Source organism: Populus nigra, chromosome 19 (genome assembly GCF_951802175.1).
Source record: "Populus nigra chromosome 19, ddPopNigr1.1, whole genome shotgun sequence".
Taxonomy (NCBI): Eukaryota; Viridiplantae; Streptophyta; class Magnoliopsida; order Malpighiales; family Salicaceae; genus Populus; species Populus nigra.
In genome coordinates, this window is record NC_084870.1 from 3503179 (window position 1) to 3575267 (window position 72089).

The window sequence follows — 72089 nt, forward strand, 5'->3', positions numbered from 1 at the left end:
ATAAAAGTCTAACTTACTATATTGAGTATTTAGAATTTTATTCTCTTGTTTTTTATTTCTTAGTTGATTATAACTTAGTATAAGTAGATTGATGAAACTAATCAATTAGTCATTATGGATTTGAAACTATATATTTAATTAGGGTAAATTTTAATTTTTGATGTTATCTCAGTTTCATAAAAAAGTTTTGGTTTATTTCAATCACCATTCAAACCTTCTGTCATGGTTTTAATTTTCTTCAATTTTCTATTAATATTAATCATCATCATCATCTTATTAATTATTTTAGTAAATTAGTTTTTAATAAATTAAATTGTCTTTAGTTTTCCTAATTTGGGTTGATAAATAAAACTTTCATGCATGACAATACAATTGATGGGCTTTGACCACATGGTCCACGTTCTAGTGCTTGAAAAAAACTTGCATGATACACAAGCTTAAAATTCATGATGTATCATGAAACTCATCCAAGCACTCAAGCCTTGGATAGAGCTCATAGTCATTCAGATTTCATATAGTCTAATGCTTTCCTAGAATAGGGGTCATCAATTTAGGTTTTTAGGATCATTAATTGCTTAAAAAATCGAACATCAACCATCAAATTAGACTTGAGGAGTCCATGTGGCTCAACATGATGACACCCCTATATAAGAGGAATATTAAGATCCCATGCAGATCGAATCCTAGATATAGCTGATACACCTTAACAAAATTATTACACCATAATACAATATTCATTAGTTAAACATGGTCTCCTCATAATCAACCACAATGACAACCTATACATGTATAGGTAGTGTTAGGCTACTGTCTCAAGACATAAGATATGGAGACAATAGAGATAAACGAGACGTGTCTTTTTATATTTCATATTTTGAAAGTAAAAAAAAAAATTATTCTAAAATTGTGTCAAAGATAAATTTATTTTATATCTTTGTCTTTGTCTTTTCAATCAAACACATTTTTATCTCTTTTGTATGTGTCTTTTATGTCCTGAAACACTCGCCAAACTCGACCTAAATGGCGATACACCTCTTGATCACGTGTCCTTCATAAATTAATCTTGTTACAATATATAACTTATAAATCAAAAAATGAGATAAACCTTTGTAATTGCTTATTATCATGCTTGATCTTTGTCTTAAAATAACCTAAAACTATAGGTGAAAAATATATTGACCATCATATCCTTGCATGGACACACCTATATAACACACCTTCCTAAAGCTCTCACCCTTCACCATCAGTGCTAACTTAAACATATGATGATCTCCTAAAAACATTTTATTATGTAGATTATTCAATTTTCTAAACTTGACCCCTACACCTTCCAATACATCACAACGGGGGGGGGGGGGGGGGCGTAATCTTAGAAAGATTTAAGTAACCTCATCAATGATGAAATGAACAAGAGAGGAAGATCCAACAAAAAAGTTTATTAAAAAAAGAAATATATCATATGATTATAGCTTCAACTAGATAATTGGCCTATGCTTTGTTGTGGATCAAGTAAAAAAAAGTTTTAAACATAAAAAAAAAATGTGTAGGTGTTGGTAACATGTTTTTTAGTTGCAAGACAAAACTTGATCATGAACTAAAAATATGATGCATATGTTTAATAAAATAGATGAAGAATTAAATGCATAACATTTTACGCAATGTCATTTATTTATTAAAAATCAAAATCAATCACAACACATGCCTAAATAAATTTGGATGACTTAAAATATTATAAAAAATATCATCAATGATGAAATGAACAAGAGAGGAAGATCCAACAAAAAAGTTTATTAAAAAAAGAAATATATCATATGATTATAGCTTCAACTAGATAATTGGCCTATGCTTTGTTATGGATGCAGTAAAAAAAAGTTTTAAACACAAAAAAAAATATGTAGGTGTTGGTAACATGTTTTTTAGTTGCAAGACATAACTTGATCATGAACTAAAAATATAATGCATATGTTTAATAAAATAGATGAAGAATTAAATGCATAACATTTTACGCAATGTCATTTATTTATTAAAAATCAAAATCAATCACAACACATGCCTAAATAAATTTGGATGACTTAAAATATTATAAAAAATGTCTCTCTAATTAGAACCTCTTTGTCTAATTAATGAGCTCAATTGTTTTTCAATTTTCTTTACTAGAATATAATTTTTTAGACATCATCTAATCATTATCCTAAAAGCATGTCTGAATTATATAAAAAAACATTTTTATAATTTAAATGTGAGTGTACTAAAAAACATAAAAATAAAACAATGCTCGCAGCCACATGAAACTCTTTGGCAGTGTCAACCTTAACAAAAAGGTCAATATGGAAATCCTTTGACTGAGCTACTTGTATGGCCTAGGTTTCAAATTAGATCATGTAAGGATTGACCCGATACAACTTAGTTAACTTAATGGGTCTAAAGACGAGCCGGACGACCAAGCAAAACTAAATTTGAAAAAAAAAAAATTCAATACACCATTTTTTTTCTTAAATATTAAGACACAACATCTCAATTCAGCACAAGTCAACCCAAGCTGGTTAACCTATTAAACCCACAACCTAGATTAGGGACTTAACTGAATTTATTTATTGATGGTAAATGGTTTCTAAAACCCAAAACAATGATTTGAGATTTAGGCTTAGAAATAGATTTATTCCTCACTTTTTAGGATATGGGCATGAGATTTAAAATAATAATAATCAATGATAAATTAGGCTTTAATCCATTTCTTTTGATTACACAAATTGTGTTTTATCTTCAAAAAAGAAGGTGATGTCCTAACTTTACTAGCACAAAATCCTTCTGGGGATTTTACCATCTCCAGGTAAATTCTTTGATAAAATCTCATATATTTTTCTTTTTAAAAAACAATAAAGTTTCAATTTAATGTGATCCAAGCAACACCAAGAGATTTGTTAAAGGTTCCAATTGCTTTAATGACAAGACTTAAGGCTAAGAGGTTTAAAGAGACATGCAATGAACTTCTTCAAAACACATGGGTTAAGATGGACTTTAAGAAGATACTAAATAATAAACAACAAACCTTGATTAATTTAATTCATGTTCAAGAAGAGTTTTTTAATGGGCATTCAAACATTACAAAAAGAATGTAATAAAAATATTCAAATTTATCAATTTTGACATTTTGTTAATATTTTGGTCATAATTGGAGTTACAGAACAAATTTTAATGCGATTCAAGTTGAATTGGAAAGAAGACATCCATATCTTTCCATTTACATATGAAACGCTTTCTAATTAATTAAAATGAGAGAGAGAAAAAATGCATTAGAGCCTTCATTTAAATTTTTTAAAAAAACATCTATATCTTTTCATTTTAATGTGATTCAAGTTGAATTGGAAAGATTTTGCCAACAGATTAAGAAAACAACTTTAGTCTTATTTAAATTAGTTGGGTTATTGTTATATTTATCTTTTAGTTATTATTAGGTTTTTTAGACATATTAGGACTTTTATTTAAATTTGGGTTCATTGTATTATTGTTGTTGTTGTTGTTGTTTACTAGGTTTATCCATATCCATTAGAGATATCCTATTAGACTTGAAATTCTTTATAGTATAAATACTCTTTTGTAAAAACTTTTGAAGTTAGACTATTTTTAACCAAAAAAAGGCATTCTTGCTATCTTTAGTGTGGTTAAGTGATTTTCATACTAAGTTCTTAATTGAATTTGTAAACTCTTCAAATGATTGATCAACTTTGTTGTGTCTTTATACTACTCGTTTACGTCTTTTTATAGGAATGAGGTTGAGGTGATCATGACGTATAACTTTGGTTCTTCAAGGCATGTTCTTGTTGGTTAAGTTGCAAACCATTCAAATCTGACTTTTAACGAATCTTCAAAGGTGTTCGCATCACAACTGCTTGTGAACAAAATCCTTTTAAAGATCATACCACTCACATGTTGACTTTTTGGCGAAATAAAAAAATTTTTGCATATTTTTTTGGAGAAAATAAGATTATGTTTTTTAGACGACAAATCTAAATTTCTAATGGAAAAAACCCTTTTAAGAATTATACCACCCACAAGTTGATTCTTTAATAAGAAAAAATTTTATTGACACATCTTTTAGCAAAAACAAAATCACAATCGTCAAAATTCAATTATCAAGGACAAAACTCATTTAAGGATTATATCATCCTCAAGTTCATAAAGATCGATAGACATCATATAAAGAAAACTTATTAAAATGTAAAGTCTCATAAAAATCCCATGAACATCCATATGTAAAAGAAAAATGGAATGCACATTACAAATAATTCAATGCAACCTAATTAATTCAAACAAGCATAACCTCCTGCAAACATCATACATCCCATTTGATGTTATGGGTGTGTTTGTATGAACATCCATACAAACAATTTTTGTGAATCAAAAATTAATATATATGTTACAAATTATTCTCATGAGTAGTAAATCACATATTGAGGTTTAAAATTGACCTTTATAAATTGTTGGAGTTGGATGAAACTGGATCGGAGTTGCTAAAATAAAGTGAAATAATGGCGACACATAGGCTACATGCTTGAACAAACAAGCTGGACTATGAAGCGTTGTTGCACACTTAGACGAGTCGAGGAGGCGCGTGGACGTGCGGGTTAGTTGCTTCACTTTTTCTCCTTCCACACTACACAGGTGATGTAGCCCACCTCCTTCGACAAAGAAAGATTGATTACAAAGAAGTTTTTATTATTGTTTTCTTCTCTTTCAACACTATGTTGCAGAATTTTATAGATGAAGAGGTTGTCAATTCAATCTATTTCAGTGAGTTTTGGCACTGATTTAGTGAGGATCTAACTAGAGATGGTATGTGATGTTATGGGTGTGTTTGATGTTTGAGCAAAGGTGGAGATCAACAACTTGAAAAAACTAGGGTTTTGTCTCCTTCTTGATTTTTCCTTTGTTTTCTTTATCTATTAGGTTTTTGTTTTTTTGCTTGGATAAATTTCCTCTATGCAAGAGTTTCCTTTTCCAATTCCGTATGTCCTTTTTTTTTATATATTGTCCAAGATCCTCTACAAAATATGAAAAATTAAATTGAAAAAAAGTAATGTTAGAAATATTTTGTTACTCCCTAATTAATTAAATTTTATTTTTTTAATGTGTAAGATCTCCTCCCTATGCACTTTCAATTTTGTTTGGTTCTCCTATTTATTTTTATTTTTCTCTTTTGCACAATCTTTTTATTATATTTTTTAGTCCCTTTTAGTTCGTTTTTCTTCCTTGCTTCTTATTTTATTCCCTAAATTCTTTATATTTTTCTTGTTTATTATTTATATTTTTATTTACTTATCTTATCACATAAAACAAAACAAATGAAAAATAAAAAAAATTGATTGAGCTTTATTAAAAAAAATTATTTTAAAGAAAATTATTTTTGAAAACACATGAAAAAAATTGATAATAAAAAATAAATTATGACGGATGAAAAAATTCAATTAGAAATCAAGGCATATTTAGAATAATAATAGAAAACTAAAGTGAAGATCCAAAATACTGTTTTAAAAATTATTTAAATTTTGTTAAGAGGATGTTTTGAAATGGAGTAAATATTGCTTTTCAAATTGTTATAATTTTTTAATTTGTTGTTTAATATTTGTATATTAAAATAATTTAAAAATATTAATATAAAGAAAAAAAAAATTTAACGGAAAAAGTTGAAAAACAGTTCAAATGCCCATGAGACTACAGAGATTAATTAATTAGCTTTATAAAACAGGATTAAGTTATAATTAAATCACAGGGGAAGATTCCATTCTGTCATTGACGAGGAGCACGTGCAAAAAGTGAAAGCCCAAAGCGAGCAAAATCAGATGACAGCCATGGGACTTAAACATTCTTTCTTTCTAACAGTTTGATTCATGCAAAAATCTTTGTCTTCTCTCTCACTCTCCTCTTCTTTGCGTTATATTCCTTTCTTTACCTTTTGCAGGCAGCATTGCTCACCATCACCGTTGTTAACGTTTTGATGCTCTAGTAGATAATAATAATACCCATGGGAGCTCAAAAGAGCATCCATGCTGGCAAAGGTCAGTATTGAAAGTCGGTTCTTGATTTTTTTTTCTTTTTCTGGGAATTTTATTTTGTTGTTGTTGATTGTGGATTTTGATATGTTACAGCCAAGATTGATGTGAATGTTGATTTTACTCACAAGCTATGTGCTTCTTTGATGCTTCCTTCTCTAAGGTTCTTTTCTTTGTATTATCCATTTCTTTGGTTATTAATTACGAGTAACTGCCACATCTCTCTCTCACTCATTCACTGACTCTCTTTCATGTAAAACTGCAGGAACACTGGAAGTCCTCTTTCTCTGATAATTGGGAGGTGGGTCTTTTCCTTTATAACCTTTGCCATTTCGTTTATTGGTTACCAAGTTTTTTTCTATGGGTTTTTTTTTGCTTCTAGTATGAATTTTCTTTGTTTGGTTACTGAGAAAATGGTGGGAAAGAAAAGGAAATATTGTTAAGTTTTTGAATCCTTCTATGTAATTGAATTCAAGAAAAAGCTGGGTTTTGTTCTTTAACTATGTTTTGTAGACCAGAGAAATGCAAAACAAAATTTACATTCTTTCCTGCTTGCAAAAAATAGTGTCGGTAGTTGTTTGGCAATTAATTCAATTAGCGTTTTGCAGTCTTTGCATCAAACACCCGAATTTATTTGGTGGAAGTGAGAAGCTTGATGTATCATGGGATAAGGGGCTCTCTGATTCAAATGTCTCAATAACTTATAGAAGGCCAAGACCTGAGTGGCTTTGTCAAAAATGTTTTGTTATTCAGGTCAGTTGCTATAAGCTATGACTACTCTTTGGTGCTATTATTGTGTTTTGCAGACGGAAAATTAAGGAACTGGGTTTTAATGAAGAAACTGTTTAATTCGATTTATTTTGTTTTTGGTATGGAAAATCTCAAAATTTAGGATTTTTAAAGAAAACAGCCAATTGGGATTTTAAGGGAAAAGGTTTGTTTGTTTTTTCTCCCCACTAATTCACAACATTATTTTAACTCTTGATCCACGAATTATTTGTCCCAGCATTCCTTTTCACCTGAAATTGGGGTCCATGGTACACCAATCGACAATTTCTCTCGTTCGGGGAGTGGAGATGTAAATTTGTCTCGTTTATCAGTTGGTTTGGATCGAAATGAGCCTGCAAGCTCTGACTGGAGCAGCAGCACCAGTATCAAATTTGAGGTTCTGGCCATGCTTAATAAGCAGTTATTGCTTATGTTGTTGTTTTCAGCGGAGTATTTTTTTTCTTGTCATATATGGTTGATTTATTAAGAAATTAATTGTTTTGGGCCTTGCAGCATGTCCAACTAGTGAATGATGATGGACGCTCTATAACCAGGGACATTGATGGGTTCCCAGTGACATGCAGGTAGTCTACACTTTTATTATTTCAGTTTCAAGTGAATTATATTATGTTGTTTCCTAATGAATCAGTAAAATGCTTGTAATACAGTGGCAGTCCCCATGACAGTATGCTAGTTTTGAAGCAAGAGTCTCAGTGCGCAAAGGCAAATGATCACAGTTTTTCTCGGGTAAACCTTCTTGCTAATATATAAATTGTGCATTCATATTCGTTCAGGCTGAGTTGTAGTTCTATCCATTCTAATCTCTGTCTTGACACATACACCTTTAGTGCCAGCCATGTTGCTTTTCACTAACTACTAGTTTTCTTGTATCCAGTTTAGTATGCAAATTGAACAAGGGATTCCTATTCTATCAAAGTGGCTAATCTTCAACAAGTTCAAATTTACTGCTACAAAAGGAGTCAAACTTGGACCAGCATTTTTATTGGCAAGGTGAGCAAGTTTTCTATGCTGTTTTTAGCAGGTGCTGCATAGTTGTGAGTGCAAGTAGTGATTTAGTGGTCCGAAAAAGAGGGAAGACCCTGAACACAATTGGTAGCTGGAAGCAGGATGTAAAGGACAAGAGTCTTTTCAAGGGCGTCAGTAGCATACACAGCATGTGCTAGGAAGCAGGAGAGGTGTTCTTAGAAGCATAAATAAATTCAAAAACTGTAGTATGTTGGTACTGGGAACTAGTAATTTGCTGAAGAGAACAAAAGGGAATTATATCTTGGCTAATAGAATGTAAAGAGAGTCTTAATCTGAAATTTAGTAAAATAATGCTTGAAATGATATGGAGTACCTGGCTACTCAAGTTACTCAGCAGTCTGTACTGGAAGCATGCTGCAATTTTTGCTACCCCTTCGAGCATCTTAGCAGTAGGAAGAAATTATATACTCATGCTTCTTATTCTCTCTCCCTGTGCATGACTCTTACCCTTTCATTCTGACAGCCTGACAGGTGGTTCCATTGTAGGAGACATGGCTCCTTACCAAGCATTTGCAATTGGAGGGCTTGGTAGTGTGCGAGGATATGGTGAGGGTGCTGTTGGATCCGGAAGATCATGTCTGGTTGGAAATAGTGAATTGACATTTCCTCTGGTATGTAAAGCTTCATGGTATCTTTAAGGATGGCAAATTATTATAAGATGCAAAAAGTTCTAGTTCATACTGCCATTTAAAGTTTCTTAACTTTTCACTGAAATCTTAAGGAAGAGACTCATTTGGCCCTAAACACTTATGTTGCAGCAGCACCTTGACTGATCAGAACACTTTAAAAAATTTAATAATAGCAATTATATTGTTTTATATTCGGGTTTCAAGCCTATGCATGGATATATTGTTTCTTTACAAGACATCTGGTTTGCTACTATGTTGTCTGTTTCATTGTGTTGGGTGTTGAAAGTAGAAGAGGGGATGGAATCAAGTGAATTACTCTATCTGATTCCCTTAATCTCTTTTCATAATTCATAAATACAGCAGTTTGTCTTGCCATGTGATTGTAGTTTGTTTAGGAAAACAAGCAAACATTGACAATTTAGGAGAAATAGGCCACCTAATACCATCTGTTTTGGGGTAGCTAAGACACAAAAAACTAGCTGAGACTGAAGTAAGGAATAGTAGGAAATGGCCATTTCCCATGGCTGCATCACCTGTGCAATTGGTTCTGTTTCTAAAATCCTCTCTTTCAAGGTTTGTTCTTAAATGCATAATAAATAAAAAAATTGTGCTGGTGGCATGTCGGTGAGGGTAAAATTAATCCGTACTTTTCCGGGCAAGGTCATATTTATTAGATTGGACTGTGTAGGCCACAATGTCTTAGTTTTGAATCCTTGGCTACTTAATAAGTAGGTTGATTGTTTCATGCAAGAGACAAGAAATATTCTTTGCTGGTGGAGAAGAAACAAGATTCTAGAGTGTGTGATCTTTTCTCCTCTTCATCTTGAGGAGGATTGCATTGCCAGCATATGCACAATTGAAAATTTGTTAACCCTCAGAAAAACGAGAAATCTGTGTTGTGAATCTTGGAACTTAGTCTTGCGGTCATCTTCAATTGAGTCATTGCTAAAGTCACCTCCAGATAAATTAGATTCTCGCTATTTGGTATAGAAGCATTCTAAATGCTGTTGTACTCACTGCTATTTATAACACTATGAAGTACAGCTTCTTTACCATGGTCATTAAGTCTGTTATATGAAAGCTTATAGTATGGACAACTGGGTTTTCTGAAATTCGTATGTAAAATCAAGGCAATCGGAGCCGTGCTAAAGTGAGTAGGTAAGATAGAACAAGTCATTTAGGTTTGTATCTTTGTCAAAGATATAGTTAATCGTTGGTTCTGGGACATTGAAGGGACCAATATTATTATTATTATTATTTTGGTGAGGGACCAATTATATGACCACTCAACTTGCACATTACTTGTTGGTGCTATGACAATATGCATATTCTTTTAAGGGTTCCTCTTGCCTCTAGGTGATGCAACCCTAAAACTCCTCAAGACTTAAAATAATCAACCAACTTTTATTTTTTCTTCTACAATGAGATTGGTGGCATTTCCATATTGTTTCTTCATGTCCTCTCATGATTTATTAGATATTCCGAGTCTAGCAACTCTAGCCATTATATTGGGGGAACTTGGACATATGGTAAGAAGGTATGGGTCAACTACATCACACTAGTTATTCTTAAAATTTATAGCAAAGTTTTCTGTTGTAGCTGCCTTCCGTCATGCACTATCACATTCTGTATATTTTTTCTCTCGTGACTGAATTTGATGAAGTGATACATGTCAACTTACTTTCTTACTGTATCCAGAGTAAGATGTTGGAAGGTGCTTTTTTCTTGGACTGTGGAACTGATCTGGGATCTGGTCGTCTTGTACCTGGTAAATTAGCTTATCTCACTTGCTTAGAAATTGTTTCCCACTCACAATTTTTCTTTTTATTTTCAGTTTAATTTTTCATTCCAATGTCCAATAGTATTTATGTTGCTGAGTAAATAGTGACATTCAGTTTCTCTGTTTTAGAGATACAAACGAATCTGCATTTTAGTTCTTAGTTGCACAATGGACTTAAACAACTTCTTATAAAGTTTTCAAGACTTAAAACACATCTAATTGCAGCAAAAAAATGTAGGAATTTAGATGAATAGGAATCTGCATTGTAATTGGATGGATATGGGCCATGGAGTGTAATTATAGTAGGAAGTGAAGGACTCAGTCTTTTCTTTCTCTAGGAAGTATGAAGCCTTGGTGTTTAATAATTATTAGTCGTATACTGCTTCCCCATTCTTTTGCTAACCTGATTAAGTTAACTTGTCTATGTTGGTCTTACTTCAATAGATCTGTTTGAGCCCTCCTCATTCAACCATGTCTGCAATTTCTCAGTGTTTTTACTCAGCATGTTCCACAACCCTGTGTGTGACGACTACCACTGCTCATCTGTTATTTTCTTTGCCATTGTGAATTTTGTTGTTTTCGCCTTTGTAACTTTGAAGTCTTTTCGTTTTCCCTCCTATTTCTTCTTCCCCACCACCCCATCTTTTTTGTTGTTGTTGACAGGCTCATTACACCGTTTGCTTTTTGAGTTTCAGGAAATCCAGCAATGAGGCAGGGCAAACCAGGATCCGGAGTTGGGCTTGGATATGGCCTTCGGTTCAAGTCTCCAGCTGGTCATTTTCAGGTTGACTACGCCATCAATTCCTTTCAACAAAAAACTGTCTACTTTGGCATCAGCAACCTCATCTGATGAATTCTGTAAGCCCAGTGGTCGCTTTCTTTTCTGGCTTTCCAATGGTTTAGATGATGATTATTGAGAAAAGTTAGCTGTGGAATATGGAATTAGTAGAAGCATTGACATTTTCCTGCCGCTAGAAGGAAGTTGTTTCTGTTCTCCATCAATGATAAAGTTGCCCTTATCTGTAAGTTTTGTCGACTTACATTTCCAAGCAGTCTAGTCACCTTGCAAGTTACAAAACCAAAGAGTACATTGCAGGAAATATCTATTTTCTTTTCCTGCTGAAATTAAATTTTAGTGGAGAACAGTTCAATAGAAACAATGTAGAGTAGAAATTAAAGTATATCCCTATAGGTTCCTAGTAATTTTTTTTTTGTTTTTAACCACAGAACTGATTTCCTTCTCACGTACAAAAATAAATAGAATAGAATATGAGACTGCAAATTCATGCGTGTAAATGGAAGTGATTCTTCAGCATTGTTTCTGGTATGGTATGAAATAAGTCTGTAGAAAAGGTCAGATTAATTGTCTTATTGCCTCGTTTATTTGTTAGCAAGTATGTCTTTGGCATTGTGGTGGCTTTAACGGTTGCAGTTTGAAAATGTAGATTTAAAAAAAGCTTTAAATTTGAAACTTTTCTATAATTTCAAGAAAGTGTTTTCAGTGGGAATTTATGCATAACTATGTTAATTAATCAAATACTCAGTTTCAGTCAAACCTAGGTGCTTACCAGTAACAAAACACAGCCTGCGTATATAAATAATCCAACAGAATCCATTCCCTTCTTTCTAAACTTACCTAAATGTAGCATTCTTGCCCACTTTGTGAAGAAGCCTTCGACAGCAGTAGAAGTTTCCACAGAAGAAAGGACAGGCAATTTTCATTCTGGGCACCATACCATTGAATTTTCCAAGTTTGTTTCATGAACATGATCTACAGGTTGGTGACCCACCATTTTCATTTTTGTGTGCTAGGAAAGTGAGCCACAAGTTCTAACATTTATAGCTGGTTGGCCCATGAGATGCTTAGGAGAGGGAAAAAGGGTACATTTTTGTGAATAATGATGAAGGTGCATTATTGCATACAAGGTGTCATGATTTGGATTCCAGTGACAAGTTGGAAGTCGATACTGTTTCTTACATGTTAAGATCCAAGCAATGTCCTCGTTTTCGTCAAACTAGGAACATGGAAAGGTGGTAATGCATTAAAGACCATAGCCGATATTTTATGACGGGGATTGCAACTCTAGAAAAAGACTTTAATACTCAATTGGGTAGCTTTAGAGTATGAGAGTGTACTTAAGAGTTTGAATGGTAGTGTGATAGTTATTATAGTTGTAATTTGAAAAAAAATTATTTTATAAAAAATATTTTTAGTTGAGGTTGATTTGGAAAAATATATATTTGGTTAAAACTGTGGTTGAAATTGAGGTTGAATAAAAAGTAGTTTAGAGTGTGTTTGATATTGCAGTAGTTGTGGTTGTGGTTTGAAAAAAGTTGTTTTATAAAAAGTACTTTTAGTTGAGATTGGTTTGAAAAAATAGATGTTTGGTTAAAATTATGGTTGAAATTAAGATTGAACAAAAAGTAGTTTAACGTGTTTGGTTAAGGGTCCATTTGTTTACGCGGCTGTGGCTGCGTTTTAATTAAAACGCAGCTTGCAGCCGTTTGGTAATGAAAAAAATTGATTTACTGTGCATGGGTCCCACGTGATTTTTGCGGCTAAAATGTTGAAAATGAAAAGCAGGAAAATCCTACTTTTCATTCACTGTGCATGCTAATTGCACTGTTCACTGAACAGTGCAATTAGCATGAACAGTATACACGGTACACTGTTTAAGTGAACAGTGCAGGAGAATTGCACTGTTCACGTGAACAGTGCACTTCTCCTGCACTGTTAAAACTTTTTTTTTCTTTAATGTGTGTTAATTTTATTAATATTTTAAAAAAAACTAATTTAGAGTAAATTAAATTTATTTGCTCTTTGATATAAACAATATTTTTTTACCGAAAAACTAGTATAGAGTGAATTAAATTCACTTACATTGTAATATCAATTTTATACCTGATAATATTTTATTTAATTGTATTATTAAATAGTTTAATGGAATAATAAAAAATATTTTATATAAAGTATTATTTATTTCATAATGTAATATGAGTAATTAATTCTACAATATTTAAATTTAAAACCATCAATATTAATATATATTTTTTAAAATTATTTTATAACCTCAATTATTTAATTTAAATATTGTAGATTTAAATAATGCTATTACATCATGGAATAAATAATATTTTTTATAAAATATTTTTTATTGTTCCATTAAATTATCTATAATTTCTTTACGTATGAAATACATTCGATTCGACAAGTACTACAATCATTAACTAATGTTAAACACTAATTTTTTAAATAAAACACAATTAAAAAAAATATATTTTATTTTATTTTACTGGGTCAGATAGGTTGGTAGTTATGTTTTAAAATATATTAAAATAATATATTTTTATTTTATAAAATTTATTTTTGATATTAATATATAACAATTTAATTTAATTTTTATTTTTTAAAATAGCGAAATAATTATAATTTAATCATAATCCAAACATGGCCATAATCATCATTTATAAAAAGAAAGCTAGTGATGGCTTGACATTGGCATAAATTATTTTATCCGGTCCGGCACAGAGAATGGAAACTTAATTATTTATGGAAACAAGCGGGATGCATATGAAAGCAGTTTTTGGCTGCTTTTTTCAATCATGCGTTGCAAATACAGAAAATAATAGGGTTCATGAACAGTAATTAGTGGTTTTTTCTTTACCAAACGTTTGGCTCCTTCATTTTGCTTTACCAAACAGTTTTTTAATATATTTGGTTAAAAATATGCTGCTTTTCAAAATTGAGGTTATATATATATATATATATATATATATATATATATATATATTAATGGTTTTTAATTTAAATATTATAAATTTAACTATTGCTATCACATCATGAAATAAATAATATTGATATCAAATATTTTTTATTATTCCATTAAACTATGTGCAATTTCATCACGTACGAAATCTATCCAATAAGAACTATATTTTCATGGTTTCTTAAGCGCGCAACAACATCAAGTAAAAATATCATCAAGAATAAAATTAGGATTGCAATCAAATTCTGCAAATACTACATCATCAAAGGATCTCTTTCCAAATTTTTGAATAAAATACAATTAAAAATAAAAATAAAAAATGAATTTTTTTTAACTGGGTCGGACCCGACAAGAACAAAATTGGGATTGCAATTAAATTCTAAAAATCCTACGTCATCAAGCGATCTCCTTCTAATTTGTCGAATAAAACACAATTAAAAATAAAAATAAAAACTAAATTTTTTATTAACTAGGTCAAACCCGACAAGAGCAAAATTAGGATTGCGATTAAATTTTGCAAATGCTACGTCATCAAGCGATCTCCTTCTAATTTTTTGAATAAAACACAATTAAAAAAAATAAAAATTATTTTTTTTTAAACCAAGTTGGACCCGGTTCAATGCATTTAGCTTTGGACTGGACCCGGTCCGACAGAAACAATAGCCAGAACAGTGGAGTTGTTCACTTAAGTCAACAGTGGAGAGTGAAAACTCTCCACTGTGCCCGCAGGTTTGCAGAAAGCAGCAGAGAGCTGTTTTCCACAAACCTGCGGTTTTAACTAATTTTTAGTAGGCCCCGCATGAATAGTATATTGTGGTTCTTTGTTAATGAACATTTAAAAGCTACGATTTGCTTTAAAAGCAATCGCAGCCGCGTAAACAATAACCACTAAATGCTTTTCATTCAGAAATATATTAAAATAATATTTTTTTATTTTTTAAAAATTATTTTTGATATCAGTATATCAAAATGATCTGAAAATATTAAAAAAATATTAATTTGAAGAAAAAACTAAATAAAATTTAAATTTTTTTAAAAAAATTTTTAAAATGCAAAAACATAGCTAAAATTAAAGGCTATTTCTGTTTATATATTGTGGTTTTGAAAAATATTTGGTTTACATTACATTGATTTTATTAAAAATTCTCTTAAATTCGGTAAAAAGGTTGTAAAATGAATTTTTTTAAAAAAAGAAAGGCGGCGGCGGCAGCAGCAGCATGTTATGCTTTTCTCATTTCCTCGGTTTCGAAGGTGTCATTTAAGAAATAATCAAAGCAGCTTTTATTATGCCTAGAGGAGGGAGGACAGTGAATCCAAAGGTAAACAATTTCGAAAAATCTTGTGCTCTGGCAATCACAGGTTTTGGTAGTTAGCCAGCACCCCATCTATATATATGAAACAATGAATCATCAAATTGTCGGCAACAGCTCATAAAAAAAGCTCAGTATTATTTTCGTTTTTTTTTTTTTTTAATAATACTAAGGCAACGAATAATAAAAAGTTGAGAACATTACATGACAACCCTGCCAAAACAATACCATTGCAATCAGATCCCATGCGAGGTTCCAAGAAACAAGTGAAAGGGAGAAAAAAGTATTGATAGTAGGAGATTGATCCGCAATTTATTAAATAAACTGAGATTTTGCCCAAAAATAAAAATAAAATAAGACATCAAAATTTGAATAAAAGAGAAGGGGTGGGCGGATGGGGGAGGAGGGGGGTTGATTTTGGCTCAGGTTCTTTAATCAGAGCACATCACCGTTCCCTACAATGCTTTTCCTTGCTGAATTGCTGCATTTTCTTCCCTCCCTCTTTCTGTCCTAAAAGTACATAAACATTCACATATGTACAGAACACACACAAAAAGAAGACAAAAACTCCTACAATTTTCGACTTTGTAGATATCTTCATCAAAAAGTAGTTTCTTTTGCTCTCCACCCCCGAGTTGAAGTACCTATTTTTCATCCCTTTCTATGCTTCTAATGGCCCTCTCCGGGCTGCAACTTTTGGGGTTAATTTTTTCAGGTTGTGGGCACTTGACGCCTCTTCAAAACCATTCTCCCCAACGCAAGTTACTCCAACAATACCTTACACTGCTTCATATATCTTCAACTCTTTTATTCATCTGTAAAAAAATGTCATTTGGCACGAATGAATCAGCTTGATCGGCAACTTGGGAATATATATGGAAACAAATCAGAAACCAAATAATAACAGACAAAGCATAACAAATTCGGCAAGCTTAAAAGGATAAGATGTAACAAAATAAAGCAAGTAAACTTTTGGCTAAGCTGCCATATATGATAATGTAGTGTATTATTGGTTTCCTAATTGGGTCATAAGCACTACAAGCAAAAGTTCCGGGCACGGTCAAATACAATTTGGTTGATATGGTTGAGTTCTAGCAGTTCAAGAATCTCCAATATTAGGGTGTGTCTGGTCGCCAAAAAACATTAGTTAATAACATGGCTTGTATAATTTGGCTAAAATGTTCAATATTTGCCACAACTAAAATAACTTCCAAGACAACGCAACCAAAGTCTAGCTCAAGAAAAAAGATCATTCCCTGGATATGCTAATCTGTCACAAATCACACATGACTTGCTGCTTATTTCATCACCAAAGAATATCCCTCTTAACTTTCTCTCAATTACATCAGCAAAGATCAACAAAATATGGAAATCAATGGTCAAGAATCCAAGGCCCATTCAAGTCACATTAAGACAAAAAGTTTACATCTTGAGCAAATTCTATCCCAAGATCATACAAAATATGCAATTCCGAGAACTTGCTAGGGAAGAAATTTGGTAAATGTGGATTGAATTGACATGATAATGACAGCATGACCAGGTTCAGGGCTAATCTTCATTCAAGTGAAAACTCCATCCCTCCAATAATTCTAAACCAACATTTGTAAAAGTATTAAAGAAAAAGTAACATCTTGACTCCGACTCAAGCCAAATACCAACTTCTAATAACAAACCAACTTTTCTAGGTTTGATCAAAGCCAAACCATCCGACCGTCAAACCCAAACTCACCGCGTCAACTCACTAACTCAAACTCAACAAATAACAAAATTACGCAGAATAATAGACACTTACCACAACATTAGTCCTGGAAAATGACTTCATCAGCAATTTTCATCAAAGGTTTCAAACAATTCGGTTCGAATTTCCGAGCAAACAAATACGAACTCGAATAATTCGATTCTTTCAGCGCCTGAATCAAAACCGGAGAAATCTCACCAGCCTTATAAGTATAAGGATGCCCGTTACGGGTTCCTGTCCAATTAACCCTTGTTAATGTATACTTAGTACACCCCTTCGGATCCTGCATTGACAATAACGTAGAAAAATAATGTTCTTCAGGGTAACATTCATGTTCTCGATAACACGGCTGCTTGAACTTGTTCCACAGCCTACGATCCTCAATCACCATGAGCGCGTGTCGGCGCGTGATGACAAAAAACTGAGACCCACCGCGGAATTTCTCAAAGGGCACCTCTGGCATCATTGCATACCTCCCTCTAGCGACATATCTTTTCCATAACCGCCGCTCCTTCGATATAATCTCGACGAAACTCTTGTACTCGATTTTCACATTATACTGAGTCGACTCAGGTCCCGACTCGGAGGAAGAAAAATCGAAAGATTTAGAAGAAATTAAGGAATCGTAGACGTATTTGAAGGAATGGAGAGGGATGCAGTACTGGGAGAGGACGGCGAAGAATGTGTTGGTTGGGTCGTCGAGGATGGCAGTGGCGAGGAGGCGGCGACTGGCAGAGATCAAGGTTGGGGAGGCGCGATAAGTCCGTTTCGCGTTCCGAATGAACTGGGAACTAAAAACCCCTTTGGGTTTTGTAACATTGGAATAAGGATCGGCGTGAACGTAAATGTTGAAGAGGTTTTTGTCGGCGGATTTGAAGAATTGTTCCCATAAAGGAGCGAAAAAGAGATCTGTATTGGTCAAGAAAAGGAAAGCGATTTTAAGTTTTTTTGATTTGGAGGTGAAATGGGTATGGGCGGAAGGGTAGTGGGTGACGAAGGAGGAGGAGGCGGAGACGGCGGCGGCTTTGCGGAAGAGGTAGAGGTCGTCTTGTTCATCGGAAGGGGAGATGGGGATGGAAGGGTTATGAGGAGGAAAGATTCTTGGGGCTAAGAGGAAAAGGATAGGAAGTGATAAAAGAAGAGAAAAAACTAGGAGAAATTGTGTTGTGAACATTATAGGTCCAATTTTGATGGAATTTGGACAATTTGTTGATGATGTTTCTGGCATGTCTAAGATTTATTTGTTTGGTATGGAAATGGGGGTCGCGGAGTTGATTCGCTGGTGATCTATATGCATGGAAAGCACCAAATGCCCTCCATTTATTGTATATGTTTCAATTTGGTCCCTCTCATCTTTTGTTTTTAATTTTTACCAGCAGTGGGATGGAGGTGTGCGTGGTCTACCAATCCTTTGACTGACAAGGGTCTATCTTATTTCTTTAGAGAGAACAAAGGGCCCTGATGATATTATATCTTTACCAATAATAGACTAATTCACCCATATGATATCCAAGCCGAGTTGAATAAGTCTGCCATTTATCTGTATAATATTTTATTGTATATTTATTAACAACATTAATTTTGTGCTCAGTTGCTGGTGAAATTAATAAAATTGTTTAATAGTACTTGTAATTATTCAATTACAATATAGAGTAATGGGCTGGTTTAAGGAGTTCTAGGTTGAGATGAGGTAAACTCTTTAGGATGTGATTTTGATTTTATTTTACTAACCATATCTTCATATTTGATAATAATAACAACTGAGATCTTTCCATAAATCTTGATTATTGGCTTATTATCACGCAAGGATACTTTGGCCATGATTGCTACCCTAGATATCAATCCACCAAAAAATAAACTCATTTTCTTCTCAGTTATAGCTTTTTATATGACATTAATAAAATAAATGGTTAGGTTGATAGGAATATCAATAGCAATAACATACATGAATTGAGCTTTCTCAATTGTCAACTTAATATGCTTCCAGCAAACTAGAGGCCTGTTAGCATATTTTTTGCTAACACTCGATAAGAAGATAACATAGTGTTTATAGGCAATCTTATATGCTTTAGCAAACCATTTTGGTCTTTTAGAGCCAACAAACAAATCACTCGTATGAGTCTTTAATGGAGCTTATATTTCTTTATAGGGTGAGCTAGGATTTATGATTTCAAGTAGCTTATTTAACTTTTTAATAACATCAGAAGAAAACTCAAAGATCTAACTTTTAATAGTGAAAGTAATACAGCTAGAGGGGGTAGCCGTAGGTATAGAGGAAGGCATTGATATGGTTATTCGGGTGGATGGTGTGAAAATAGAAAATGAAGCCATAAGGGTCCAAATGAGCTGAAGAGGCTATTAGCTGGAGAGAGGGAAAACAATGGCTCAGCTGCTGCAATTACAGTGGTCCGTCATAGACGTTTATGATGGTTATTACTGCTCCTTTGTTGGCGTTGTGGGGAAGGAAAGATAAGGCTCACGAATTGAAGTTGTTGTTATATGGGTGTTGGTCGTGATTTGTTGAAGAATGAAGGCTAAGATGGGTGTTTGTTTGTAGGCAAAAAAATTAAGAGAGGGTTTAAGGATAAAGAAGCTATGAACTTGGTGTGTGAGGGAACTACTAGGGTTGAAAATGGTGGCTTTGGGTGCACTAGAATGGTGGCGGTTAGGTTAAGATGTAAGTGTGCGTCAATGTCTTCTTTTGTATGAGTGATGGCTGGTGTTGTAAAACAAAAGAGATAAGGTTATCATGGTTTTTTGTGAGAGAAAAGGTGTGGGGATGTTTTTTTATTTCATTATTTTTTCAGCCTCCCCCTTCCTTATGTGAGATAACCACCTATTTATATGTGAAAAATGATTTGTATTTTTCCTCCTCATTGCTTGGTTCCAAAAACACTTTGGTCTCTCATTTTCTTCCTTTGCATACTAGTCCTTTTATCCAAATACTTTTTTTTTTTTGTATTTTTGATGTTTTGAAAAAGGCAATGTTAATGTCAACTCAATGGGAAAAATCAACGATTTTAAAAATAACGTTTTAAAAGCTGAACGCATTGAAAATAAATTTGAATTTTAAATTCTTTTGAGAAGATGTAAAAAATATTGAAAATGACGCAAATACATTAATAACATATTTTTTTTATATTTTAAAAATATTTAGAAAAAATGGGGGTTAAAATTTAGGTTATGACACTAGATGTTAAGTCATTCTTCTTACACAAAACTCATGTAATTAAGAAGCCTTAAAATATGTCAATTCTTGTTTATAAAAAAAAAAGATGATGTATAATGGTGAACAAATTTCTTACTTGATTCTTACCTGCAAAACATATACATTCACTGGTGAATAAATATAGGTTTTTTGGTTCATATTCTACCCCAAGTTTGCAGTTTAAAAAAAAATCAGAAAAAAGAAAGAAGAGATCAAGATTAAGAGTTCTTTTTTTCTTAATTTGTATTCTACTGCTTGTATATTGCTATTTATTTTAAAAATAAAATTCTATTTTTTCTAATATATTGATTTATTATTCAATAAGGGTACCTTTTTATGCTATATTTCAATTTACCGCTAACATTTTTGGGTTTGATTATGCTACCTATACTAGATTGTATATAGTTGCTCTCATTGTTTCTATTTTATTTGGTTAATAAAGCTCCATGATTAGATTAGGTTCTTAGAAAATTCATCTTGGATTTTGTTGTATCTTAATGTTTTTATTTATTTCATTGGTACATAAGCTTTTATTGCTTATCTTCTAAATAATGGAATTTATTTTTCTAAATATATAGAAAAATAAAATATTACTAATAAATAAAATCATCTAGTTTGCAACATGAGTTCTTAATGCGTATTTGTTGGTTTTAAATTTTTAGTTAGGCTGCTATATATGAGAGCTGTTGCTTTTTTTTTAAAAAAAAAAGGATATAGTGATAATGTTGTTATTATTTTTTTTTATCAAATTTATTTAGATGACGAATAGAAGTTTAGTAAAGACAAATATGAACAGGATCACTGCTAATTTTTCTGATAGCACTTTTGATGACGATGAGCCGCTAGGTGCCGATCATGACGAGGCACCTCAGGCACCCTCTCTCGACATAGGCTTGTCAAGCGCGAAGGTGGCTCACAAAGAGGGTGTCCCTTATGAGCAGGATGTATTCCCTGAGAAGTATATTGTTCAGTGGAAGCCAGATCAATAAGTTTGGTTTGTTTTCCTGCATGATAAAAAAAAAAATAAACAACAATTGATAAAGTTTGAATAGTTAATTTTAATGAACAAATAGAAATTCAAGTTTACAAATGTTGAGGCTGCTTCCACGATAATATCAGTGATGAAATAGTTGATGGAAGTGCCTTTATTTTAATAGAGTCAGGTTTTCAAAAAATCTAAATGGAAGCCTATGATTGATATTTGGTTCAGAAAGTTCAAGGTTTGTATATACATAAGCAATTATCTTTTTAATATTTAATTATGTTAGTTTTTTAATTTTAATAAACTAATTATTTTATGAAATTAACATGTAAGAAAAAATTTTATTGGGAGGAGAGTGAGAGAACCACAATGCCAGTAGGTAATATTGAATTCAAATTATGATATATATTTTTAAAATATTAAGACTTTATTTTTTGTAATCTTATTCAATTTTTTTTTCTATGAACCAAATTGCATGATTTCTGGTTTGATACCAAAAAAAAAGTAAATGAATATGCAAAAGATAAAGGTCTTCTAGGCTCGGAAGATATAGTCATGTCGAGGGATCTCAAACCTCCGCATGTCTAGGAGACTATTTGGGACGCTTATCTCCAACACATAATGTTGGAGCGTTTCTTGAGGCATGCACAATCTAGTTAGGAGAATTGAACCAAAGAGATTCATGGTTCTATGTCCATGCACACCTGCGAATTCATTCCATTCATTTTACATGCAAAGCATATGGTAAGATTTTGTTTTATATGATAATTGTTTCTTTAAATTGCTGTATTATATAAAAATATTTAACTAATTGTAACTTCTTTTTGCAGGTTATGGTACTTGAATGTGATCAAAGATCGATGAAGCTTTTTGTTGAAACTCACATATAGAAGGAGGACATACATAAATGGGTGCAACAACTAGTGGATAGGCAAGTTCAAAAGTACATGATAAGTTGGATTTGAATATTTTTTTAAGTTATTAATTTTTTATATTTGTTGACTTTTTTTTCTCAAGAAACATATAACATCCGATTGTATGAGAGATACAAAAATGACCCTTCGATCAATCTGAAACTTGATCTGGATTTATGGTTGGAGGCTGGATCTACTGATGGACCTGATAAAAATCAAGTTTACGGTCGAGTCAACAAGTTCAAGCGAAGACGACCTAACTTAGGGTTGAGACAACTGAACTAAAGGATAAAGTGAATGTCCTCAAGCAACTAGTGGCAACTCTCACTAGTATCTATGCTCCACCTCGCCGCCCTTCTAATTTCGATGAAAACCCACCTTCATCTCTTCCTCCAACTTCTATCCACTAGATAGATAAATTGTGTTTAATAATATATTTAAATTAATAATACAAATTTGAGTTTTTATTTTATTTTAGTTTAATTCTATTTAAATTTGCCTTTTATTTTTTTAATTGTATTGTTTTTTATTTCTTTAAAAATAATTACATATAATACCAATAAAATATGAAATACCAATGGAATTTCCAAGGAATTAGAGTCCCTCGAAGAGTTCCAGAGAGTTGAAAAAACCTATAAGACTTACCACTATTATATGTAATTCTTCGATGGATTAATTCCGTTGATAATATGTATATAATCACTAATGGATTTAGCATTAGTTTATCCCATCAGTAATATGTCATAATCATCAATAGATTTATTGACGGAATTATTGTCAATAAATATTTTTGTTTGATGTGATAATTCCATTGATGATTATATTCTTGATAAGATGACTAACATAATAGAAATCATCAATGATATGTTTTCTGACAATATTTTTCCCTTCGTTATTCTGTTGATAATTGTAATTCTGACGAAATCAGGTGTTAAACAAGAACAGAATATTCCATCAGTGTTTTACTATTTTCTAGTAATGTTTCAAGAAATACCAAGTTAAAGTAGCATTCCACTATTTACCCGATGTTGTTTTGATCTTGATCCATACATTATACATATACTAAAAGGAAATGGTTTCTTAATATAGAAATGACACAATTGAAATTTTGTACATTTTTTTTACCATAAGAGGTATTGTAGCGATGATAAATCTGTAATTTTCGGTGGTTTTGTTTTTAGAAAACAAAATTTTCTTTTATATATATATCACCATTTTTTTCTTATCTTTATTTTTTTTGTAATATTTTTTGTTAGTTTTTTCTTCTTTTTTTTGAAAAAAATAATATTTTTTATTATTTACACTTGAAATATTTATCATTCTACACTTGACCTATTTATACCATTCTTTTATTCTTTTCTTTTGTAATTTTTTTAAATTTTTTCTTGACAATTTTTTTTTTGAAAAATTATTATACAAAAACTAAGAAAATAGTGTTTCAATGTAGTAATTGCAATATTATCCTATTTGTTTACAACGTTAAAAATGAGCTTAAAATCATATATGTCTTTAATAACACTTATGATTTTCATTATATTTTATTATATGTAAACATTTACTTTTTGATTTGCAATTATATTTTTTACTCACTGTCAAAAAACACATTAATAACATCTACACATTAATTTATTTGTGTTAGAAAAAAAAATATTCAACCTGCAATTAGATGAGTAAAATAAATGTGTTAGCACTTCTTTTTTTTTTTTGCATTTATTGACACAAATAAATCTTAATTTATTTAATTGAATGCATGCATATTTATTTATTTATTGCCAAAAGAATTATCTGACCTGCAGCGAAGCGTGAGTCAAATAATATATATATATATATATATATATATATATATATATATATATATATATATATATATATAAACCTTATTAAGAAACTGTAGAGACAAAAATTCTCACTTCCAATAATAATAATAAAAAAATTTGTGGTAACCTATGGAATATTTTGCATGAGTGGGCATACATTAATTTTCAAATACAGATGAAAAAAAGTGGTATTTTCTATATTGATTTAATGACTCTACGTCTCAATGAATTGTAGCTCGACTAACATTAATATTTCCTTTTCTATTAAGAGATTTTGAGTTTGAAAATTTTCATAAAAATAAAAAATGAATAAAGAAACCGAGAAAAAGAAAAGAAAGTTTCTCTGAGGACAAATATTTCCACCATTTGGCGCAAGAATGAAAAATCACATGCACATCCACAATTAAAGCAATATTTAAATTTACAAATATAGATTGGTATACCCAAATAACCCATTTTGCATATCCATGAAATCTTGATTTCCATCTACCTATGCCCCGAAGTATGAGTATATAATATACAATCATTAACCTTAATCATGGCCTCAACCCTCCCTAATAATTACCTATTCATAAGAACACTTGGCTAGTTGTTCTCTGTAACTAAAACCAAGCGATACTGAGTTTTCTTCTTGGTTTACAGCAACCAATCATGCTTAGCTTTTTTCAGCCTCGATCTCTTTCTATTGGCCAGGGTACATTAGAAAGGAGAGAGCTATTATTTGCTCATGTTACCTGAGATGTTCTTGAGAAGCACAACTATGAATTCTGAAGTTAAGTACAATATAGTAAGTAGTAAATTGATCATCAGGCCACAAAATCTGGCAATAATTGTGCAGGAAACCTCTTTCTGTTTTGGATTTCAATGCTCTCAAAACCAGTGCTGGAGTGAGAATTTTGTGAGGTGTTAATCCCAGAAAAGTCAGGTTCAGTACCGCTTCCAATTTCTAGTCTTCTTCCACCGAGCTGATTAATGTTCTGGTTCGAGAGGTAGTTTTGTTGAGTTCCTGAGAGAGAAAGGTTCTCACAATGTGGTAGACCAAGACTAAGGGAAACACTGTTTCCACTAAATCTTGGTGTCATCTGCTCAAGGTTAAACCTCCCAAGATCTCCCATTGGATATGCTCCAAATCCACCACTGCTAGTTATTAAAGGATAGCCATCCTTGATTAACCTTTCACCACCAAAATTCGCACTGATTTCCCTACTTGTCTCACCTTGTTTCACGTCCATGTCCATGGAGAGGATACTGCTTGGAGAATTCTGCATGTCACTACTCGGTTTCTTTGAGCTTCTATGAGAAATGCCTTCCATTTCAGCTGGTCCAATAAGGGTAAAACCAGCTTGCTGTTGAAGGGGTGCTCCCATGGGAGACATTGAGATTGCGGGGTATGAAAATCTTGGAGGAGAAGCATTCTGGTTCCTGAGTTTTTCGGGTTGTTTCGAGTGAAGTACTCCCTTACGTTGATCCATATGAAGTGTACTGCTCTCTCCTGGTGCGCTAGAATGAGACCTCGACTCCTTGTTCTCATTTTTATTTGCATTCTCCTCAGAACCAGTTTTCTCTTGCTCCTTGATTTCCTCGGCGTACATTTCCTCAACCATTGGCTTCCACAGCCGAACCCGAGCATTTATAAACCAATTAGACACCTACATATGATCAAATCATAAATGCGATGGAGATAATTCATAGCAGAAAAGGAAATTACATTCTCTATAATTTGTTAATTCTGATTACAAAGGAGAAGTTCGAATCTAAAACCTCCGAGAAAGAGAAAGAATGAGTATCAGTACTTGGGCTACAAGCTGATTGGCTACTCTATAATTTATTTTCCAGAGACACATATATATTGGGAATGAAGAGGATTAGGGTTCATACCTGGCTCCTAGTAAGCCCTGTTTGTTTTGCAAGCATGTGCTTATCAGAATCTTTGGGATATCTGCGTTCAACCAGAAGCAAAAAATTTGTCACAAAATTAATCAAACTCAAAAGTAGCCAATGCATGCATATGCACGTACGATACCATATACTTGTAAGATCATATACCGAAAACTATTATTGAAACCTCGTCTTAAAGGTAGGTGAAGTTTCAAAAATGGTTTTTATTATGTTCATGTTTTAGACTACTGAGACTTCCAGAAACTTACGGGTGAAGGAAGTGCTCAAAGAGCCAGGCGCGAAGAACGGAAACAGCACGTTCCGGCAATCCTCTCTGGGGTCTCCAAGCATTATGTTGGACCATTCCCAATTGTTGTAGTGCTCGCTGTTGTCGAAGCTGATGATCCACGTACCTTAGTCTTGAACCTTCAACCTTTGCTCCTATGCAATCCTCTTCACCCAAACTCTTGCTTGCGGCTCTGATTTGCGAAGAAATTGTGTCTTTAAGACTCCTGAATTGCTTTGAGATAGTCTGTAATGCCAGGGCAGTGTATGATTTCGCTGCACCAAATCCTGATGCTTGCTCGAACGAGGAAACTACTACTTGCATTTGGTGGTAGTATTGCCTGTATCTTTGTTCCACCTTGAAAGTTTCCAAAGCAAGAAAACAGATTTTAAGTACTATACATAGGACCACATTAGACTTGAGCACTTAGTCTAGGGATAGAAAAGAAAAGAAAGTAGGACTATGACTTTATAGTATGTTTCAAGTAACTAATTGCATTTCGTTAGTTCATCACAACCACACAAAAAAGAAGAAAAAGAAAAAGAAAAAGGAAGAAACAAGAAAAACAGCTGGGGTAATTGATATAACCAGAGATACCATAGTTTGTCTGAAATGAAATCGACTTTGTTAATGGACCCTCTTTACTGGGACCTAACTTAACAGCCATAAAAGACGAACATATATAATTTGTATATCAATGAAAATAATCTCATGCTCTACAAATTTCCATCATGTTCTAAGCTATAAGTCATCTCTTCTTCTTCTTCTTCTTCTTCTTCTTCAAGATTTAATTGTTAATGTCCATGAAACCACCAAGATGAACCCAAATGCAACCCGTTGATTGCCAGATAAATTCATCACTACAAGTTGAAGAACATGGAGCCATAACAGGAATAAGCATCCAATTTCAAATTTCACAAGAAAAGAAACTACAGATATATAGTAATAGCAAGGCCTAATTTGGATTGTATACAGATTTAGTGGCAACAAGATTTTTTAGTGATGAATTCATCTTTAGAAGGTACAAAAATCAATTGACAAAGACCTTACTCTAGTTCTAACCGAACTTTCAATTTCCACTATTGAAATGGCACACGTGAAATTACATGGAGCATATGAAAGGTAAGTTTTTAGTAATTTACATCTTCAAAGATGAAAAATCTAAAGCAGCCATCAAAGAAAAGCAGTCAGAGATATCCATGTGCAACTTGTTTTATAAACACAGATATATGTACGTACCTCGTCGAGCATGTTTACAAGCTTTCCCTTCTTCATTTGCAGCTCCTGCCTATGGGCTGTCGTCAGCTCAGCTCCACGATTAGCAGCATAAGCTTCACCACCACTAGATCCATCTCCAGTTATAGATTCTTTAGTCATCTTCATCTTCTCTTTCGAACTAATTCCTTCTATCAAGCCACTCTTTATTAGGTCTTTCCCAACATTAACAGCTTCATCAAGCAACTCCTGTGTAGCTCTCAGGTACCTGGATCCCAAAACCATGTTTTGCAAACCGGAAACCCCATTCGACACTGCCGAAACAGACGACGGAGAGTTCCCAGAAACTCTGATTTCATCACCTGAAGACACAACCGAAACATGAGGATGCATTGCTTGAATCTCATGATGTTTATTGCTTATAGCCCTATTATACAGTGTCGGTGGTGTCGGTGCTTGCTGAGACGAAAGGCTTAGAGATAACCCTTGCCTTCCAGGAGACACCGCCACCGGCCTCCGAAAACCCACCTGCGGCGACACGACATCATTGGCCGCACTAGACTCACAGGCTGTTGCGACCGAATTCTGATCTATTGAACCCCAAATGTTATAGTGAACATGACTAGGGACAACCCCATGTAGGGACGGACGGCTGTGACTGTCTGGAGTAAGAGAAGTGATATTGGAGGAGGGTGCAGCAAGTGGGATGCCGACAAAGTGGTGGTTCTGCGGGGGGCCATGAGGAAGGTTTCCGGTGTGAAGGCCATTATTGGAAGCGGCAGTACTACTACTGGGGTTAAAGAAGATCATGTTAGGGGGCTGTTGTTGGTGCTGCTGTTGAGTCGAATCAGAGTAAGAAGAGAGGTAGTTAGGGTTCATAAGATAAAGTGTCTGGATCCCATCAGATGGTGCAGCTGCTGCTTGGATTTCTGAGCTTCCATGAAAGTACGTTGCCATTTAATATGATTCACAAAAGGCAAAATCAATAACCCTTTGAGCCTCACTCCTATATATGCAAAAAACTTTTATGTATCCAAGCTTGAAGCACTGAACAAATTAAGGATCAGCCCATTTTGATGATCGATTCAGAGGAATTGGATCCTGACTTGAGTCTGGCGAAAATCTGGACAAAGAAACAAGAGCAAAAGAGACTGATTAATTATGAATCTATCTGTGTGTGTCTATATATATATATATATATATATATATATATAAACATGATAAAACAAAAAATCCAAAACAAGTATGTATATATATATGTAGTCTACAACACAAATCACCTACTAGGTAGCTAGAAACTTAAAAATCTGATCCGAAGAAGAAAAGGGAAGAAGGTGTAGAATATGAGCTGAAGATGTTTATATATAGCTCGCTAGAAAGGGAGTGGACACGAGAGAAAGAAAAGGAGAGAGAGAAATTAGTTAAGAACAGGACACAAACCCCATCAAAGATCTTCATCCAGAGACAGCAGATTAATGTATAAATAAAGAGAACAAGAAATTGTGAAAAATGGAAAGGAACCCATCAAAGAAGTTGCAGAGACAGGTTCAGCAATCAGTACCATTCAATATGATTAAAGCGAGCAATTGCACACGAAGGAAGGAAGGAAGCAGTAATTGTGCTTTTCATCAAAAAAAAAAAAAAAAAAACAGAAAAAGCAGTAGTAGAGCTACCTATTTCTATCTATCTATACAAGGACATGAGTTAAATATTTATGTATCCAACAACAACTGTTTACCAAGACAGCAAGAAAGCTCTTTAGACTACTTGGGTGGGGGTCTGATGATCTTGTCAGAGAGAGACCCCTTTTTTTTTTTCCTGCCGTTCTCCAAGTAAAAATGATAATGATAAATACAGAAGAAAGATAGAGGCTTTAAAAAGTCTCACAAGAAAGATACCCTACTTTAATTTTTCACTCAACTGTACTTACATTTATGGTCTTTCTTTTACATTCTCTCAATTATTTTGTGACATTAACAATACTAAATTTCGAGCTCAGAAAAGAGGCTGAGATCGAAAGGGAAATTTACGAATTAAGGGATTAAAATGCAGGTATAGCTACGAAATAATTATTTTATTTTGTAATAGTAATGTTTTTCAATGCAACTGAGTGTATACTATATTCAATGTTAAACAAGATCATCACTCTAAATCATAACGAAGGGCCGGTGTTTATATATATATTGGTCTTAATTAGTGAACGTATTATCACCATACCTCTTCGGTATTTTGAGATAGGCAACTTGGGTGGATGAAAAAAAAGGAGAAAAATTCCAGTGACTTGGCCCTGCTTTTCAAATCATTTGATGCAGGCACGTTTGACAGGGAACTATAAAATAAATACGACAGATCTATCTAGGCAGAGAGAAAGAGAGAGAGATAGGGTTTGATCTGTAAGGAAAGTGGGTCAGCAGAACATAAGATACAAGCAGCTGAAAAACGAGGAAATGTCTTCTTCCACAAAGGGCTTTGGATTGATTACAGTTAGCTAGAGAGGAGAAAGGTCAAGGAAGTCCTCTTATTGGCCTTTCGTTAGACCTTTGAAAAATATCTCCTTGTCCTCCATTATTTGTACACCTTTCTCTGTGTGTTTGTGTGATTATAATTTGCTTGCCTTTTTTTTTCTCTCTTCTTTTTTTGGATGCAAGGGAGGATAAAGTGTTTGTGAGACACCTAGTAATAATCCCCACTCTTTTGAAAGCAACTTCCATTATCAAACAAAGTTATTCAAGTGGCCCTCGAATATTTAATGTGTGTTTGTTTCGATCGGCTGCTCGCACAAACAAACCCTAATCTAGCTTGTGAAGGCATATATATTGCTAGTTCCAACTATTATACTAAGCATCTCAAATTAATCTGAGCATGCTTGCAAGTCGCACAATTAAACGTACCTTTAATCTAGCTAGTGGAGGCATATATGTCACTACTCCCACCTTTTATTAAGCATCCTGAAATTAATTTGATTTCAAAGCACAACTTTTAGTTTTTTTTTTTGGGTGAAAAAAGATGTATATAGATAGGTTGAGTAGATATAAATTAGATGACACAAACATTATGATTTTTACTCTCAAACTCATATAAAAATTATAATGTTTCCCCTTGATTTTAGTTTAACGAAATACCTATATTTTTTATTAAAAAAAAATTAAAAAGCGACATATACAACTTTTGTACAAAGAGACATTAATGGGAGGAATTTTATTTTTATTTTAGCAAAAAAATGGGATTCTAAATAAAATGAGAGTGGTGTTATCCCCACTACACTTTTTATTATTCTCACTTTATTATTTATTGAAAAGACTAAACTAGTCATGTTAATGTTTTTTCTTCTATTTTATTAAAACCTTATAAGCAATTAACTTTAGAATGAATTTTCTTTACACTACCAGAAAATTAATAAATGTAAATAAAAATACCAACGAAAAGAATGATGTCGGTAAATTACAGTGAAATTTACTAACATAATAATTCCTTACCATGTCACTCGATATATGCAATTAAAAATATTCCGTTGATATATATCAATAAAATTATAATAAAAAAAATAAAAGAAAATATTATATTCTTCTTCTATAAATGTTTTTTTATCATATTAATAAACTAAACTAAACTAAGAATTGCGTCTCAGTTGGCATCCAAAGGCAACGCAGAAATTAATAACCAGTATCGGTAAAAATGTACATTTTATATCCTTTTGCAAGGTGTGTGTGTGTGTCTATATATATATATATATATATATATATATTATTGTAGGACAGCTAAAAGTGCTTGTAAACTGTCCTGGCAATTATTAGGGGTTTCCTGTTTCAACCAATATAAGCATGCCAGTGCCAGCAGCAATGGAATCTTATGTTTGTGTGCTTGACCTGGTTATCATTGCAAGCCTTTTTCTCCATTCTTGTTGCTTCAACTTCAAGGTGATCGTATCGCTGTGCTTCTACTCTCTCATCTCCATCTTGTCACTCTCATTCATTTTGAACATGCCTAGCTTTACTAGGGTTTGCAGCACCTTTTCGCTCTAAAGAAAAGACTACTGCCAAATCAACTGTGAAAAAAAAACCTTTGGCTATTATAAAATCTTGTGATTACATCACCAACATGTCAGATGGCTAGCTCACTCAAAACCCTTCTCGGATCACCAAAACCTTTAGTTTTTTTACTTAATTATTCAATGCATCGTGGATAAATTCTCTAATATTTAATTTATAGATTAAAAATGTTTTTGAGACCATAAATCCTTGTCAACTTATGCTTAAAAACCAAGCCATGGAGAAAAGTAAGACAAGGTGGCGTGCTTTTCCTGAACTGCTTATATTGTTTTTTTGGCTTTCCCTTTTTGTTATATCACTAGATCATTGCCTGCGGTACACTATAATTGCTTAGATCAAATTTTTGTTAAATTTTTTAAAAAAATATATCTAGATATTATTAACATGTTTTCTATCATAAAAAAAATTAAATTATATGGAGTTGATTCGATGTGATTTAATAAAATAAACTTTGTAAGTCTAAAAACAACTTGAATAACTGGTAAAAATCTAGTTTAATTAAAAAATCAAGACAATATTTTTTTAAATATCGAGACAACAATATATTGAATGAACTTGGATTTACTCAGATTAACTTATGTTAACTAGTTAAATCCTCGACCTAGGTTATGAGACCCTGATAACCTTGTAGAAAGTAAATAAAAAATTTATTTAGCCAAACTTTCAATCAACCCAATGTTGAAGGTCAAAACTAAAAACAAGATTCAATTAAAGAAATGGGATGAGTCAACCTATGTTAATATGTCAAACCTGATACATGAGAATAGAATAACTCAATAGAAAGAAAATTAAAATAATTATGAAACTCAATTCTCAGTCAATCTAATGTTGTAAGATGAAATTGAAAATAAAATGAATTAAAAAAAGAACATAAAAAAATCACCCTAGTTAACTTATTAAACTTGTGACTCAAGTTATAAGGCCAAAATAACCTTATAGAAAGTAAACCAAAATAAATTATAAAGCTTAATTCTCAATTAACTCAATATTGAAGGATGAAATTGAAAAAAAAAACATTAAATAAAAAAAAAAAAACAAATCAAGGCAACCAAGCTAACCCACAACCTGAGTCATAAGATCATGATAACCTTATATAAAGCAAATAAAAAAAATTATGAGTTACAATTCTCAATCAATCAAATATTGAAGGATTAAATTAAAAAAATCAATTAAAAAAAAAACCTCAAGTCAACCCAAGTTAACCTACGAACTTAATATTAGAGGATGGAATTAAAATAAAAAACTTGTGGACTAAATTGAAAAAGACTTTGTCATTTCACTGTTCTACTATAGTGAAATACCAAGGCTTTTTAGTAATACCTACTATATTTAATGTTAAAAAATCAAATTAAAAATTAAATTAAAAAAAAAACCATTATTGTTGTAGTGCCAAGGAATTTCAGTATATCTTAGTATTGTTGTAAATCTTTATACGTAACCTCAGAGCTGTTCAATCAAGCCTCATGTGGACAATGATGGATTTTGAAGGGTTCAGCAAGGGCCATGGTCCCCAAAGTTTCAAAAGTTTACAAAATCAACCTGAAGTTTGATCATTTTTCATAAAAGTGGTATGAATCAGCCCTTCTAGAAGTAAAAATATACATTTTACCCCCTCACTTTATAAAATCAGGATCCCTCATTGATATGGGGTTAACGCACTGATGCATATCCAAGTTGAACTTTGCAGGTGTATTGCCCAAAAGGTTTGAGGCTTTAACCTTTTTTCACTATCAACTCAAAATTTTATAGGAAATAGGGAATATATCACAAAATATTTTTCATGCGCAAGTTTTTGCGTTAATCCAAAGATAATTTAAATGTGTGTGTTTAAATAATATCTTCTTTATATTTTAAATTTAAAAATTATGTATATTTTAATTAAAAAAACAAATTCATTTCACCTCTAACACTACACCATTAAACAGTTTTACCGACGGAATAATTTCGTTGGTCTAAGGCATGCAATCTGACGGTGAAATTATTACTGACAGCCTGTGTCTGTTGGTATACTAATCATCAGTAATTTCCCTTTTCATTGCTAATTTTATCGAAATAAAAAGAACCACCCACCGACGAAACACCGACAGTCTTACAGACGGATACACATGGCAAAAAAAATATTTCCCGCGAGAACATTACCGATGGACTAAACCCCTCTGAATTTGCAACGGTAATTACCAACGGATATTTCATCGGTAATAGTTATGGTAAACATCGACGGAAATATTATGTCGGTAATTATGGTATGGGTGGTAATTGTTTTACAACTCTCGGTGAAATACCGACGGAATGTATCCGTCGGTACAGCCGTCGGTAGTTATTTAAAATATATTAAAGTAATAATTTATTAATAGTAAAAAAGCTTAATAAACAAATAAAATTGGAAGATAAACAAACAAATAATATATCTCTTTGGAGATAATTTTCTCTATTGATTTGTGGTATGATTTTTAATTTGTCTCATGTATTAATTTATAGATAAAACTAGAAATCATAGAATTCAAAAAAATAAATTCAAATGTATTATATTGATATTATTTTAAATAATAGAGAATGATCACAAAAACCGAAAGAAAATTAAATAAAGCTTGATCAACATATATTTAAGCCAATGTTAAAAATTTCCACTTTCTATGTCATTAATTATATGTACTTTTGACTTGAAAATGCTAATCCATGAATAAATATATATAAGAACATACTTCCAGTAACCATCCCCAAAAAAAAAAAATTAAAAAAAAACAAAAGTAAGTACAAAAGAACACTCTAACTGTTATTTTCCAAATTATTATACAAAGTATGATAATATAGAATACCTGATAGTACTTGATAATGATTGTCGAGAATAACTTGATGTTGATAATCTCTTTAGCTTGATAAATATGACTTTATTTATTTATTTTTAATTCAACCTGTGTTGAGCATAAAATATTATAAATTGATAAATATTTTTATATATGAAATGAAAAATGATGTGAATTTAGGATATGTTTAACAGTGTGATATAATATTGTTGAAATGTATTTTATTTTAATAATAATTATAAAAATATTTGACTAATTAAAATATATTATAATTTTGTATATGTTCCACTAAAACTTTCTAATCTTGATTATAATAAAATTATAATTTATAAATTTTATTTTTAATATTTTTAAATAGTAACCACAAAAATTATCACAATATAAAACAAATATTTAGTAACTACTTTTAAAATATAGATTAAGACGTAAAGTTATGTCATTTTAAAAACAATCATGGATTTTGTTTTTATTTTTTTATTTTTAACTTAATTTTCTTTTCTTTTCAATTGCGTAGTCATACTCATAAACATACACACACAACAATTTTGTTTTTATTTTTATACTTTTTTGTGTTTAACTTAATTTTTTTTTCTTTTCAATTACGTGGTCATGTTCACACACACACAAATATATATATATATATATATATATATATAGAATTCAAGACATTATAATTATAATATATTTAAATTTATAAAATAATTATATTCTCATGCTGTAGATTTGAAATAATTTTGATCGGTCAATTAATTTTTTATAATTAATTTTTTGATGATTTAACTATGTTGTTGTAATCTTGTTTGTGTGTTGCCGTAGCTATTATAATTATATATGCCTGTTTTTATTGTTTTTATTGGATTTAAATAGAATTAGCAATATATCTCATTCCCAAAAAAAAAAAACTTAACCCAAATCATTTATAACTATTATAACATTTTTGCAACTTGATATGGATGTTTAATTTTTCTTATTGATTGAAATTGAAATTAGAAAATTTCTACCCTGAAACTCTTTTACTATTATATATTGATGATTGATATTGATTAATTGATAAGATGATATTTATGACATTACTAGAAAATCATCAAATATAAACAGAAACTTCGATGAAATTTTTCCATAGGTATATTGTAATGTCCTTTACTAACAGAATTTTTTTATCCATCTATCCATTGGTAAACATCAATAGAAAAATCCTTTTAGTATATACCGAGAAAATTGCAATGGAAAAATAAAAAATGAAAAAAAAATCATATAGTACGATGACATGTAATTTTTACAGACGACATTACCGATGAAATTAAACTGATGGTAAAGTATGTCCGTAAATATGCTAACGAAAAGATTTTCTCGGTATATACCGAGGAAATTATGGAGGGTATTGTAGTGGGATTAAAAAAAGACAAATCATATGGTGACTTGATTTTTTTACCGACAGAGTTACTAATGGAATAATTTTGTAGGTACTATTTAATTTATGACTTGGTGATCGAACCTCCTCTCCCCCTCCCTCACTTCTTCTTTTTCCTTATGTCTTTTTTTCTACAACAAACGACCACCCTCTCCCTCCCAATTTTAACACAATTCAACCTCCCACAACAAATCCGGTCACCACAACACTCAGTTTGTTAGCATCCATGTTTTGATTCAAATTTTATTGAGGATTCTCCACTTTATCTACCCTTTTTTTATTTCAACTCAATTTAATTTAAAATGTTAATTGTTTTTGCATATTTTTGTAGTATATGTATTTTGTTTGGGTGCATACTTGATTTATAGTTTTTTCTCATACAAATCTATTGTATGAATTTATAATTTATATATATTAGGGTTTGTTTTAGATTTTGTTAACTTGTATTTGTTTGTAAATTAATGAAACTTATATCAAATTTTTAACTTTGATGTTTTGTGATGAAATAAATAATGGCTTCTTTAACGGGTCTGTTTTATATTTTGTCAAATTTATTGTCGAGTTGAAATTTTCAGTAAATATGTATGAACTTGAATTTATATAAATAATTGGTAATGAATTAAGAGTATGAAAATAGATTGAATAAGTTTGAGCTAAATTAATATTTTTGCAAATTATTTAGTTAACATATTTAATTAATACATGTTATCATCATTATTTTATATAGATTTGATATATGTAATTGATGATCGTTCATGGATGCATAGAGATTCACCCAAAGGGTTGTAGAGGATGAATTATTCTAATGGGATTCAGGGTTTTATTAATTATGCACCATCTAATCTGAGAAATATTAGTGAAGGGGGTATTAGATGTCCATGAAAAGGTGTAAAAATAAAAAAAATTTCGATCCAGAGTTCATTGAGAAATACTTGTGTTGGTATGCATATGGAGAAGAACCATATGTTCCTCACGATACAATAGTAGAAAGGATGATTGGATCAACTTCTAGATCTAACAACGTGCATGGAGTTATAGATGACAATAGTAATTCTTATATAAATACGGTTATAGATGCGATGAGAATGAATCAAGGTCATGTTGATCAATGTTCAATCGTAGATGAAGAACCTATTGCAGACACGACCAAGTTTTTTGATTTTATGAAAGATTCTAACGAATCATTATAGGATGGTTGTATAAATCACTGTAAATTATCAGTTGTTACACAAGTGTTCATTATCAAATTAGATCATGAGTTAAATGAGGCCGATTATGATAAAATTGTTGATTGGGCGAGAAGCATTTTACCTGAAGAAAAGATACTAAAAGAGAACTTTTATGCTGCTAAGTTCATAATGAAACCACTTGGTCTAGGATACTATCAAATTGACATGTGTCTAAACTTTCGCATGTTATACTACCTTGAAAATGCATAATTGACCAAATAAAGAACTTGTGAGCATTCTCGTTATAAACTCATGACTAACAGGGCAAGGAATCTTATCGCACACATAAAACTTTAATACTTTCCAATCACACCTAGGTTGTAAAGGTAATTCATGTCATCAAGTTTATTCCACATATACTCATTCCTTTAGAAAGGATCGTTCAATAGTGATTAATTATCAATAGTGAAAACCAAAACCAGGGGTCATGTCGAGGTTGTTCAGGATGGCAATGATGAATTAATTGTGGGAGATGATGTCTTTCAACTTGGTGAGTTAGTTGATCCATATCGAGTTGCTCTGTCTAATGACTTAGAAGAAAATTCAAATTTTCGCATCGTAGAGAATATTGGTGTTGGTGTTGGTGTTGATGCTGAGGAGTTGAATGATATTTTGATCTCCAGCAGACATACAAAAATCAATGAAGATGATAGCGATGAAATCAACATAGAAGATTGCGATGAAGATGAGGACGAGTCAATCGATGAAGAAGAATACAATTCTGATTAATTTGCACAACACGGATATGTAATGTCATAAACTATAATGTAATATTTATGGATGAAATTCACTTTAATGTAATGACAATGATGTTAATTTATTATTGAATGATAAGGAAATATTTATTTATCATTGTGATATGAATTGGTGTTATTGTGTTGTGTGTGCAGTTATGATTTTAAGTATTTGCAGAAGGATAGATAGTGAATACAAATATAATTTTGCATTAGACATTGTTTTGCACCAATAGAAATACTAACATACTGTACATTATATATGGGTATAACAACGAAATGTGTTAATTGGTATATTCCAGTGACTATGGGAACTGTTCCCCTTCTCCCTAACATTGTTCTTAGTGTTCATTACATATAGGTATATTGATGGAATGTATCCGTCAGTATGTTCTAGTAACTATGAGAACTGTTCAATTCTCAAAGCGCTGATAATTAATGTTCTTTTGACTGTTCACTTTTTTTCCCAACGACATCACAAATGGAATGAAAAGTCATTGGTAATATTTGAAGGGATTTCTGAAAAATTTCTTGCAAGTTAAAAATTTCATTTAACTTTACAAACAGAATTACCGTCAGTAATTTCATTGGTAAAACTAAATTAAAAGACTAGAATTAGAATAGACGGGGCTTCATCTTCTTATCTTTTCTTCTCTCACAGAGCCATTTCTCTCTCTTTATCTTTTCTTGTCTTCTCTCTCTCATTCTCTTCTCTTCTTTCTCTTATTCTCATCCGAAATCAAGCATTCTTTTCTCTTTTCATCCTCAGGCATATTCTATATCTTTATTTTTTTTTTTGGGTTTATTAACAATCTCTTTTCTTTTCTTTTCTTTTTCTTTTTTTTTTAATTATCAGCTGAAATTAAGCACACCATTAAGATAAGAAATTTTCATTCCTTTTTCTTCCTTTTTTTTTGCATTAATTTTGTTTTTTTGTCATTATTTTTGTTCAATTTTGTGTTAATAATTGTATGAATTAATAAATGTGTTGAATTTTAGTTGTTATTGAAATAATTTTTTTCATTATTTTGTTGAATTTTAGTTATTTGTTTTTTTTTTCAAATTTGTTGTTCAATTTCAATTAAATGTGTAGAATTAATTTTAATTATTATTTTGTAATTACTCCATTTAGAATAATTTTTTTGTAAATTTAGGATTAAAAATATTATCACTTAGAAATAATTGTGTTAGATTTTAGTTGTTATTGTAATAATTTTTGCATTATTTTGTTGAATTTTAGTTTTTTATTTTTCAATTTTGTTGTTAAATTTCGATTAATTGTGTAGGATTAATTTTAATTATTATTTTGGATTTTTTAAATTTAGAATATTTTTTTGTAAATTTAAGACTAAAAATATTATCATGTAGAAAATGAATTATGCTAAATTTTTTGAAGAAATTAAATAAAATCAACTGGTTTGTCGCATATATGTTGTGTATATGTCGCTTTAAATTTTTTTGGTAGTCACCTGTATAAGGGAGGTGCTGCTGAATTTTGTTTTTTAAATAGAAATTGTTTAATTCTTTTTATCAGTTAATTTGTGTAGATGCCCAGGAAAAAGTCTATTGCAAGTTGTAATGACAGGATCCCTGTTAGTTCTTCTAGTAGCGGTGTTGAAGATCACGAGTCATTAAGTGCCGATCAAGAACAGAGACTTAAGGCACATGCATCAACTCACGATCCGGAGTGATGACCACCAAAAAGAGGTGCAACAGTTTATGGATAGTTGAGTTCAACTCTTTGTAGTACGTTGGTTTTCAACCTTTTTTTCTTAAATTATTATTTCCTTGAATATGATGAATTTATTTTTTTCAAAGATACATATAACAGCTAGTTGAAAGAGAAATAAGGGGACGATGCTTCAACCCATCCATATCTCGATCCGGATTTATGGTTAGAGAAAGGATCATTTAGTGGACCTGATAGAAATCAGGTATACTGACTCTCTAACACTTTAGTCGTGAACTTGCGGACGGCTCGTAGTGTTTCAACCGTTGGATGCTCACAATCGATTTTGAGCACTCAAACTCTAGAGTTCGCAGTGATGTTAAATCAACGAATATAGGCTTAGATAACCAATCTTAATGACAAATATGAACGACTCACTGCTAACTATAAATAACTTCATCAATTGGTAATGGAGATGAGATCACAAATGGATGGTACATGTACACCCCCTAATTGGCCACATGGTCCCTATGACAACCATCATCCTCCTCTAGTGCCGCTTCTATTTTAGATTTATTGTATTTGAACGTATAAATATTTAAATTTGTAATAAATATTTTATTTTTATATTATTTTAATTATTTTTCTACTTATGTTCAATATGTTTTCTTAAAAAATATTTTTTAAAAATATTACTGACAGGGTTACCAATAGAACAACTCCGTTGGTATATTCAAGAGAGAGTTGGAAAAGAATTACTGCAAATGTCATTGCTACTGTTAACTCACCGATAAAATTACAAATGATATTCTGTTAGTGATATGTTATATTTGCTTATAGATATACCAATGGACAAAAAAAAACAGTGATGGCATTACACATGGTTTTCCTGTCAGTGATATGTTAAATTTACCGATGGAGATACCGACAGAATAAAACGGGTAGTGTTTTTTTGGTGCTCTATGTCCGTCTGTAAATCAATTGGTATATTTATTATCGACGGACTCGCCGACAAACCATAAATTACCGACGAGAGTTTTCTTGATGGACTGTTTCCGTCCGTGAAGCCATAAGTAATATATGTACCAACAGATCGTAAGTGTAAATACTGATAGAAATTTCCGTCGGTAAAATTGTTAAATCCAGTAGTGTGATGCAATAAGTGTAAATACTTATTATTTCATAATCATTTGAAAAAGGTTTCTTTAAAACTTAAATAATTTTTTTCTTATCTAAGGTGACAAGGAATTTCTTTTATTTAATTATTCGTAACTTTTTTTAATTTAACGTATCAATGTATTTCTCAAGTTGTAATTCTTTTTTATTTAAACTGTTAAATCTTTTATATTTAAGTTAGTGAATAGTAAGATACATTATTACAATATAATAAATAAAAATATTTAATAGTTTAACTTAAGAGTATTTATAATTATAATATCTTTAAATAATCATAGAAACTTCTATAACAGTATAATTTTAAAATAAAATGCAATATATGACATGAATGTATTTTGTGTTACTTTTGGAGTTTTTTTTTATAAAGTAGAGTATTTTTAAATCTTATATATTAAAATAAAATTGTTTAATCTTATTTATCAAATATGATGCCTCATTTTATGAGTCAACTGTCTAGTACCAAATCAATTATACATCTCAACCTTTCCCCTTTAAATTCCTAACTTCTTCAAAAAAGAAAACGAAAGGGAACACCTATCAAACCTTAATTAAACTTTAAATCTCATCTTTTATTTCATTCCATCTAAGTATCACACTATGTTTATTCTTATAATCATTTTATGACAACCAAATCAAATTAACCAAAAACACTTATTTGCAATTATCTTAATATTTCTCAATTAGTAATAACATCACTTGATTTGAGATTGATTTCAAAAAAAAATTGATCTATTTTCATATTTGTCATTCAAAGTTATGATAAATTCGTTAGAGAAAGAAGAGAAATGTGGCATCTTTATAATTGATGAAGTTGTGAAAATTCCAGATTAGATCCAAGCTTTCAAATTCTACATCTTGGGTTGTGATTGACCTGTAAAATAAGTCCTCTTTTAGAATAAAAGAACTCCAATGCTTAAGTTAGTAAATGTAAAAGGGTGAAATGTGTGTGAAGGGAGAATATATGGCATGAGAAACAATGATGTATGTAGAGTCAAGTGAGCTTGTTTAAACTTTTTACCTATTGACTTATGGTGTTTATAAATACCTCAGGTCACTTAAGCTTACTTGTTTAGGAGACATAAATTATGAGAAATATTTGATTCACTAGAAAGTTGAGTCATCAGTTGTTGTGTCACTCTTTCCATTAGGGGATATATTGGTGCTTGAGAATAAATTATTATTGAAAAGGGTAGTCAACCTAAAAGAGTTGGTGCAAATTTAGGCTTAGAGATAGCCATTTGTGTAAAGGTTAGTTTAAAATAGTTTGAGAAAAGTAGTTACGGACGAGAGATGGTGGTTATTGCAGGCTAAGAGTGTTAGCACATGATTCAACATTAGGGATAATAATTGGTAGAAAGGCTAGCCTAAGACAATTTGGGACAGATTGTTATTAGCGAAATAGGATGAGCGTTACAAGCTATGTGTAGGGTGTTGTTGGGCAGAGTTGGGCTAGCCATTTGTTTACTTTCATTCTTTCCTCCACCTCTCGTTGGGTTTAAGATGAGGTTTTATTTGGCCAAGGTTGGGCAGCTAACCCCTTTCTTTTTATTATTATTATTATTATTATTATTATTATTTTGCATGTGGTTGCACTGGTCGATTACGCTTGCATGTAAAGAGCCTGATTAAGGGAGCCCTTTTTCTTCTTCTCCTTCATTCTTTCTAAATCTTAACTGGACTTTTGGTTTTAATTTGGCCTATTAAGTTGCCCTATCCTTTTATTTTCCTTCATTCCATTCTTTCCTTTTCTTTTTCCTTCTTTCCCAGTCTTTGTTGGGCCAACCTTAGGCTCATTTGGGTTGCCCATTTCTTTTCCTTCTTTCCTTTTTTCTTCTCTCTCGGCCTTGGTTTGATCTACTGGGTTAGGTTTGGGCTTACCCCTTTTCTTCTTTATTCCTCCATTCTTCATCCTTTCTTATTTTCCCTTAATCTATGCCTCGTTTGGGCCATTAACAAGTAGCCTTGGTTGGGATTTAGAGGGGTTTGATTGCGCCCTATTTTAATAGCCTTAATTAGGCCATTTTAGGTTCTTTTTTAGTGTACCATCATTTGCCCCTAAGTCTTTTAAACTATCATGTTTGAAAGAATTAACAATATAAGTAAAAGGAGATAAAAAAAAAAATTATTGTATTTATACATGTTACCATACTTATTTATCCTTCTTGTATAACCTATTAAGAAAAATGTCTCAAATGCAAGAACTATTAGGAGATGCAGTCTATTAATAATATAAGAAGATGAGTATAAAAGTAAAAAAAAAATATGGTCTGAGTATGCGTTCACAACTGCAAATTGCATTTACAGAAAATACCCTAGAGATTTAGAGAAGCATCCCTGATCTTTTTGAAGATAAGTGGTCACAAAGACCTGAAGATAAGTGGTCATGAAGACTTAAAAAATTCAATGAAGATATGAAGATCGCATTATGAAGATTTTATTAGAGATACGAGACTTGTTTAGAGACATAGAGAAATACTATTACTTTTATTAAAAAGTTCAGAAGATAATGGAGATAAATTTCTAAAATTTTCTTATCTTGTGTAATGCATCGTGGGACTATTTCCTTGCTTGTTTGAGTTGTATTTATTTTACTTATAAATTGTTGGAGATATCCTCTAGAAATCAACTTTTTATCTTTTTTTATAGCATGACATTCCTCAATATTGTGGTCGTGATGAAAATGAAAAAACTTGTTAAGGTTTTTTATGTTCATATTGTTAGTGAATATGTCATGTAGTCAATCAGTTGGTTACATGTAGTACTAATTTTATTCAAGTAGAGCATATTTATTATTAATAAAGGCTTTTTTTATATTTAATATTTATTTACATTTGATTAATGAATCCAAAGTAAAGATAAAGACCATGAGACAACAATACTTTACAAAGGAAATTATAAAGTTGTTATAATTATAAGATTTGTATTGCATCAAAGCATTGTTTCTAAATGTTCCTAGTCAATGTTCTATTAATATTGTACATTAATTAGAGTTGTTGAGACCGATGCATATTATATTCTCTTCTTTATGAAAGGAAGTAGTTGCTCTCATAAACTGAGGTATGAGGAATACTTGGAACTAATATGCAAATACTTGTCAAATGACATGTACACTGAACTGACCCACAAGAGAATTCAATATGGAGAGATCACTTATGTATATGGAAAGGCTCTCGTGATAGTTATGTAACTTGAGATTACTAAGTTATCTTGTATAGAAAGTGTTATGTTTTGATCTTGACCATATGATGTCCTAATCAAGGGTAAACAACGGGCAGACATTGCGTATAACATAAAGTATATGAAGGTATTTGAATAATCAATAGAGGATTCATCATCTTAGATGAATTAGGGAAAATATTTCATAAATTCTCAAATAGTATTGATTATGAAATCATTGGCCAAGGTGGAATGAGTTTTGAAAAGAGTTTCTTATTAAGAACTAACATGATTTATCAAAGCATACATACTTCATGCTATAATGTCTAAATCAAAACATTCATGATGAAGAGATAATAATTACATTGAAAACTAGTCACTAAAGGTTAAGTCAAACCACTTAAGACTTTCTTGATGTTTGGAGGATCATGACAGGTTGCTAGACATTATATTTAATCTTCAAGTATAAATCAATCAATTATTAAATTGATAATAAATTAACTTGTTTAATTTATTTAATCTTATTTTATGATTTATATTTGGATTAACTTATTAGAGAACCTAATGGGTCACTCATATAAGAACCAGTGGTTAGAAATTAAAATGGAATGATTAATCAAATGTGACTTGATTGTAAATAAATTTTAGAAATTGAGGACTAGAATGTAATTAATACAGGAGATTATAATTTCAGACTTAGAAAAATCAAGTTGGGACTTGATTGAATACACTTATAAAATTATCCTAAAATAATATATATGATATTATTTAAGGAACAACTTGATATTTTGTTATTTATAGGATTTTCTCTATAAATAAAATGGTATGCCTCTTATTTTCTAGGGAGAAGATAATGTGAGAAAATTACAGTATGTAAACACATAAAACACGCACAAAAAGAGCTAGCACTCTAAGGTATAACAATCCTTCTCTCCTAAAAGGTTTAAGAATATTTCTCACCGGTGGTTCGTATGATTACTGTTAGAGGTCGGACACTTGGACGACTTGTGGTTTGCAACAACTTAACCTTGAAGCAAACATTCAAATTTGAAAAGAATATCTGATCTTCAGGTAATCTTTATATAAACTCTAAACAACTCTAGATTTGTCTAATAGGATCCTTGATACTCTTAAGAAATTTTAAATTTATTTTTTTCGTTGCATGTATGTGTTTCGAGAAACTCAACACATGCCACTCTTCATAGGAGGTAGATATCGCATGAAATCCTTTTCTTTAATGGCAACCAACACCTCATCATGTATAGTGGTAAGAGGTGTTGTCAAGAGTTCAGAATATATAAGGCTATCACAAATTACTTTCTTGGTGCTTCTTTTAAGTACCAAACAATAAAGCCAATTTACATAATAAAAGAGTTCAAAGTACTTATATAAAGTTTCAAAGATATGAGAGGTGTGCGTGACAATGTTAAACAATTAGACACCACTTTAAAAAAAAAAATTCAATTTACTCTATTGTTTTAATTTAGCATAAAATTATTCATTTGATCGCAATCAAAATTTTTAGATTTCACAACTTATCATGAACTATTTTCCTTGGTCCTTTTTCATGAAAGTGACACTATTTTGTTTTTAATTCGCCTGTGAAATTTAAATAAAGTCTAATTAATTAATTTTTAATTTTTAATTTTTTTATCATTTATCATTTTTATCTTAGCACTGATGCTTGATTGAGATCTTTTATTTATTTTAGGGTGTAATTAAGAATAGAATGGTGTTATATCATTATTTCCACTTCCATCATTTTCTCTACAGAAGGGTTTATAGATAAATTACAAACCGCAAAATAGAGTTTGGTAATAAATCGAAATATTATAATCCATGTGGTAAATTAATTGAAATTAACCCTTTAAAACCTTAATGTGAAGAACAAGAAAGATGTGAGTAGGTGCATCAAGTACCAAATTAAGATGACAAGTGTGTGATTACCTTGCATTATGATCACATCATTATGGGTTCATTGAAACTTAAGCCGGTGGTGACATCAATTAGGCATTTGACTTTTTTATTTTTTCTTTTTAAGAAAAGTAAGAATTTAACTTCGAGTTATACAAATCATCATTAGTTGGAAGATATATCTTATATAGCACATGTATAAGAGAGAAGGAATCCATTTATTAATTAATTAATTACTACTAAGAAGATCGGGGAAGTTGATTAAGGAGTGGAATAAAGCATCTTTTCTTTCATGTGATTAAATTATGGAATTATTAATTTTATATGTCCACGATGGGCACAAGATTCTTTTGCCCTTTTACTCTAGTTTAAATATTTATGGAATTTATACATGCATCACTCGCAGCGATGTCATTGGCTTACATATCCTCGATATGCATACTTCTATGACATTAACATTCTTGGCTTTAATACATAGTGTTTGGTAATTCTAATACATTGAGTCTTATATTCTTATGTTCCCAAATTCAGTATTTTTCATGGTGGCATCTTTTGTCTACCATAATGGCATTTACCATAACACTTCCTATGTAATTAAGTAAGCTAATTTTTTAACTCTGAGGGGTAGCGTAACTGGCCAGATTTAAGATTTGCTCTCCAACGATCACGAGTTCGAATCCTCTCAGAGCTACTGAAGGTTTACATGGTTATTAACTTTAGAGTCTGTGGGATTAATCAAGGTGCACGCAAACTAACCCGGACACTCACGTTAATTAAAAAAAAATAAGCTAATTTTTTTATTTTTTATTTACATTAGGATGTTCTCAAAACAATTTCCGAAGATCAAAATGAGTCCAAAATTAAATAAGCTATAGCCTTTGCATTCACCAGTGAATAGCCCACAGAATGAATAAGTTGTGTAAATCTTTATTTTGAGTTATATTAACAGGCACATTTTGTATGCAATTTTGTATGCCGATAAGTAATATATATGCACCTGTAATGATCTCAAAAGAAGTGGGAAGGGAAAAAAGCAAAACCCTAACTGTGGTTTTAGTGTATTTCTTGAGCTAATGTCTCTGTAATATCTGTGACTTCAACCATCAAGGATCCCAATCCAATGCAGTGACTTACTTTTGCATGGTGGCCAAAAAAAAAAACCAATCACATGCATAAACGGTCCATAAAAGTGCCTAGAGTCAATTAAACATATGGAGGTTCAAGAAAGGTAATTTGCATTATCAATCGCATCGCTTGCTTTTACCCGTCTGTCAACCTGAAGTTGACTCATCCCAAGGAATATCCCTACCACACACGCCTCGATGAATAGTTACATACTGTCTGTGATTTTGCGCTGTTTGTGTTCCTTGAGAAATGAGAACTCAAGAAGAACAAACAAAAATAAACTCCCTTTACCTTTTGCCTTTAACTTAATTTTTTTCATATAAAAATATTTTGAATTCAAAATGAAATTCTCTTCCCAAACAATTAATACCTTGATTTGATTTTTTTTTCCGGTTATCAAATAATTATCTTAATTTAATAGTTTAAATGGTTAGGTGAGATCTCAAGATATAATTTATATTATTCTCCAACACGCTCTCCAAGTGAAAGTCTCTTGAACTTGAAACTTGCATAAATTCACATTACCTTGTACTTAAATTTTATCAAATAAATAAGGATAGTGAGATTTGAACTCGTAATAATTTGATTATCAAGATTCTGATATTATATCAAATAATTATTTTAACCTAATAATTTAAAATATTAAATAAAATCTCAAAATATAATTTATATTATTCTCAAACAATACTAATTATATTCATTAAAGTCGCATTGAAACTCACATATTTCGAATACTATTGGGCCAAAAACCTAAGCCATGAGACAAACAACTATTTACAAGGGGTAAAAGTGAAAGACACACTACATAATTAAACAGAGCTAAAGAAGGAGGGGCAGCGGTGGAGCAGTGTCGTGGACCAACAGGTTGTTGATCACTTTGCCATTCATTAGTTGCAAAATGTGGGTCTCTCTCTGTCAATGTCTCACCGAAAGCCCCGATAAACACGCAAGGATAATATGGTTGGGTTTGAATTTTTTTCAAAAATTATAAAACCCCACCAAAATGTCCAGTACAAAAACCCTAGTCAGTAGTAGTTAGCTTCAACCACCAGCTCCTACCATTAACAGTGTTCTTCATCGATCTCCTACGCTTTTCCTAGTTCCATGCCAATGGCCTAACGCTCCTGAGTCCTCACCATCATTTTCGGCACCGCCGTATCATTATCATCACCGTCGCGTTGTATTTTTCATTAATTATTCCAGGTTCTTCATCATCAAAAAATTTCATAGTATTTTAAAAATAATTATCATATCAAATTCAAGCTATCAACCGAATTAATTTGATGTTTGGAAGACAAATAGACATGAACATAGGAGGTTAGAGAGGCTGAAAGAGATGGGAGATCTTCATATGGATTTGAACGAGCTGCCTCCATGGGTTTCAATTAATGATTTTCATTCAACTAAAAAAAAAAATCAGTGCGTAATTAATCATATAGGTGCAGAAGTAATGAAAGCCATTAATGGGCATCAATACTAATTATATGCACCAATTTTTTCTATAAAAAAAAAACTGAAAAGGAAACTAAAGTAGCAATCTAGATTACCTCAATATATTATTATAATATAATTTTTTTAATTTTTTAGAAAGAAGAAGCTCGAAGTCAAAATATTTAAAAATAGGAGAGGAATATTAGTACTAGTGCTGTATGTTTGTATATTATAAGTTCAATCGATGCAAACAAAGTGATGGAATCCTTGACCTAAATTTTCATGCTATTAAAGCTTGCACGTTCGGTTGTATATTTTGTTTGTTTAATAGTACGGTAGTGTTTTAAAAATGTATTTTATTTAAAATAAATATTAAATTGATATTTTTTTATTGTTTTTTAATGGTTTTATATATTGATATTAAAAATAAATAATAATAAAAAAAAGACAAATAGGATGGTAGCTAATTTCGACTGTACAAACAGTCCTTTTGTTGTCAGCATCCGTACGTCGTCATCTTCTGAATGATCACAGTAATTCTCAGACAAGTTTCATCGAATGAATTTGAAAGAATGTGCAGACACCTTTACTCACAATGGGTTCACTCACTCGGGAAAGTAAGCACATAACTTGGTAGAATTGACCTAAAAAGGGCGTTGTCATGAATGATTGGAATCTTCAACTAGTTAAATGCTTTAATTAGGTTTAAAAACCTAATGTTAAAAAATTAAACTAAGAAAAAAAATTAATTTTAAAAGAAGTAATGTCAAAGAAAAAAACCTAGAGTAAACACAGGTTAGTTGACTAACCCATAACCCATGATATTGAAATAAAAAAAATAAATTTAAAAAAAAACCTGGAAAAAAAACCCAAGTTAAATAAAAAAACACGAAAAAAAACTCAAGTTAACCCAGGTTAAATTGACTAAACCGCACTCAAGATAACCTAACTGAAAGAATGAAAAAAAATCAATAAAAGGGTAAAACACCAAAAAATAACAATCAAAAGAATGAGTATCAAATTAGATAAACAAATTAAATAAAATAAAAAGTCTAAGGATAAAATTGAAAAAAAAAACTAAACTTCAAAAAGCATTAAAAGCAAAAGAAATAGCAATTAAAAGAATGAAAGCTAAAAAATTATAGAAATAAAAATTGGACGACGCAATTGATTTTTGGAAAGGCTAGTGTGAATTTCTAGGCTAGGAGAGAGAAAAAATAGAGGAAAATAAAAAAAATTACTAGAGCCCAATCGCATCTTTGTCATGTACACACGCTACACCAACACGAAAAGGACGACACGTCGCTCCAAATGACATCATGGACTACTGATTTTGGTAATCAGACGGTCTGCATGCACCAGAAAGTGGCCCAGGCAGGCCCTGCTCAAGGCTTCGCCTTTAATCCTAAAGAATATCCAAATTGTTAACTGTTAAGCGTGTACAAGGACCATCACGAGTTAGTAACTTTTTTTTAATAATATTTACCCTTTTTAAAATGAAAAAAAAAACAGTCTCTAGGTCAAATCAAAAATAACCAAAAAATATATCAAAAAAGCAAAAAGTACCCTTGAAACCATGTGTATATTTTTTGTAATTACAAGGGCAGTTTTGTAACTTCACTGTTCAAAAAAAATAGAAATACAAAAAATCTCTATATGCAAGTTTAATGGGGTTTTTCTTTTCTTTTCTTTTAAGGGTCTCATCATAATTTTACTGTGCAAATATAATAAAAAACAAAAAAGCCCTTGAACCAAAGTTATATATCTTTTTACCTTTAAAGGCAACAAAGTCATTTTATTATGCAAAACAAATAAATGTAGACCAATTTATAATAGTTATTAAACCTGGCCTGGACATGACCCGGCCAAGAAACGTCCTCATGAATAATTGGAATCTTCAACTAGTTAAATGCTTTTTATGTTAAAACCAAATATAAATGACAACCAGCCTTTGGCTAAATTGAGACTTATGTGCCTTTTATAGTTCAAACTAATCCCTTTTATAGTTCAAACTAATCAGGTGATCTTTATCATGATGCAAGCAAAGTTAAATTTTTTCTAACTTTACAAAAAATAATTAGGGTAATGATAACTCGAGTTAATTAAAATTAACTTGACTAACATATGACTTGAGATATAAAATCAAGATAAATTTCTAGAAAAGTTCAAAATTATAAAGCTAAAGGTTTAAAAACCTAATGTTAAAAAATTAAACTAAGAAAAAAAATCAATTTTAAAAGAAGTAACATCGAAGAAAAAAACCTAGAGCAAACACTGGTTAACTTGACTAACCCACAACCCATGATATGATATCGAGATAAAAAAAATTATATTTAAAAAAAAGACCTAAAAAAAATCTAAGTTAAATTAAAAAAAAAAGTCAAGTTAACCCAAGTTAAATTGACTAAACCGCACTCAAGATAACCTAATAGAAAGAAAATGAGAAAAATTATAAAGTGTCAATAATTTAATGTCAAATGATGAAATAAAAAAATCAATTTCATAAAAAAATATTGAGAAAAAAAACTCGAGTCAACCCGGGTTAACTCTACTAACCCACCACCCGTGATAAGAGATTTTAGGATAAACTCACAAAAAAGATAAGTAGAACAAATAACGAAACTCAAGGCCTAATAATCAAATGTCTAATGATTAAATTGGAAAGCAAAATCAACTTTTTAATAAAACACCAAACTAAAAAGGGGTGATATTCCAAACTAGTGACTCGGGTCAACAAACCGAGATTACCCTATAGAAAGGAAGAAACAAAAAAATAAAGAAATAAAATTTACAAACATAAAAAAACAAAAAAACAAAACAAGTTGCAATTAAAACAATAAGGACCAAATCTAGTATAAAAATACATTAAAGAAAATAATTAGGGAATAAATAAAAACAAATGAAGAAAATGATAAGAGAATATCAATAAAAAAAAAGATCAAAATTGGATAAAAATTCATATAAAATTAAATGTTGAGGGATAAAATTGAAAAAAAAATCAATAAAAAGGTAAAACACTAAAAAATAGCAAACAAAAGAATAAGCATCAAATTAGATAAACAAATTAAATGAAATAAAATTTCTAAGGATGAAATTGAAAAAAAAAACTAAACTTCAAAAAGCATTAAAAGCAAAAGAAATAGCAATCAAAAGAATAAAAGCCAAAAAATTATAGAAATAAAAATTGGAGGACACAATTAATTTTTGGAAAGGCTAATGTGAATTTCTAGGCTAGGAGAGAGAGAAAAAAAAGAGGAAAAAAAAAGTCATTAGAGCCCAATCGCATCTCTACCGTGCACACAGGCTACAGAGGACAACACGTCGCTTCAAATGCCGTCATGAACCACTGATTTTGGTAATCAAACGGTCATGCATGCACCACCAAAGTGTGCAAGGACCATCACGAGTTAATAACTTTTTTTAATAATATTTAATGTTTTAAAATGAAAAAAACAGCCTCTAGATCAAATCAAAAATAACAAAAAAAAAAACATCAGAAAAGCTAAAAATACACTTGAAACCATGTGTATATTTTTTATAATTACAAGGGCAGTTTTGTAACTTGACTATTCAAAAAATAGAAATACAAAAAATCTCTATGCGCAAGTTTAATGAATTTTTTTTTTGTGCTTTTAAAGGTCTCATCATAATTTTACTATGCAAATAATAAAAAAAAACAAAAAAACCTCTGAACTAAAGTTATACATCTTTTTACGCAACAAAGTCATTTTATTATGCAAAACAAATATATGAAGATCAATTTATTATCAATTAATCTTGTAATGTCCAATGAATTCTTTTAAAAATGTGATTTTACCTCTAATTGCAAGCATTCTCAATCTTAATGAGAAGAACAAAAACATCATTATACTGTTTCACTAAACAATGCAATTTATTTAGGGTTACAGTAAAATTCTGATAAATTTTAAATTTATTTAATCTTCATTTTTAATTAAAAACAAAATAAGATATAAAATTAATTTAAAAAAAAACGTAAAGAAGAGGCATTAAGTATGGCGTTATAACTTTTTTTCTTCTTTAAGAAAAAATAAAAGTTACGTTTTATTTGAGACAAAATTAAGAAAAGTGAAGTGGAAAATTTGATGGAATTTTCTGATTTTTATTTATTTTTATTTTTGCACAAATATCATACCATTATACTGATATCTTCTTCTGTTTTTTTTTTCCACTTTGATACAAAAAGTTTTTGGACTACTTCGCCTGCAGCCTAATCTTCGACTACTTTTAAATTACCAGCCTATATGTGTATGTGATAATTCAAAGTTTTTGGTCTAAATATAGAATTTTTTGCATTTTAGGTTGGTTGGAATTTAACCTAAGACATGCGCCTAATAATTTAAACAAACTCTTAATTATTAGGCCAATCTCACGGGGTAGTTTGATATTGATGTCTTGTATGGCGGGGGATATTAAGGACAAATACATATGAGATAGATACAAAATAAAAATAAAAAATAAAAATAAAAAAATTGTTAATTAGCTTTATAATAACCAAAAATCTTAACTATTATTTCACATGATTATATAATAAAAAAGATAGTTATTATTATATACAATCAATTTAAAATAATCTGTATTCTTATTTGTTTTTAATAATAAAGATATCTAATATGTTTACATAAGAGTTTGTCTAAATTGATATATACGTGTTTGTTATATTATGAAATACATAGTTATATATTAAGTATTTTTATTACCTGTTTAGCAATTTTTTTAGAATAACTTCATATGGGGCTCATTTATCCTAGATTGCTTTTACAAATAAATATAATTAATATGTGACAAAAATATTTTTTTCATGTGAATATTTATGATAAAATCATGTATTAAACGACTTTTTAAGATAATGCTAAATGGTGATTTATTTATCTTTGATCGATCATGAATAATAAAATCCTTAACTAAAACTTTACTAATTATTTATCTGAAAGACAGGCAAAAAATATATTTACCAAGTAATTTTATTATTTTTTTATCAACTTTTAAAATAAATCCAATTAAAGGTTTGTTTATCCTATGTCAATTTGTGGATCACTACTCATTATTTTATGAGTTAAAAATGATTTTTCAACATTATTTTATTATTAATGATTTTTCAACATTATTTTATTATTATTTTTTAGTCAACTTATAAGAATAAAACCCATTAACGTTTTTTTTGTTCTATGTCAATCTAGGATAATAAAATCTCAAGTTGAGAATATATTTTTCTGAAGTGATTTTATTATTTTTTTTAGGTTGACTTCTAACAATAAAGAACATTGTTTTTTTTGTTTTAATCTTATGTCAATCTATGATAGTAAAACCTTAAACATATATTTATGAGTTCAAAATGTATTTTTTTAAAATGATTTTATTATCATTTTTAGATTGACTTCTAAGAATAAATCCTATTGATGTTTTTCATCCTATGTCAATCTATGATAATAAAACCATAAATGTGCAATGCAATCATTCATCAACAAACAAACCCAATCAACCTTGCAACATAATTAACAAACCATGAATAACATCACCATATCCAATTCAAACCCAACCTAATCATTCAAGAACACACTCATCCAATAATCATTCACAATAATCCCAATCATTCATAATAGATTGAAAATCAACACTAATATCAATACATTATCACAAAAACTCATCAATATGTTCAAATATTTATCTAGAGAGCTAGAGTCGGGTTGGGGCTGTTGGAATCCAATAAAGCACTGTGGTGCATTGGTTACACATACTGGAGAAGGCTCGATACTATCACGTGTGATTACACGTGTATATGATGTCTGGTGGGCTAATGGTCTAGCTCATGTGGTGCACAAATTCCTGCTCTTCTTGTTGGTCTTGACAGTATGGCTCACCGGTGTCAGAGATGGGAGATCAATCGGTCTGAAATTCCAGCCTTGTTATGAGGTAATATACATATGGAAATTGATTTTGGTTGGGTTTTTTGTCAGGAAAAAGTGTGGAGTGATTGGTTTTCTAGGGAAATAAGATGGTGAATGCGGGTTTGTAATGGTAATGGTTATGACTTATAATTAGAGGAGATGATTGTTAGAAGTAGTCAATGGTGCTCTTGAAGTATGAGAAATGGTGAAAAGATGTTGGTGAAGTTAGTTGAAAAGTGAAAGATGGCTAAAGGACATTTAGTTATTTAAAGCTTGTCTCTTGTGAATTGTGTAGTGGAGAGAGACTTGATGACTAAATCAATAAGTTGAAATTCATAAGGTATATACTGAATCTGAATTGTGCCATTAAAAACCTTTTTACGAACATAATAGAAAGTAATGTCTAAAAACTTTGTTCGTATATGAGTTAAAGGATTAGTGGCAAGATAGATAGTACTCATATTATCACATTAAATAATAAGAAAAGTGGATGAAGAAAAACCAATATCCTTAAGACTATTACATGGACAAAGAAATTCAGCAACAGTAGTGGAGACTACCTTATATTCAACTTTAGTGCTTGAGGGTGAAACAGTTTGTTACTTATTAGATGTTCAAATAACTAACATACCAAGATTAGAAATAAACAAACCAGTAGTTAAATGTCTTATATCAAAAAATCTAGCTCAATCTGCATTTGAATGTGATGAGATGACACATGGTTATGTAGGAGTGAAAACCAGATGAGTAGTGGAATGGTATGCAATTGGATTAGACTAAATGTCACATTTAGTCAATTCCTTATTTTTTTGTGTAACCTCTGAAAATCAAGCATGCTTTATTACAACCATTAAATATTACTTAATCAAGTAAACCTTTTTGGAGCTAACTAGATTCATGAATGGATAAAGAGGAAGTAAAGACCAAGTCTTATTAGCCACTAGAGCATTAAACTCCTTAATCATGGCTTGTTTTAAAAAAGGTTCATAAATAGGCTATGAGAAGCAAGTAAACTCTAAATGAATTAAACTCATAACTTTAGAGGCCAATACATATTTAGGATTTGGCTTTTGAATACTAGCCTTTAATCTCATAATCATAGGATGAGAAGAGATAATATATACAATGGAAATAATAAATAGAGTCGACGGCGAAAAAGAATGGACAAAGGCTTCTACTAGTATACTAGTAAAAGATGAATGTGCAATAGTTACCGATATACAAGTGGATGATTCTATGATAGTTATGAATGAAAGGTTGTGTTAGATTATAGAAGATGAGTTGGATGAAAAGTTAAACTTAGGATATAAATTTTCAGAGTGCATAAGGGCAGACAAAAAATTTAGAGTGCAAGATGAAGTAAGTGTTAGAGATATAATATTTAAATAAATACAATGCCATGAATGTGTAAAATTGACTTGAGATGAAAAGAACATTGTAGATACATTTGAGTGATTTTGAAAAAAACATGGTTTTAATTAAAAAAAACATGTCACCTAATGTACACGAGATCTATAGCTAATTACTAGCTTTATTACCTGTGCTTTATTGCAGTTACAAATTTGAAGTATTTGACACCATTATTGTGATCTTAACTTAAAACAAAAACAAGCATACATTCATAATGTTCAATATGGAAGGAATAGCTTTAGTTTGTATAGAGCCTTTCAAGATACCAAATATGTGAATCATTAAGTTTAAGTTAGGTTAGTATGTCAATAAGAAAATGAGAAGTCACCAAAACAAAAAAGGTTTCATGGATTCAAACCAAACTAATTTTATCCTAGTTTTTATACAAATTCTTCAACAGATTCAACCTATTAATATACAAATAATTGTAACATCTTACATAGAAGAGAAAGTTGTTGTTGACCAGTCCTTAAGAATGGTGGTGGCATGTGGTTCATGCACTGATAGTAGCTTTTTGAGTCATGTCTCTAACAAGTATGAGTATATTTTTAAAACATGTCATTTGATTAAATAAATGAACCTTAGATAACTTGTAATTAATTTGAAATCTTTAACCATTATAGCCACTTATATGTAATTTTGTCATAAAATTTTGTTATCACTAATCCTTTTTTAATACAACTTTGATATGCTCTAAAATCAACTAGTTTTGTGTTTATCATTAACGACAATGGTTATTTTAATGTACCATTTTAAAACTTCATTTTTTATAGTATTTATGAATTTTTTATATGGAACATGATTAGTCATATCAACTTGAGATATTGATGGTAGATCTTGGGTCATAAAATCAATTTGAGATGAGAAATCTCGATCTTGTTTCTCTAAAAGTAATAATCTAAGTTGAGTTTCATCTCCATATAATAAATGTTTTATAAGATATTGAACCATTATTTAAATTTCTAATTCTTGATTTTACTTGTTTAGCAAATAGTTTTGGAAGTCAAAATAAGTACTCTCTTTTCATAATGGATGTTGATAGTTTTTTTTATAAATACTTTGGATAAAATTATGTTTTTATACCATCTAAAAACTTAAAGTTTAGGACATGTTAGATTTGATAATATTTCGGATGATTTATCTTGAAATTGTTAAGGATATCCCATAAAATGTTTAGTGACTGCAAAAAATAAGGTTGAAATGACATTTTCTTTATTGTGGGGGTTGAAGTGTTCTCATGTTCTATCTTGACAGCATTTAGAATGACTTCTTTATCATTTTTTAACAAATAATGATCCTACTATCCTTTAAACTATCCAGTGAATTCTAACACTAGCGCTTAAGCTATTTTTAATCTTATTAATTTCTAAATTTATAGTTTGAAGTAGCCATCATTATTTCTTAGAGTTTCTTAATTTTATTATGTTCATTTAAACCATTTATGTTATATTCATAGATGTTTTCACTATCATAATAAATTTGAGTCTTATTTGGAGATTCTTTTGTCTGAATGTCAAAAAGTGTTCAATGGTTATAATGGTGTTTGATTTTAGGTTTTTGGTATTGATTTGAATTTACACTTATAATTTTATTAACAAATAAGTTTTCTTGAAACCTTTTAGGGATTCATTTTATTTCACCTTGAATATTTTCATTGTATGTTTTTAACCTTAACTCGTTAACTTTTTGAGTTATGATATCAATTTGTTTTAGGGAAATAATCTTATTATTTGATGTTTTAGTGTTTGAGATGAAATAAGAGCAGTTTTTAAATGTATGATGTTGTTTGAAGATTTTTGGGTGTTCTCCACCTTCTAGGAACAAGAAGCCATCAAAATATTTGTCTCAATACATTGTGATTGTTGAGTGATTGAATGTAATATTTGATTAGTATAATTGTTTTGTGATTGAATTAATTTTAGATCTTTTATGAAATTGGAGCATTTGAATCAACTATAATTTACTTAAATGGAGCTATTATGATTTCATTTCAATGGAAGTTTGCTTTGATGTTTCTAAAGGAGTATGTACATAATTAACTTGATTATTGGTAGTTGTTTGAACATTTATTTGGTTGATTGATGTTTATAAATTTTTAACCACGCAAAAAATAAAATATGGGTTTGTAATTTAATAAGAGTATAATGATATATAGTTTAAATTTAAATTTTATGATCTTGATTGTATGTCTTGAAAAAATGATTTCTTAATTCATTATTTTGTATTTCTTAAAAGTGTTTTCTTAGCTTTTCTTTATTAATTTGAAGTATGACACTCCCTATATAAGATAACTTAGTGATTTCAATTAAAAGGATCATTTACACAGCCATCACATGAGTCTTTCCATAGACATGTGATATATCTATATAAAATTCACATGTGAGTCAATTACAGGTCTAACTCATACCTCAACTTATGAGAACAATTAATTCCTTTCATAAAGAAAAGAATATAATATATATTAGTCTCAACGACTATAATTAATATCCAATTTTAATAGAGCATTTAGGAACAATGTTTTGATGCATTAGGAATTTCATAATTATAAAAAACTTTATAATTTTTTTTTGCAAAATATTTTTATCCCAAGAACTTTATTTTTATTCTAGATTTATTAATTGATAAATAAGCTTTTATTAAAAATTAAATATGTTGACATGAACAAAGTCAATGTCACGTGTAACTAATGAATTGACTACATAACATATACACTAACAAACAATAATTCATGAAATATCAACAATGATTTCATGAACTCTTCAATAATTCAGGAAACAAGCAAATGAATTCTAAGTCAACTCAAATTTTCATAGCTCTAATCTTCCATATATAACTAGATGTTCGATGCAACTACAGAAGCAAAATAAATTCTTGGATAGTATTAGCATATCAACTTTTAATAAAATATTGGTTTCTCAGTAACATTTTAAGTTTTACAAAAGTGTCATATTTTGAATATATCCTCTCTCCTTTTCTAGTTCAATATACATGAAGACTATGGATCCAAAAAAGTGATTATAATTGTGAAAAGATTTTTCTTTTTCACATTAACTCCATTTAAACTATATTTTATTTTCTTCCATCATTATTTTTTAGAATGATGTAAAATAATTTTGCAAAGCATTTCTCTTTAATATAAGAATAAATTAGTAATTGGCTAATATTATCTAAGTTTAGTTCAATTATAATAAATTGAAATAAATATAGAACTTCAAAATAATTCATAGTAGATTAATAACATAGAAAATCTACATATAAATTTAAAATCATTTATTATTGAATAAACTATTTTCAGGATATATATGGGTTGAGTTTATTATTTTCATCAATCAAAACAAATTAATTAAAATAAAAAATTATATATACAGATATAACTTTTGTTTCAAAATAAAAAATATAAATCTTGTAATGGACCACTTCTCTTATATTTCTCTTTTTTAGTTGCAGTTGATTTACCTCTTTTTTTTCTTATATATATACCTTGAAACCTTATGGTTTGACTTTTTATCTAACTCAAGTTTAAAATTAAATCATGTGCGAGTTATCCTGACGTGACCCAATCAACTTGAGTCCAAAAACAACCTGATTGACTGATAAAAAAATTTTGAGGATGAAATTGAGAAAAGAAAAATACAATTGATAAGAAAAACTAGGGGTGTTAAAAAAAACCGATAAACCGAGTAAACCGAGAAAACCGATAAAAAATTAACCAAGAAAACCAAATCGAGAAAAAAAAACCGATTAACCGATTAGAATATTTAGAAAAAATCCTGGTTTAGTTCGGTTTGATTTTAGTTTTTATAATGCAGAAACCGGTTAATCTGGACCGAACCGAATCGGTTAAAAAAAAGGGTCCCTAACCACCACTATATAAAATAGAAACTTTTGCCCCCCTCTCGCCTAACCCTAACAGACTACCAGAGGCTAAAAAAAAGGTCCCTAATCAGAGCACTCACCCCAGTACTAGAGACTCTCCCTCTCACCTCTCCAAAATATTTTAGCATATCGGACAAGTTCTTGAGTTCAGTAAGAGTACATCACAAAAGCATCAATGGGTAGCATCAATTTCCTCTCATCTCCTTTTGTTTTTGGGCGATGGGTTTTTGTTGATGAGGTGATGGAAACAAGATTACTGATGAGATCTATTGGTTTTTGTTTATGAGGTGATGAGTTTTTGTTTTTGGGTTATTTGGTTTTATCTCCAGTCTCTAGGGTCAGAATCCTGCTTTACATCTTCTATGAGATCTGATGGGGTTAAACAATTCATGGACCACATTGCAATTGAGTTAATAAAAAGTGACAGACCAGCAGTCATGATGCAAGTAACTGATGAGGAAACTGGGTATCAAAAATTTGCATATAGGTTTTTTCGGTTTTGGGGATCAAAAACCGACCCAAAACCAAATCGAAACTGGTTGGTTTGGGCCGGTTTTTTAATTTTTTTTCAGTTTGGTTGTTTTTTTTATTATAAATTTAATAATATTTATATTTTATTTATTACTTATTGAATAAGATAATTATTTAAAAAACATAATTTAATTATTTTATTTATTACTTACTAACTTATTATTATGCATTCAACTAGAGCCGATTTAAGACGAATAAAGAATTTGAATAAAATTATAAATGAAACTTTTTAAAACATTTAGGAAATATTGTTTTATTTTTTATTTTTTATTTTTTATATATGTCTGAGAAGTGAAGTCTTAAACAATTTTTTTTTGTGCATAAGTTTTTTTTTTTTTTTTGTTAAGGGGGAATAATTTTTATTACATAAAATATAATTAATTAATTTTTTTCAAATATTTTATTAAATGAGATATTAGTTAGTAGCCCTTAAACTCTAGCATGCTAGACATCCGGCTAAGATTAAATGGATAGCGAGGGCATGAGGCCAACTTGCTTATCTCCAATTTAAACACTCGAATGGTCCATAATGAACCACGTAATTAAACCGCACTTATGACAATTATATTTGATAAAAAAAAAAAAAAGTGGCAATAAAAGACGTAGACCCCACTAAGCTCCATTTTTATGTTAATTTAATTGGATCTGTACCCACTCCAGGGTCCCACCTAATTAACACGCGTCGACTTCAGACAGCATTTCGCAAAACTGGGTCCATAATAACTCAGCTTACTGTAAACGCGTCGTTTTCTTAAGTAACGTTCCCGTGATTGGACCCGCAGTAAAAGACTCGGTCTCTTTAGAAGGGACCCACTCGAAGGCTTTTTATAAAGGACTTCTCGCGTGTGTCAAACGAGTTATGGGACCACGTGTTGAGTGCCCAAGTGAACGTCCAATAAACATTTTGGGGTTCGCAGTACAATGATATTTACGTTGCGGATATATTCTGGACCCTTCTATACTTTTTTTTTTTTTTTTAAATTAACTTGAGTATCCGGGTCAGTTTATGCGCAGCTCGACTAATTCTATGGGCTCTAAAATTAAACAACCATGTAAGCTTTTAGTAGTCATCATATAAGCAACCATAAGGTTCGAACCTGAAACCACAGAGGGAGCAAACCCCTTAATCTCAAGTTCTTACCACTAGGTCACCACCTAGATAGTTATCTGTCCCGCAGATCAACAAAACCCGATTAATTTTATGGCTAGACTGGTACAAATAAGGTAAAAAATCAAGATAAATAAAAATCAGTTTAAACCTTGTTGATCTGTCGGGTTGACTCGTGACCTGTGCGACCCGAAAAAATCCGGTTGAGATCCAGTTTTTTTTTCAAATGTGTTTTTTCTTCTGATTAGAAATTCTTTTATATTTTTTTTAGTTTGTTATTGATTTTTTTAAAATTCACTATAATTTTTAGTTACTTACAAATTGAAGTTTTTTTTTAATTCTTTTGAATGAATTAAAGTATAATTTTATAATTATCACTATATTCATCTTTTCCTTTTTTAATAAAAAACAAAAAGGGAAACTTATGTTGAGGAATATAACTTCAAAAAGTATATTTACATTTAGCTCACAAAATTGACTATTTTGAAGATGTTTTTCTAATTTTTTTTGTCAATGCATTTGATTTCTTAATTTTACCCTCTATTCAAGTGTTATTTTCATTTAATTTTTTATAAAAAAAATTATTCATATATTTTATTTTTTATGATAAAAATAATTTTCAAACTAACTTACGCATCAATTAAGGTTAAATTCTTACTCGAACAATTTCAAGGACATATCCTTCACATGGTGCATTCAAAAAGAATTTAATAAATTATCTTAGATGCTACACTACTCGAATTTTACAATTTATTGATGAAATATTTTGTTGGGAGTTAAAAATTGATTTTGCCGGCATGATTTTTACCAATAGGCTTACAAATGATTATTATTCATCAAAAAAATATATTTAATAAATTATCTTAGTATAAACCTCCTGTAATCGAATGTTATGTATTTTCTAGAAAAAAATCAACAAATTCAAAAAAATTATAACTTCAAAAAAAAATTGTTGAAATCCAACGAACCATGAAGTACTAAGCTCATGTATCCACGAGTTATTGCACCTCTTTGTGACGATCATCATTTCACACATACATTATCACTCTTAGTTCATGTCCAAAAACCATAATGTACAAGAGAAAACTGTTGTTAGTTAAATATATTCATATAAAAAAACAATTTTAAAAAATATGGATGTAATGAAACAATAATATTATCATCTATTTTGCATGCGAAACGAACATAATGGATTTATCAGTGTGCGTGGTAATGAAACCATAAATTTATTTGTTTCGGTTCTCCACATTAAATTGTGATTGTTGAACGAAACGCTCGGATGTCACATACTAAATATATTCTTTTCACACAACCTTTGAGACATATGGACATTTGAAATCCTTCCAAACAATATAATAATATTACATATAACCATTCGATTGGGTATAAGATATATTAAACTCACAAATATGACCTCCACAAGAATAACATGAAACTTGTGAATAATAATAGTATATAACCTAATGAAGTGTTGGACCATTGGAGACTTAGAGCCCGTTTGGAAACGCGGGCCAACCAGAGTTTCCAAAAAAATCAATTTGTTTTTACTAAAAATTATTTTATATATATATATTGGATCATTTCAATGCATTGTAATTTTTAAAAAATAAAAAAATATCATTTCACTGAGCTCTGAGCTCCTCTGGCAAATCATGATGTACGCATGTTGATTTTGATGTATTTCGGTATGAAAATCACTTTAAAAAATAACCAAAACTACTTTTCCAAAAAGCTCTTGGAGACCACTATCCTCCATTCCATGAATTTTATTTTGACCTCCATCAATGTTTATATTTTTTTATATTAAACAAAATTAATTTAACTGTAGTTCCCCGTAGTAGGTATTTTATTTGTAAGGTTGGTGCTTCAAAAAGTATGGACAAATCATGGATTCAGAAAGTGTATCTAACTTTTGATTTAGGTTTTAATATCTTGTTCTCTCTCTTTCAAGCACTGCTGAATCCATACTAATCAAGTAGTTTTCTATAGGTCACAATTGCAGCTTAGATATTATTCTATAATTTATGAATCTGACAGAGTCATTTCTCATCACTACGTGTGCACGTCCCCCTCCAAATTAAGTTGAAGGTGTTAAAATATCATAATTTTAAACCCATCTGGTTTGATGAGTCAATTTAAAGGTGAAATCAAGTTAGGTTAAAAAAAAATTAAAAAAAAAATATAATGTGACTTAGTTGACCCGGCAGGTTGACCTGGTAAGAGCCGTTCAAAAACCTAGTTGCAACTCATTGATTTTTTTTACTAAAACGACATCGTTTTGATTTTTTTTTTTAGAATTGACCCCGGTGACAGGTCAAAACCCGGAACCCAAGCCTTGGACCGGGCCAGGTAAAAAAACTATGCAAAATAGAACTAAATTTCTTAAAATTTGTCTTTATTTTATTTTTCTTGATGAAAATGATCCCACTAGAAAATAAAAAAAAAAAGAGGGAAAATATTTAGAAGAACTCAATATCATTTTTCTTTCCATTTTGTCTCTAATAAAATAAAATTTATTTTGAAATCAGTGTTAATTCAATTCGAGAGTTGAGCTGCATACATTTTTACTAAATAAACTAACTTATTTTACATTAGTTGGAAAATCCACCAATCATATGACAATAAGAGAAAATAATTTCTTATTTATAAGAGATTTATTCACGAGAATAAAAAAATAAAAAAAATTGTAGTTAATATTCAAAAAACAAATAATATCTTTAAACCGGTTTATATATATAATGATTTTAATTACAGTTAGGAATATACCAGAGTTGCCAATTTGAGGGCTAACTACTCGCTGGCGGGGCAGACCCTACCATGCGTATTAGGAAACCAGGCCTGGGCTCACTTCGACTGTTTTAAGGATTGATTCATAGTTGAAGGTTGCCCTGTGGGCTCACTTCAGCCCAATTCGCGAAGAAAGAAAGAAAGAAAAAAGGAAAAATCTATTTTTATTTTTACATGTTGAAACAGACTCCAACCCTCTCATTTTGGGGTTCATTATTTAAAAAATCTGAAAAAAATCTAAATACAGAAAAAAATCAATGAATGAAGCATTGAGTTTTGACAGGGTCAATGACTCAGGTTGGATTTTTAACTGGTTAATATAGTTTTTTTTATATATACTTTTTATTCAGTTTAGACCGATTTAGACTCCACTTCAATTTATTAAATGATATAAATTTAATAACTAGACTTTCAACCTAAGAAAAAAATAAAAGAAAATTACCAAAAACCTCCTTATAAAAAGTTTATCTATCCAAAAAAAAACCATCAAAATATTTGTTATCTATAAAATCCCAATAAGATATTTTCATATGAAAGAAACTCAAAAGCTATCTATTAGACTTTTTGGTTTAATCTTTTTTCTATATATAGTTCTATAGATTAAAAAAAATAATTGATTTGCATAATATAATATAATTTATTTCCTTTAAATTGAAACCATTGTTTAAACGAACACTTTTTCTATCCCCGTAGTTTCCATTATATCATAATTTTTTCTATCATATTATATCATAATATAATATATTTTATTTTTTTGTATTTTTTTTTTGGAGAACTGCCCTTGTATACTTTTGTGGCTATGGCAGCAACACTGTTAGTATTGGACCTTAAGAAGATATGAAGGCCCATAACAACCCGAACCTCAACATCCTTGTACCCTGTCCTAATGAACCCAATCAACGTCTACTGCACTCAAAATTTCAGTGTTTGTCCAGTCCAACAATCATCTAGTAGTCCATCCTGTTCTAACAGCTTAGAAACAAAAGTTTTGCTTTCATTATAGTCTAAAAGTTGTTGATAATAGCCCTGAAAATTTATATAATTATTAATTTAAAAACTTGTAAAATCAATTAAGGTGTATGCAAGCTGAACCGGATATTATATATATATATTCTTTAGAGATATAGTTTAATTAGTCAGATATTAGATTTATTTCTTTAAGATCACCAGTTTAAGTTCTACAAATCTCAAGGATCACTGAAGACTTATATGATTGTTAATTTCAGAACATATTAATCAAGATACATATAAACTGGTTTGAATATTCATAATTATTATGAAAAAAAAATCCTCCATGCCGATTGGAAAAAAAGAAAAAAAAGATTCCCTTGGCTCCCACACCACAAACTCCAAAGCTTTGTGAAGCGTGAGAGTGGATCAGCAACTTCTTTCTTTGAAGCAAATGTTATCTGTGATAATAATCATATGGTCCTCCTGCTTCATGTTTTTTTACAGTCAATTTTTTATTATCTGATTGAGTAAATTATACAATATTGATTTACTGCTGTGTGGAAGGAATCTAATATTGTGTTGCGGTGGCTTTTGTAGTTGCAATTTAAAAAAAAAACATTATATTATAGCTTTTTTAAAATTAAAATTTCAATAAATAAATTTCATTAGAATTCATACAAAAATATGTTGTATGTTTTAATTAATTAAATATTTTTAAATATGTAATTAAAACAAACAAAAAAAAAAATTACATCACTCAGTATCACAAAAACAAACAATAAAAAATAGCTCAGTCAAAAACAAAATTCAGCAGATGTACCTGACAACATTACAATAAGGACACATTCACGTACATAGGAACAAGAATTTTCTACCCTTCCTCCCTTGAATTTTTTTTTTTTTTACCATAACTATAGTTACAGTGTTATCTTATATGTTTTTAAAGCATTTTTTATTTTAAAAACAATTATTAACGTCTACTCATCAAAATTATATAAAAAAACACATTAAATAAAATATTAATTTAATATTTAAAAAAAACAAATATATTTTTAAAATACATTCAAATACAATTTACAACTTACTTTGAAACGGTAACGAAAAGTAACCCAGCCCTCACGTGTCACCAGCTAGTTCTCCATCTTTTTCTGTCTCAGCCCACTTTTCCTCCTAGTGCCAGACCAGTCACCGCACCGGTAAAATAACTCCCTCATCCTCTGCAGCTTTTTGATAAGACATGGACCCACCATTATATATCTATAATGAAAAATCTTACTGTTAAAAATTGCGAGAAGAGATTGTATTTTAATAAGATAGGTTTATTTTTTAATTTTTCTAGATTCAAGTTTTGAGAATCTATCCTAATGATGTAAATGTGGGTTCTTAAGATATTTTGAAAAGGAAATTCGATTTAAATTGATATGAGATATGTAAATTTATTTGAAAATACCTTTTATTTTCAAATAAAAAAATTGAAATCTTTATAATTAATGTATGGTTGAGATCCTATTGGTCAAGCTTATGTATTTAAAGTATATTTGTTTTTATATTTTAAAAGTATTTTTTTTAAATAATTAATTTTTTTGTTTTAAATTAATTTTTTTAGTATTTTTAAATTGTTTTGATGTACTGATATCAAAAATAATTTAAAAATAAAAAATATATTATTTTAATGTATTTCTAAATAAAAAAACATATTAAAAATAACCATTACTAAACTTTTAAATAACCTATTAATAAATTAAAAATTATTAAATTCAGGAATATAATAAGAGCATCACAAGTTCACAGCTACCTAGGAAAGTTAAGGACAGCAACATATTATTAAATATGATGTCTATCCCTTAAGAATAAGGAATAGAAACACTGACCCTTTCATAATCATTGAAATAATTTTATTTTTAAATATCTCAATCATTTTAATTATAAAGAAAATATAAAATACATGATGTCTATCCCTTTTTATATCTTCATATATTCTTACATTTAATTGATTATAAGTTATAATTTGTTACATTGATTTTTTTAGGTGTAATTGTTTTTTGTTTTTATCATAATAAGATTTATAAATATTGATTTATCCTTATTATTTTAAAACTTGAACCAACTTGGTGGGTCGGTTCATAACTCGATTGACGCGAAGCCTGGGTTAAAGAAAGAAGAAACACAAATGGCTTGTTTAAAACTTGAGTCAACCATATTGATCAGAGTTTCACTCTATCAAAACTCAGTTTGATTTTTTTTTTAAGTTTTATTAAAATTATATCATTTTATTTTTTTCAAAAAAATAAAATCGATCTTGCATAATCTAGGTTGACCTCTCCAATGCATGACCTGGATCTTATTCCAGATAAACTCTCAAATCGGGTTTTAAATCTATAATCTTACTTAAGCATGTTTGTTTCCGTGGTTGCTTCTGTTTTTGAAGCAAATCATAGGAAACAAACGTTCGGTAACTAATAAAACTCAATTCACTGTTCATGGGTCCCATTAATATCTGCGTTGAAAACATAGGATCACTGAAAGCAGCACAATGTTCCATCTGGACCGGGTCCAGTCCAAAGCTAAATGCATTGAACCGAGTCCAACCCAGTAAAAAAATTAAATTAAATTTTTTATTTTTAATTATGTTTTATTTGAAAAACTAGTATTTAACATTATTCAATAACACTGCATAAAATAGACGGAGATCGTTTGATGACGTAACATTTGTAGAATTTGATCGCAATCCCAATTTTGCTCCTGATTATATTTTATCTGATGTTGTTGTGCGCTTTAGAAATCAAGAAAACTGTAGTCCTTATCAGATATATTTCATACATGATGGAATTATAGATAGTTTAATTGAACAATAAAAAATATTTTATATAAAGTATTATTTATTTCATGATGTAATAACAATAGTTAAATCTACAATATTTAAATTAAAAATCATCAATAGTAATATATACTTTTTAAAATTATTTTATAACCTTAATATCAAAAGCATTCTTAACCAAACAAAGTAAATTATTTTTTATTTAACCTTAATTTCAGTCACAGTTTTAACCAAACATACATAAATATCAAATCAACCTCAACTAAAAATACTTTTTATAAAATAATTATTTTCAAATCACAACCATAAAAGCTACTATAATTTATTTATTTTTTTGGTGGAACTGTGGTTTCTCATACTAATTATGCCCACATTTATCCATGATTTATAGTATTTGTACACCCATTTTTTTATGGAAAAAAAAAACTCGTGTATTGTTTTGATCTTTCAGCAAATCTCCCTGGCAACAGAAGGAATATTGTTTTCAAATTTTGGCAGTCAAGATTCTTTTGGAAGCGATTGTGGCTGAACATATCCTGCCTAGAAAGGACAAGCAGACATGGAAGACATTTGTGGAGAAAGGATGAGCTCAGTAAACATGAACAAGTTTTATGTCCTTGCTACTGTTTCTTTCCTTGTTCCAAATATTTTCCTTTCCCTTCTTGTTTTAAGCCATTTTTTTAGTAACAGGCAAATGTTTCATTACCACTTTCCTAGGTTGTTTAGGTGTAATTCAGGTCCATACAAAACACTCCCATGAAGTGATTTTATCGAGGTTACCGAGAAAAAAAGAAAAAAAAACTTGTGGAATCTTTGTCTTAGATCAAGAGACATGTTTTCAATTTTGTGTGCCCTGAAAAAGATTGGACTTGGAGATTTATCTTGATTTTTTTATAATTATTTTATTTTTGTAAAAAAAATTTATTTAACAAATTGTTTTATGTATACATCAAAACGAGCTGACATGTAAAAGAGGTAAAACAAGAAAAAAAACATTACCATATTGTTTTATAATAACTAAAACCGTAACGAATCTTAAGATGTTTTAGATAAAAAACTGGTTATGTAATAGAAAATATAAATATCACCATATACATCTTACTTAAAATAAACTACATTATCATTTGTTTTTAATAATAAATATATTTTAATATAATTTATACAATGTATTGTCATTATTTACATAACAAAATCCAAAGTATAGGGCCCAATATGTGAACTTACCATCATGTGTTATTTGAAAATGTTTAGCACACCTATACAAGACTTAGAGCGTGTTTGGCAGTGTGGTTGCGGATGCTTTTTAAATAACTTTTAGTGCCAAAATACATGTCAATGATGTTTTTTTATTTTTTAAAAATTATTTTTGACATCAACACATCAAAACGATCCAAAACGATCCAAAACGTACAAACCATATTAAATTTTAGCAAAAAAAAAATTTAAATTTTTTGGGAACGCAGCCATAGCCGCGTTCCCAAACGCTGCCTTATTAAGGGTTGAAAAATTCATTTTATAAGGAGCATCCAAAAAACAGAGCTTGTTATTAGACCATACCATACCATTCTATTTTATTTAATAAATAATAAAAATATCAAATTAAATTTGTAAAAAATAAAAATAATTATGGGGTGACTGAAGATTTTATTAGTTAATATCCTTAGAAATCATGTATAAATTAATATTATTATTCACTTATCAACATTAAAAAAACGTGGTCAAATATTGAACATTACCTTCCTGAATGCATTGAACTTATTAAATAATAATTGATAAACAACATCTAAAACGCAGTACCTGGTACAAGAACATTGGATCTTGGTGAGTTAACAATTAATAAAAACAATTAACACGAGTGTTTTTTTTAAAGAATGTTTTTTTTGTGAGTGGGGGAGGATGAGGGAATGTGTGGATCACGTTTTTTGTGTTTATTTTCTGGAGAGATTTTGCTTTGGTGTGGTGTCTTTTTCTGTTTTTTCTTGTTATGGAGTGCGTGTTAGGGTATTTATATTATCCTTCTCAACCTTTTTATTTTCTAATTTTTCTAGATTTCCTTTTAATTTTTATTTTTAAATTGAATCGGTGCTTATTATATGTTTTCCAAATTACATTTTAATCATTAAAAAATTTATTTTTATTTAATTGAAATAATATTTTTTATTTTATTAAAAAAATAATTTTTAATATCACTTCTTAAAGTGTTTTTTTTGTTAAGAAATGTATTGAAATAATATTTTTTTATTTTATTAAAAAAATAATTTTTAATATCAGCACATTAAAATATTTAAAAATATAAAAAAATTAATTTAAAATAAAAAATAAAAATTCAATTTTTAAAAAATATTAAAACACAAAAACAAACATAGTATAAAAACACAACTTCTAGACATCATGCATTTAAGAATTTATCCATTATCTTTTGATGATTAAAGGAGTTGATAGTAAATACCACACTATTTTATTGTAGCATATGATAAATTTAATGCGTATGTTATCATTAACATCATCAAACAAACTAAAATAAGTATAGTAATGATGTAGTTGATGGTCTAATAGTAAGAATTTGAGACTAAGAAGTTTGCTCTTCCTGTAACCATCTAGGTGGTAATTCAATGGTAAGAGTTCGAGACTAAGAGGTTTGCTTCCTCTGTGGTCTCAGGTTCGAGCCCTGTGGTTACTCATATGATGGTCACTACAGGCTTACATGGTCGTTAACTTCAAGGCCCGTTGGACTAGTCGAGGTGTGTGCAAGCTGGCCTGGACATCCACGTTAAACTAAAAAAAAGTTTGCTCTCCCTGTAATCTTAGGTTTGAGCCCTGTGGTTATTAATATAATGACCACTAGAGGTTTACAGGATCATTAACTTTAGGGTCCATGAAATTAGTTGAGATATATACAAGTTGACCAAGACATCCATGTTAATAATAATAATAATAAAAAAAGAAGAAGTGCAGTAGTGACGCTTTCGAAGTGTTGTGGAAATGTTATTATTGTGATTTTCTTCAACCCTTGGTGTTTTCTATTTTTAAACAGTTATTCTACAGTTGCTGAAGACAATTCTTTTTATTCTTTATATATATATATATATATATATATAGCAACTCGGTGCTGATTTTTTCACGTGCGTTAGCAATCTGATGTGGCATTACATGGATCCTCCGTAGCAAATCACGGTGCCGTCAAGGTCCTAAAGCCTTGTTTCCATTCATTTTTTTTAGTTTTTACTAGTTAATTATTTGACCCATCCCTTTCACGGGTCATATATTTCTCTTCTATAAAAAATTATACGTGCGAATTTTTGCATGTGAAAAATTCTAAAAATAAATTGAAAAACTTCTCCATCCATATAATCAAATAAATCAAAAAAATTATGTATACGTTTACTAGCTTAGTTTTATTTATTTTTAAAAAAATTAAAGGGATGGGTGAATCTATTTTTTTTTTAAAAAAAAACATGATAGTGACACGTTGTAGGCCGACAACATGACATATGTAATCTCATATTCCAGCTTTTATTATTGTGCCCAAAATATCGAGGAAGTGTCTTTTGTCCAAAAAATTCAATTTTTAAGCTATTTAAACTTAAAATACCCCACCAACACCCTTAGAATAAATACAAACCAATCTATTAACTCAAAAACACCTAAAAAGGGTTAAAAAAACCTGAAATCAAACTGAATTGGATTTGGCTTCCTCAACTTAAATATGTTTTTTCAATCAACATTAAAACTCTAAACAATCACCTTCAAGCCTCTCTTATCATATGAAACCCATGAACACATACAAAAACATTTTTGGTGGTAAGAAATTGCATGAATGATGATTTTCTTTCTCATTTTTGAAATCTAGTGATCTCTCTCTCCCCTTCCTAACAATAAACTGAAAAATAATACAAATAATTTTTTATACTAAAATTGAATTTATGAAATTTGAACATACCTAAATTGTATAAATTATATTATTTTTAAATATTGAAGATCTAAGGGTATTTTTCATGAAAACCCTGGCACGCTATTTATTTTTGATATCCTTTTTATTTCGGTCTCTATTCTTCTAATTCTATCATTTTTTAAGAAAACAAAAGGCAAATGACCTTCAATTATAATTAAATGACTAAAATTGAAGATTGAAAATCAAAATAAAAATAATAAAAAATGAGTTCATAGTAACATGTGAGTGTTTGAATAATGTTTTCTTACAAGAAAAAAGACCACACCTTTTTAGTGTTTTATATAGTTTATTTTACTTATACATTGAATGAAAACCTTGAAATTTAAACTCAACCTTCAATTATTTATAATATTGAAAACTCAATAACTGATTTTTAACATAGTTATTAAACTTGGATTGGTCTAGGGGTTGACTTGAGACCCGGTTAACCTGGTGGCTAGATTGGTCCGGGAAAACAAAAGACCGGCATGAGCAAAAACTCGGCAAAACCCGGTTAAGACCCGATTTTTTTTTCTCAAATGTGTTTTTTCTTTTAGCTAGAGGCCCCCCCTTTTTATAAATTTTTTAGTTGGTCATTAACCCTTTTCAAAGTTCACTATATAAATACTAGAAGAATATTTTATTTTTTCAATGTGGGATAAAAAATCCTTTTGGTTTAAATAC

The 72089-nt window shown here is 30.2% G+C and overlaps 3 protein-coding genes across 9 annotated transcripts; 1 reads left to right on the top strand and 2 right to left on the bottom strand.

The window, feature by feature from the left end:
• Positions 1 to 5783: 5783 nt before the first annotated feature.
• Positions 5784 to 11645, top strand: LOC133679281 (outer envelope protein 39, chloroplastic-like). 2 transcript variants are annotated; one of them, XR_009836145.1, is made up of 12 exons: positions 5784 to 6056; positions 6147 to 6213; positions 6316 to 6351; positions 6659 to 6803; positions 7057 to 7215; positions 7332 to 7402; positions 7487 to 7565; positions 7714 to 7829; positions 8329 to 8476; positions 9971 to 10031; positions 10193 to 10262; positions 10970 to 10986. XR_009836145.1 is itself a non-coding variant. In XM_062101823.1 (11 exons), exons 1-11 carry the CDS (start codon positions 6023 to 6025, stop codon positions 11122 to 11124), a joined length of 1080 nt encoding a protein of 359 aa, XP_061957807.1. In that variant the 5' UTR covers positions 5785 to 6022; the 3' UTR covers positions 11125 to 11645. The 2 variants fall into 2 exon arrangements, 1 of the variants encoding a protein (XP_061957807.1); XM_062101823.1 differs by lacking the exon at positions 9971 to 10031 and having other exon boundaries at positions 5785 to 6056; positions 10970 to 11645.
• Positions 11646 to 15637: 3992 nt separating this feature from the next.
• LOC133680584 (glycosyltransferase BC10-like) lies at positions 15638 to 18358 on the bottom strand. The gene is made up of 2 exons (XM_062103602.1): positions 17144 to 18358; positions 15638 to 16166 (listed from the first exon to the last, which is right to left on the bottom strand). The coding sequence occupies exon 1, from the start codon at positions 18315 to 18317 to the stop codon at positions 17151 to 17153; it is 1167 nt and encodes a 388-aa protein (XP_061959586.1). The 5' UTR covers positions 18318 to 18358; the 3' UTR covers positions 15638 to 16166; positions 17144 to 17150.
• Positions 18359 to 24388: 6030 nt separating this feature from the next.
• On the bottom strand, positions 24389 to 29753 carry LOC133680085 (BEL1-like homeodomain protein 1). 6 transcript variants are annotated; one of them, XM_062102907.1, is made up of 5 exons: positions 29607 to 29753; positions 27414 to 28512; positions 26158 to 26531; positions 25889 to 25949; positions 24389 to 25659 (listed from the first exon to the last, which is right to left on the bottom strand). In XM_062102907.1, exons 2-5 carry the CDS (start codon positions 28344 to 28346, stop codon positions 24817 to 24819), a joined length of 2211 nt encoding a protein of 736 aa, XP_061958891.1. In that variant the 5' UTR covers positions 28347 to 28512; positions 29607 to 29753; the 3' UTR covers positions 24389 to 24816. The 6 variants fall into 6 exon arrangements, with proteins under 6 accessions (XP_061958891.1, XP_061958885.1, XP_061958887.1 ...); XM_062102901.1 differs by lacking the exon at positions 29607 to 29753 and adding an exon at positions 29128 to 29285; XM_062102903.1 differs by lacking the exon at positions 29607 to 29753 and adding an exon at positions 29063 to 29217.
• Positions 29754 to 72089: the final 42336 nt, after the last annotated feature.

What these genes read in the sequence shown, in the direction of transcription:
- LOC133679281 (XM_062101823.1), top strand. Translation starts at nt 6,023, where the DNA reads ATGGGAGCTCAAAAGAGCATCCATGCTGGCAAAG. An exon ending in GCACCAGTATCAAATTTGAG is followed by an intron (nt 7,216 to 7,331) that starts GTTCTGGCCATG and finishes TGGGCCTTGCAG; the next exon opens with CATGTCCAACTAGTGAATGA. An exon ending in ATGATCACAGTTTTTCTCGG is followed by an intron (nt 7,566 to 7,713) that starts GTAAACCTTCTT and finishes TCTTGTATCCAG; the next exon opens with TTTAGTATGCAAATTGAACA.
- LOC133680584 (XM_062103602.1), bottom strand. Translation starts at nt 18,317, where the DNA reads ATGCCAGAAACATCATCAACAAATTGTCCAAATTCCATCAAAATTGGA.
- LOC133680085 (XM_062102907.1), bottom strand. Translation starts at nt 28,346, where the DNA reads ATGGCAACGTACTTTCATGGAAGCTCAGAAATCCAAGCAGCAGCTGCA. An exon ending in TTTGAGCACTTCCTTCACCC is followed by an intron (nt 25,950 to 26,157) that starts GTAAGTTTCTGG and finishes GGTTGAACGCAG; the next exon opens with ATATCCCAAAGATTCTGATA. An exon ending in CAGGGCTTACTAGGAGCCAG is followed by an intron (nt 25,660 to 25,888) that starts GTATGAACCCTA and finishes GATCATATGTAG; the next exon opens with GTGTCTAATTGGTTTATAAA.